The sequence below is a fragment of the Haliotis asinina genome, chromosome 4 (assembly GCF_037392515.1).
Source record: "Haliotis asinina isolate JCU_RB_2024 chromosome 4, JCU_Hal_asi_v2, whole genome shotgun sequence".
NCBI lineage: Eukaryota > Metazoa > Mollusca > Gastropoda > Lepetellida > Haliotidae > Haliotis > Haliotis asinina.
This window is the reverse complement of record NC_090283.1, coordinates 71,394,389-71,446,033: the sequence shown is the minus strand read 5'-3', so window position 1 is coordinate 71,446,033 and position 51,645 is coordinate 71,394,389. Positions and strand designations below refer to the sequence as shown.

Sequence of the window (51,645 nt, the reverse complement as noted above, 5' to 3'; positions counted from 1 at the left end):
CTACACTGCATTAGCTAGCCCTTGAAAATCGTCCTAGTATATTTCTTATTCCGCTTTAACTTTTCACGGGAAATGACGTCAAGCTCCAGTGGGTAAAACCCAAGAGAATACTTCACATCACTTGAGCTGCCAGCGTGAAAATGAGTCAGGTTTCTTATACACACTGTCACAGAGGCGACCTGACCAGAGAGATAGGTCGCTGCCATCAACACATTGAGCTGCGGAAAACTTCGTGCTGACCAGTGTTAGATTCGCTTGTACCTGAGTGGATCGCTAATATTCCATTGTGAGCTGGTACTACAGCTCGTGACTCTGATCAATCTGCAGTAAAATATCTTCCGGCCCCTTGGACGGGGTGAGTGAGCGAGTGAGGAGTTTAAATATAGACACATCGGCAGTATTTCATCCATATTGTGACATAAAATAGTTAGCACTTCTTGATAAATTCACAAGATTTAAAAACCTGTCGACAACGGACAGTTAAACAACTATTACATCACACACCAAGAAAAGAACTAGCACGTATCTCTAAAACAGGATTTCAAATTTAATACAATATATAAGGGTGCTGAGAATCGGGTATGTAGCTTTCTCGGCTTGTAACCGAGAAAACATGACAGGGTGGCATTATAACGATGTAACGACTGAAGCATTCAGTCAACAAGGTGATTCTGTAATTAATCTTGAATGACTGAATAATTCCTGCATCTTTCGGCCGCAGGTGACCTCTTGTTGTAGGTGGCAGGCAGTGTATTGTCACATGTGCTATCCCATCTGGGATTAGACTACTGACAGCATGAATGGGTTTGGTCACTTAATTTGAATCAATTGACCAAATAAGGTATGAATCCTACATGCAGCCAGTGAAACTGGCATTTTGACCCCGGCAAGCGTGACCCCTCCAAGCGTGGTGATTTTAGAAATCAAAGGCCTGCTTCTTTTACACTTAATTGACACAAACAGTTAATCTATTTTGTCCATGACAAATACAAGCATGATAAGTGGCTTCTAGTTCACTCCATGGCAGAACCATGGCAAATGCCCAAATACAAATAAAGTTCGTGGAGAGTGTTTTACAAATGAAGATTTATTATTATGTTTTATTGTTGTATGTATTATACCTATTAGTATATTATATTGTGCCAATTATAGAAACAAAACCTGTTGTAATCTCAATAACATTATGAGGAAACATGTCTTGTTTTGTTAAATACGGTAGCAAATACGGAGAGCCACATTCCATGTTCACGCAACCGTAACTATTGTCGGGAGAGACACATCAATTGAGGCTATCTCTTTCGGAAATGTGGCTTTCCCGGTCTTTAACCATTTTCTCAACAAACATTGGCATTATAGCCGGGGTATAGTGTGCGTATCCGTTGAGCTACACATGTAACTACTAATAATACCTTTACGATCTCTAAAGTGTAGAAATGCTAAAACGATTCCAGGCTGTAAAACACCCAAAGAATGCATGCATTAAAGTGTTTGCAGCTGCCAGTTCAGCCAAGGCAGCCGTGTGCCCGAGTCCTCAGCTGAACGTGTGAAGCTTGTCGTGTGCTCAGCTGAATGTGTGCAACGGGCCATGTGAAGATGTGCTCAGTTGAACATGTGTGAAACTATATGTATGAAGGCTTGCTCAGTCGAATGTGTAGTCAGCCGTCATACAGCGTCAGCAATCTAAACCACTTAGTCATCGCGGTACCTATACAAGGTGCCATGACAGACAGGACAGAAAAACACAGTGAGAGCCTTGCAGAATGCAGATGTGTGACATGTACCATGACATGTACATTTAGATAGATAGATAGATAGATAGATAGATAGATAGATAGATAGAGCACATATGCACGCATTAGTGCATGCTCAAGGCGCTGGTATTTTTCCCTCGATCACTGGATGTCAATCTCAACAGCACATCGTGTTTTACTCTCAACTCCCTGGGCAGTATACAACTCTTGCTGCCACTAGGCGCACCGAGTTTATTGTGGCTCTCTCATCCTAACGAGGTACCCAATTGACAGCTGGGTGGTCTTGGACTTATAGTCACAGCACTTTGTCCAAGTTGACTGCACGTTGCTGTACCTGCAACTAGGTGTATGCACGTGTTCATGTGGCCGCCATCTAGTCATATACCAACGGATTCGTGGGTTCTTTCAATTGCACAGGGTTGTGCACTGTACATTAGGGGTTGTGACACCACTGAAAGGGTCTGCACACAAAGTTGACTCCAAGGTTTTCACACCCTGTCACACCCTGTCGGGCTCGATCCCGAGCTCAACCTCGCTGGATCACTAGCCAGTTCGCCCACCATGTCCCATACATTTGATGTTTAATGCAACCATCAGTGGTGTACATACCAACAGTGGTGTTGAGATAAACCTTTCGACAAGTTTCGTCATTGATCGGAGTTTGTACCCTAAGGCATCCGTGAAGAGCCACCTCCTCGTGGTGGTTGCTGGGTAACTCTAAGCGCTCTTCTCCCGTGTGAACCCTGGACAGAATGTGTCCACAGCACCCCATTGCTGGTCTTAAGAGGCAACCACATTGGACAACCTCTTTGCGTGGGTGCGCCCGTGTCAGCGGACGACGAACGTTTGTGGTTGAAGTCACTGGTGCCAGGAACAGCGTTCCTTTGCCCAATACACCTAGACACACCTTGTTGAACGGGCCCTGTTTAATCAGTCGAGTAATCACGTCAAGCCCCGTGTAATTTGAAATCGTAATCAATACATCTTTCAGTACTATATTTAAGCTTCAAGGAAATGTCTCGGTATTAATTACTTTTCCAAAATGTTTTCGACCACAACCTCGCTTCAGAGGAAGAAATCGTTATGTTCATGCAAATCCTTTTGGTCAGCAAAGTGTAGTAAGTAGTCTTGTGATTTTATAACTCGATGAAAACAAATCTCAATTGCATTTTCTGTCCTGGAAGTGAGGTAGGGGGCGAACCATCCAATTTAGTATATACTACAGGCTTCCACAACGCTTGCTTCGCACACACAAACAACCCATTTAGAACAAACTACGGGGTCCGGTGGAAATCTGTGCATAGTGACACCATCACCCGACCCCAAGGAGCAATTGACGGCAACACAACAATTCGGCATGTCTTTGTTTACATCGAGAAATTAGCAAATTGGCGAGCTTCCTACACATTTTCTATACAACTAACTGAAAATCGTTCCTTCTATGACATCACTGCAGGGCTCTGTCGAAAGAATTACATAACCTGTCTGTGGTTTCGTTGGCGGACGAGATTGAAGCAGACAGATGTTTGGCCACTTTTCTGAAATAACCACAAGTTAAGAATGAGTGTGGTGTTCCGCTCAAGACTAACTACAAGTCTTTCATATGTAATGGGTAAAAGAGTACAAAAGATCTGAGTTTAGTCGTCCTTTAAAGGTAGATGCTTTCATCCCCAATCCCCTGAGATGCTACAGTTGTCAGAAGTTTGGCCACGGATCTACGTCATGTCGTAATACAGCCGCTTGTCATCGAGCTGGTGGAACATGCGAGGATGGCAAGTCCTTCTAGTGTCAACTACCCAGGTAGTCCTCGTCAAAGGAATGACCTACATGAAAAGTTCAATAGAAAATCTCTCGAATAGAGCATGATCGTAATGCAAGTTTCCTGGAAGCAAGGAGAGCTCAAGAAAAGCCAGGATCTACCTATCCACTACTGCGCCTTTCAGACCCGAAAACCGAAGAAAATTGATATGTTCAGACAATTGGTTGCCAAACTTATTACGCTTTGACAAAGGCCCCTCCGCCTACTTTGATATCTGCAGTAGTTTGGATGAGGCCTCCTCAACAGAGCTCTTGTTAACAAACCAGTCCTTCAAGTCAAATACTCATTCAGTCTCAGACGTCTTGTGATAAGGATTCTTCTTTACCTCATGTGCAATCGTTATCACAGTCAATCGAATTGCTCAAATCTAACACAAACAAAATCTAAACCTGGACCTGATAAAAAAACAAAACAAAAAGCGTTAGTGGCAGATCCCCCAAAGGGTTCAATAATCCGGCTCAGCTGTCCAATAAGTGGTGATCACTCGAGGATATGGATGTGTCTGAAAGTAGCCATTTTCGGACGCAAAGCTTATCACACCGGAGAAAAATGAGGGGTCGTTCTCGTGTTAATGCCCCGAACTTCTTCACCTCTAGTACAATGGAATTGCAGTGCACTCAGGACAATTTTGAATGATTTGCATCTTTTAGTCCAAGATTTTAAAACGTTAGCATTCTGCTTACAAGAGACATATCTAAAGCAAACAGATCATTTTCACGGGCGTTTGTATATTGCATACCACTACTTTTCCCTTCCAGGGGAATGGGCCACTGGAGGATCGTCGTTGTCGTACGACTCACTCTACCTGTTGCAGTTACTTTGTGCTCTTTGTACACTCCGCCTTCATCAACTGTCCAACTAGCGGAACTTCAAGCTCTGTACGATGACTTTCCTAAACCGTGTATAATGGGTGATTTAAACAATCACAATCCACTATGCGGTGGCGCAGCAACAAACGCTTAAAGCAAAATTCTGGAGATTGATGCACTTATAATAATGGTTAAAATACTTACTTACATCATGGCACAGGAACTTATTCAACTCTTGATTTATCACTTACTGACTTGTCACTATTGAGTGAGTTTCAATGGTCAGTCCACGACAACCTTCAACCATTTCCCTACAATACTAAAACCCGTGAATCTATCTGATGTTCCTTTGTCAACTGGCACTTGCATGATATTCTCTGTACTGACAAACCTGTAAATTTTATTAATGATATAAAATACTATTCTGATGAACTGCATATCCCCAAATCCTGTGTAATTCCTCATGTACGCAAAACATAGTTGACTGCAAACGTTTGAGAGGCAAGGATAAAGACTGAGCATTAGTTCCATCGCCATTCTCCTAGTCAGCCCTGCTCCCGTCCACATAAAACACAACACATACTTAACAATAGGAACCAACGTGCGTTCCGCGGCCGACCGAGATATTTATTTACATTGTTTCATCACAAAAACCCACGTGAAACCATATCATGTGTGAAAGACGTGATACCATATCATATGTGAAAGCAACATGCATGCTGAAGCAAGACACGTAAAACAGAGATAACAACTCCTGTAGAGAAAAACTCTGAAACCGTGTTCCCTCAACGAATGCAGCAGCAGCAGCACTAACAACTGGAGGGTTTACAGTATCGTTAACATTAAACATGGACATAGCTGCAATGCAGCGATACGTTTATATAGATAATTGTGAACATATGCACAAATGACAACAACAGCATAAATTACATAAATATAAATATTTCAACATTCAAACACATATATACATGAGATTTATAACATACAGTATGTTGACAATGTTTTGTCATCGAAACACAGCGGTCTACCAATTTATTATTCCCATATTTGCGTATTATAATGTATCGACAGCCAATATATGATATACATCACGCCATTACCGTATTATAACGGCTCGACAGCTGACATATGGCACACATTACCATATAACCGTATTATAACAGCTTGGCAGCCATAACCACCATGCTTAAAATCACTTATGCCCATCACACGAACAATGAACATCTGAAACATACAGAAATACAACATTAAAATACAAACATGTTAAATGTTGAAAGGCCGGGAGTGCACTAATCGAGAATGCCAAATTCAAATATCTACACCCTTATATATTCCCATAACACGCCACCTAACGGGTAGATAACCCATGTTAACGCCTCATACCGCTTGGAGAAAATAATTTCCCTCTAATTCATACTTCAAACGATAGAAATAATATCTCTCTGGTCCACAATTTGAACAAATTTAAATTTTAAATGCTAAAGCAATGCATAATTTTCAGCAATCTTGGAGAACATATGTATCTAAAATCAATGCACGATCTAGAACATTAAGTGTAAGGGTTCTAGATCTAGAATTCAACATCTGAAAGATGGGAATCAATTATTGACTAATAAATCAGATATTGGAAATAAACTCGGTGAAACACTGGCTAAACATTCTTTTCCTCTAATTATGTACCTTAAATTCAGAAATATCAAAAACAACAAGAAGGAAAATCATTAGATTTCAATTCAGATAATGGGGACGATTACAACAAAATATCTTCACGACGATGTCGCACTGACCACACGACAGACAGACAGACAGACAGATAGGATATTTATATAGCACACATATTCACGCACTAGTGCATACTCAAGGCGCTGGGATTTTTCCCTCGATCACTGGATGTCAATCTCAACAGCACATCGTGTACTCACGAATATTTATTGAAAGGCGAAGACCCACCGGTTTGTATCCCTTGTGATGAGGGGATCAAGCAATGCATTATTCCGATAATCAAGGAAAGGATAATTGTGTCTTATACATTGTGCCTTTGTCATAGAATCGGTCATGCTCAAAGTTAATAATGCCACATCGCTGATCTCCACCCATATTTGTGATAGATCAGATTGGTGTCAGTGATTTTGTCTCAACATCAAATAATCTTCAATTACATAAACGTGCAAAATAAATTTAACTTTCATATCTATATCTAATTGTTACTATAATTAGTAAACTATACATTTAGGGAACAAACATGCATAGACACTTGAATTTAATTTCAAATGTTCAGAGAGAGTTTTTTCATCAACGCAGTAGGGGTATATAAATAATTGATATACAGTGAACAAATATATATTTAAGTATATAACTATTAGTTTATATCAGCATTCCCTTTCATGCATTCTTCACAACACCTCCACACAATATCACATTTTCCTGTTGTAACACAAACAGTCCGTCTTGGATATATTCGGTATGTAGGGAAAAATATGCAAATAAAAAAATTTCCGAAACAGAAGCATATTAAACGATGTCTCACTGACAACCATTAGCAGATCATACTTTTAGATGCTATATAACAAAGGAATTGTTTCTATTTTTCTGTTTTTATAATTACCATATCACTAAATCTCGACTAAAATTTATGAATGTACTCACTCATATTTCAATATGTTCATACAATATTGCAATATTGGTTGCAATATCACACATTTTCAGTCTCTAAATCACAATAATTTTAAGTAGTAAAACATGTCATCTTCCACACACTCGTTTCCTTTAAATGTTTGTGAAAGTGACAGTGAAAGATGACGTTTGATCAGGAAAGGCGAAGTAAATGACTTCTCGTCGTGGGGGCGCTTAGGGGCGTGTCCAAGACAGAAATGAAATGCAAGCACAACTAGACGGAGTAACATTTTTAAGCAATGACAAAACTAACTTTCAGCTAAAGCTATTATTCTATTTGGTCATGAAATGTTATGTACCAGCTTGTATACATTTTATCAATATATATAAATAAACTGTCCATGCATTTTCGTTTTTTAACTGTCAGTATACAGTTACTTATATACACCTGGAAATTAATCAAGCAACACCCCAATTTTTTCTATTGGAGCAACTTTGAAGTGTTCTGACAATCAAAATATGCCGGGTTGATATAGTTTGACACTTTTTTATTCAACAGACGATCTCTGACAAACAACTTAAAGGGAAAAAGTATCAAGACTTTGCTTTATTGCAACGAAATCCAAATTCTTAAAACTGTCTTAAATTCATGAAAAAATGGACACAATTTACTATTCATCCACAGACGTTGTTGTCAGGTGTATTAACACAAATGTCACATGGAAAGAAAGAACAGTCATCTGAGAGTCTGCACACCGACTTTCATCAATATCTAGTGTGTCCTCCCTGCGCACGCACCACCGATTCCAGACGCCTCCTCATTCCTTGGATGAGTCTCCGGATCTGATTCTGGGGGATCCTGTTCCACTCCTCATGCAGGGCAGCCGTCAATTCGTTGAGATTATGGACTGGTGGGTCTCTCTGCCTCACACGACGGCCAATAAAGTCCCACAAATGTTCAATGGGGTTGAGGTCAGGGCTCATGGCAGGCCATGGAATTCTGTCAATTGCATTTTGCCGCAAAAAATCATTTACAGCATGCGCCCTGTGAGGTCTAGCATTGTCGTCCATAAATATGGGTCTCGTTGCCAGAGGATGGTTCTCAAAATGAGGTACCACAGCCCTGTCAAGAACCTCCTGTTGGTAACGAACACCGTTAAGGTTGCCACGGATGGTAATGATATCCAACTTGCAGTTCATGGAAATGCACCCCCATACCATAACGGAACCTCCCCCAAAGGCCACAGTCTCCTGGATGTTCCGTGGAGCCATTGCTGTGTTCCTCTGCCTCCAGACCCGAGTACGACCGTCCACCATGTGCAGCAAGAACCGGCTCTCATCTGAGAAATGGACCTTCCTCCAAGAGGCAATGTTCCAGTGCAAACGGTCATTACACCAGGCCAGTCGGGCTGCCTTATGGGCTGGAGACAGTCTGGGTCGCTTGATTGGCCTCCTTGCCCGGTATCCTGCAGCTTTCAGACGATTCCGAACAGTCCTGTTCGAGATGGGTCTCCCTGGAAGCCACTCCTGTCTCAACCGAGAGCTCGAGTCGAAGGACCTGCGCCGTACAAGTCTCAGTAAAGCTCTGTCCTCCCGGACTGTGGTCTTCCTGGGTCTTCCTGGTCTAGGCAGGTCTTTAACTTCATTAGTGGCCCGGTATTTTTTCAAAAGTTTTGAAATTATGGAATGATGTCGTCCGATTTGAGTCCCGATTTGTCTTAGAGACATACCAGCATTCCTCATGCCGATTATTTGCCAACGAGTGGCCTCTGATAATTTCCTACGTGCCATGACATTGAAATGAATGAAAAACCGAATGCAATCGACAACCTGCGCTTGTAAACACCCCAGGGAAAAAGTGCATTTTTCGAAAGTTGAGGTTAAAGCAATGCACGTGCGCTGTGCAAGCTTCACGCGCGTCATATCAACCCATGAAAAGCTCATGCTGTATGTCAATACATCAAAATTGAATAATCAATCATCAAAATTACTTCGTTAAACTTTGTTAAGTTTTTATGTGTCTTTGAATTTGGTGTTGCTTAATTAATTTCCATATGTATATATAAAAATCTGTAGACTAGCGCTAGTTGTTATATCAGCTGAGGCCAATAATCGTGAAATGTAGAGCTGGATGTAGTGATTAAACATTAAAATCTAGAATGGTTGCCTCTGATTACTTTGTATATAAGTATAATTTGAACACATGACAATAATGTGGACCCGTTCTGAGGAGTAAACTTGTGTTATGTCCAGTCTTAAATGAACTCTCTCGCCTCACGTCTCGTCTTCCGAACAGCAAAATGCTAAACGACACGTGTTTACTGGCATTTCTGTACGGACATTGACAAGTGAATACGTGACATATCCATCACCCATGGTGGACTGAAGATACGTCTTGATCCTCCTCATTCCACTGAAGGATATCTCGCTTGATGCTGATGTCACGCACAAAGTGGTGAATGATGAAAACTTAAGTGCAGGCACGTGCTTAAAATGCCTAACGGCAGGTAAGCTACAGGCGCTCATGAGTTCGCCAAGTGCACGAACAACATCAAGTGTGATTTGCGACGGAGGAAACATGGCCTCATCCAAATCCTGCCCATTAGCGAAAATTTAAGAAATCAAACAAGCAAATTATATTTCCCATGGTGGGCCGAAAAAACTTGTTCCTCTGTCAACTAATACAACTATATTATTTTCAGATGCAGTGTCCCTCGTACCAATGCCTTTATTCCTTTCCTTTGAAGAGCCTGTCAAACATTTTGGGTTCATGTAAAATTCCTTATAGATAAAATATGTCCTCGTCACTCAGTCCCTCACTTACTGTCGTTACAGGACATTAGAAGGAAGTTTGAAATCTGGGACAATGACTCGAGCTCGGCGGTACGGTTGGGACATTACAATTTTCAGAGAGGGGTTACCCGTGAAGGTCCCGGGGTAGAATAGGTCTTCAGCAACCCATGCTTGCCATAAAAGGCGGCTGTGCTTGTCGTAAGAGGCGACTAACGGGATCGGATGGTCAGGCTCGCTGACTTGGTTGACACATGTCATCGGTTCCCCATGATCGATGCTCATGTTGTTGATCACTGGATTGTCTGGTCCAGACTCGATTATTTACAGACCGCCGCCATATAGCTGGAGTATTGGTGAGTGCGGCGTAAACCTAAACTCACTCACTTCAGAGAGGGGAGATACTTTCGGAATTGAGTGACTGAGTGAGTTACAATTTAAAGTCACTTTGACAGTTTTTCATCCATATCGTGAGTAAAACAATATATAGACTGACACTAAGTAAATATTTAAAGGTTATGCAATCCCGTTAAGCCAGTAATGAAATTCAAAACATTTTAATTATAGGGGACAACACAACATAGAAACAGGCTATAGATCGCCAACAACTGAAGATAGATCACCATGCTAGGGACCTTGGGGACTTAGAGTACCTTTGCTACCTGCATGGACCCTAGTTGGACTTCATCCCTGATTATGATGGTTGAACAATTTTGCAGCAATATTACCGCAGGGCACCAGAAATGGGTTTCACACATTCACGGCGTGATATGCAAATGCTTACCCACCACCACCTTCTGGACAAGATAGATATAGACTAGAACCCGCATCATATCGCCAGCACACACAGACAGCGACCTTGCCTAGTCAGCCACCACAAATCTCACTTAAATGGAAATCAGACAACTGAGACTCATACATATGCATGTACATCTGCACCCGGGAAGATCCAGGGTAGGATAGGTCTTCAACAACCCATGCTTGCCGCAAAAGACGACTTTTCTTGTCGTAAGCTAAGAGGCGACTGACGGGATCTGGTGGTCAGGCTTGCTGACTTGGTTGACATATGTATATTATTGGTCCTTCTTCCAGTAAAGCATAAGTAAATTGTTGATCAAAGTGCATAATATTGTTTAGTGTTGATGAAGTTTGATTGGCTTGAGTAGTTTAAATGTTAGCTATCACAACCTACAACCACTGATAACCAGCGCACATCCAGCTTGGAAATCATGTATGAAGCCCAAGCACTGGAAGTTCCCTTGATTCCTCACAGGGTGGTCAAGCTTTGTTTCTTAGTGGTTTGTAACCTGCTATTTATTGGTAAGAATGAATCTATTAGATCCACTCTCTTCTTATTTTAATTATAGTCAGGTTGGGTTTATGTGCAACAATTGTGACATACCAACCAATTTTACTGTCCTTGTCGACAGATATGTTAAATGATTACCTTATTTTCATCGCTGTCAAATTGTAGGTCAAATTGTAGCTCAGTCACTCAATATATTATTGAAATAATCTGGTGGAACTGTGACATATGAACTTCAAATTCAAATCAAAGTACAAGTGCAAAATTAATCGTTTGGCAAAATAGACAGGTGAAAAAAAATTGCTAAAAATACAGTTTTTCTGTGAGGTAGAATCCCGAAAGTGTTGGTCATCTGAAGAAATAACGGTTCAATACTGGTTCAGTTTCTTGTACATACAGATTTCATTCCAGGTCAAAGGGATGTGACAAAGCCCAATGCATAACCATGAGAAATACTGGTACATTCTCATTCTCAGTCACAATCATCTGCAGGAACTATGACGATGAATAGCAGACTGGTATAATTCACATGGCGTCAGGTAAATTGAGGGTAACTATGAAATACCAAGAATTTACAATCATGGTATAAACACTTTTGTTTATCATTTGAAATTAATGTTTTCCCTGTTGGAACCGTCCCCCAATTGTCATTACAGACACCAATGGTTTTCATTAAAGCTTCTCTTTCTTCAGGCCTTGATCAGACACCACGTCCTCCAGTCCTTGATCGGAAACCAAGGCCTGGTTCTCACCAGTCCTGTCGTCTTTGCAGAACTTCCAGAAGAGTAAGGAGACAGCAGAAGCCACCAATATGGGAATGAGTGCGAACACGATCACGTACATCCACGCTCTTGCCTTACAACTGCTCCACATGTCAATGCTCTGGTGACGAGCTCTCCGACTGCTGTGAAACACCACACTCTGTTCAGGATTAAGGGAGACATCGAAGCGGCAAGATGGTTTACCTGGGACAAACGTACAGTTGGATGTCGCTTTGGTCACATCATACAAAGTCCGCCTGATGAAGAAGTTTGCCGTCGTTGATGCATCATATAGTCCGTCGTTGAAGAACACAAAGAAATAGTTGTCTGCTTCCGTGGAGTTCATTGCATAGGTGTCAAGAGACTGCAAGTCGTGTTTGTAGATGTAACACCCACTACAATCTCCTTCACCGTCCAGCCATGTTTGGAGGTTGCTTTCGCCTTGAATGACAAAAAGCATGGTGAATATTGGATATGAGTTGCTGCTACTGAGTCGTAGTGTTGACCCGGGGAGGAGATAGAATCCCCAGTATTCATAATTCTGGTTAAATATGGTCATCCTATAGCTTGTATTAAACTCCTCAGTCCTGTTTGTATCTACGACGGGTTCCTGCTCAAAGGTGTAGGCTTCAAAAGGATCTGTGGAGTTGAGTGTGAGGCTCTGACAGAAAGCGTTGTTCACGTGATCCTCTACTTTGCGCATGTCTGTTGGCGCAGCCTGGAACTTGTTGGTGCCGAGGACTGTGATGCTGATGAGAAGTCCGGCAGTGAGGACGGCAGTGGCAACATAGATCCAGAGGAGGGCGATGCGGAGGTAGCGGGACATCTTCCTGATGCAGAGGAGGATGCTGACGATGTTGATGCCAAAGATGAAGAAGAAGCAGCAGCATTTCCCACACTCTGCGTCTCCGCCTCCTCCGCCTTCTGAGCTGCTATGTGTAGAATGGTGGTAGTGGTGCATGTGGAATCCCCCACTGCTAAATCCACCGCCACTGAACCCGCCGCCACCGCCACTGGAGAAACCTCCTGCTCCGTGAGTCATCCTCTAAGAAGAGAAAAGGAAAACCATTGTCGTAACATACAGTGGAAATGTGACAGATAATGTGCAATTTCTAATTATGTACTTCTTGGGTTAAAATGGAGATAGACTATCAATCAATATTGTACACAATATATCGCAGACCCGAGACATGTTACAGCCATCCTTTATAAAATCTTATTCTTCTATATTGCTATTAGCTCCTCATTATGCAGCTGTTCTTTGTTTCAAATAAATATGTGTTCGTTACGTGGTGTCGTGATTATATTTAACATATATAACATAGATTCAACAGTATGTCGGTTAATGTTTGGAATATTGTTAATGCAACGACGAACTAAGAAAAGATATACACAAAAATGGAGAATTTATGGACATAATCAGGAAAACGCCGTGTATCCTTACTCATTCATCAGACGTTAAAATATGGTACTTGATGATCCCTGCCTGGCTCTCGGTATTGATGGGTACAACAAGGACTGGTCGGATCGGAGTCAGAACAATGTGTCGCCATGGGCTTTTCATGCTTAACTAGAGCTAGCACTATAAAACCAGCTGGGCAAGTACAAGCAGCCACGTATATACGCGCATGCACATTGTCATATGAGCGAAAAAGCGACATTGACCCCATTTCACCTCACCTCACCTTCACCAGATGAACACGGAGTATTCACTGTAAGACTGGGTATCAGTTACACTGTATCTACTGCAGATATACAACAGACACTGAATGCAGAACAGCTGATAACCTTTGAGATAGTTTTAATCTTGTCTCATCTGTTTGGTTTACATTATGACATTAGGTGGCTGAAGGGAAGGTGTACATTCATAGTGTAAAATACTGTAACTCCACATAGGCCTTAGCATGGTGATCTACCATTCGTTATAGCCTGTTTTGCATTATGTATTGCCCAAACAGTGCTAATAGTTTTAACTTTACATGCTTGTTTTAATTGGACACTCTAGTATCTTTTACTGTGATACTGTAGTTTATTTTCTGTCCTTTGACAATAGATTTAATGACATATACGTGTTCTTAAAAACGTCAATTTTGGTCTCATCATGACAGGGCTAAAACATTGCCGATGTGACGTTAGATATTAACTTACTCACTCACTCACTCACTCTGACATTAGATATCCGAGTAGGCGACTTCGTCAAGCCCAGTTAGCAGGCATCAGTGGATGGGGACATTTCAGTAAATAATACAATCATGTGTTATTAATACGCCATGTTATATTTGCAAACTGGCAGCGGTCTTCTAATAGTCATGTATCATCACAACCTGCATATCTTACCATAAACAGATTCATGTCTTACAGACTGATTCATGTCTTGCCACATGCAGATCCATATCCTACCACAAACAGGCCCATGTCTTACTACAGACAGGTCCATATCCTACCACAAACAGGCCCATGCGTTACTACAGACAGGTTCACGTCTTACTACAGACAGGTCCATGTCACTACAGACAGGTCCACGTCTTACTACAGACAGGTCCACGTCTTACTACAGACAGGTCCACGTCTTACTACAGACAGGTCCATGCCTTGCCACAAACCGATCCATGGTTTCAACAAAAAGCGACGTAAATAAACTCACTCACTCACTGATTCTCATTTGACCTGCACTGATCAATCTTCTCAAAATAAGGCAGCCGGATAGCGTTACCTTTCAACATTAAAGTTAAACTCACCCTTTTGTGTTTTCAGTGTTACTTGGGTATATCTGTTCAGACATTAAGCAATCTTAATGAAAAGAAGCATGTCTCTCACCTTAACTTTCAGAATATTCTCAGTACGATATCAGACAATGTTCACGAAAACCAGCGTGCACTCGCTTGTGTTGATCGGGTATGTAGAAAGTTCTTCCTTTACAGGTGCGATATAGAACTCGGTGATAAACGGTGTAGGGATGTAGAATGATACGACACTGCTGTCTCCCTCTATATATAGATGGTATAAAGCTGGCAGTGATAATCCTGCTTGTGATAATTAGTGGTGTACAGGTCACACTGGCCTGAGAGACATGTGATACATTTATATAGACTTACCGAGTCTCTTTTCATGTGTAAATGTATCCCGATCAGTTTCAAATTACTTATCAGTCGGGGATACATGTGGCGTTTGATACAACCACCCTATCAATATCCTTTCTGTCATCTTATATGAAATTATATGTGACGGGCATATTTAATGCGGACTTAAACATTCCTTTAGAGCCCTCTGTGCTGTGTTACGTGATTACATTGACACTTAACGCAGCTAGGCATGTGATAACGAGCTGGACGTTGCAACACATTGTGCGGGGAATTCGAAACAGGTATGATTCATAGGACAGTTGCCCAGTTCATAACAGCCCTTAGTGAGTTTAGTTTTATCAATATTCGGGCAATATTTCGGCGGGGGAGTGACTGAGTAAATGCTGCTTTAAGCCGCATCAGTAATTTTCGCGGGGGACATCAGAAATGAAGTTTGGGGGCTATCTTATGGATATACAACTTCTTTAGACTGTTCAGGCGACATTTCGACATAGATTGTAATACCGTTGTGAAGCAAGTGATGCATGAGAAGTAATTTGGTTTGAACAACAGATGAGGGATGAGGCGAAATATATTGTTTATACAATAGAAGAGGTTTAGGTAGGTAGATGGAAGTAGAAGATGTAGACGGTTGTATAAACAATGGATTAACGATGTTGATTGGCACCCAGTTGGGAGTAGTGAAATTGGCTTCACACTGTTACAGATTTTGTGCATGTTTTACTATCATATGTGTGGTTGCAAAAGACAGTGGTGACAGTGTTAGGTCGCCCTGCCTTTAACCAGGTTCAATTTCCAATTGGGCACAAGGTGTCAAAAATGTTGCATGAGTCATGGTGTTGGAAGAAATAGTACCAACCCATCCCCAAATGAAAAACACATAAACATCATCGTCACCATCATCATCACCATCATCATCACCATCATCATCACCATCATCGTCACCATCATCATCACCATCATCATCACCATCATCATCACCATCATCATCACCATCATCATCACCATCATCATCACCATCATCATCACCATCATCATCACCATCATCGTCACCATCATCGTCACAACAATAATCGTTGTAGCCATGACGGTGGATCTCGTCTAAAATTATTCTAACAGCTGCTCATGTAAGAGTCACTGCTGGCACGCGATGAAAGATTCCAGTTCAACATACACCTCGGTATTCACCAGCAATGACGTCATAGCTCAAGTGGGTAAAACCTAAGTGAATGTCTCAAATCACGTGACATGCAGGTGTCAGCTTGATAACAGGTCACGTGGCGATAGACATTTATAGTATCTCATATGTGTTATCACACCTTCAACAGTAACGACAGAAACGGAGAAGTAGCTAAATATACTGTACTGTCGAAAGCTATACTGCGTGTTGGAATACTGATTTTTAAGGTAAGTGTCAGATTGGATAGAGCCTGACGAAGTCTGGTTACAATTCGTTGTGTGCCGGTATTGCAACACTGCCTATCGCAGATTCAATTTCACCCACGAAGATCCGAGGTGTGTTCAAAGCTATATGCGTGTCCTTCAGTCGGATCGAGTGATGATCACCCAAAATAGAATGTAGAATTCATTAAGTCAGTGATCCGGCAAGGAAATTCTTCAACATTTGCCGGAGCAATAAACCATAGATTGAGTTTTAAGTTGACAGGTGGTTTAATTGTATAAGGTTTGTGTCAATTTTCCTTGCGAAGTGCGAAGCATCAGCTTGAGCCATGACATGAAGAGAAATCAACGTGACACTTCAGTATTAGCAACTTTTCCAAACGAATGCTAAATATGTATACAAATACATAATACACATACATGCACATACACAAAATATACAAATAGAAAGAATATCATGATAAATTGTACAGTGTCATAGGGCACCACTTTAGACTTATAGACTTCCAGTCACGTCACTCTGTTGTCTCGCTAGGTGTCTGAGTAATCACTTGGAGGCTGATTCACGTGTATTCTCCCAGAAATCCTGTGGACTTTCTACAGAATTGTCCGGGTTCTGAGGAATAGTCATTGACTTTGATTTAGTACTTTTTGACAACTGATATAGCTTTGTCTTGCTACCACTGGAAACGATCGTAATATATCACCTTTTTGTGAACTTCAAATATACAGTACCACATCTTTCGAACATGCAACCCTACGCTTTACAGCTTTGCGGTTTTATCCTCTAGGGTACACAGGATAGGTGTGAAGATTAAGACTGTTTGTCAGAATGAACCATGTGTTCCTCAGACGATGGGTATAGGGTATAGCGAGAAAAGCATGTGCCGGAAACCTGTCCGTGTAGAGGACATGTTTTGCAGAAAAATGGCGTCGGCTGCCAATGGCACCCCAGTTGATTTCATCAGTAAATGTCAAACATCAAAATTATATCTTAAGTTTAGCTTCGGCAAGTTAAGTTGTATCAAAACCTCCGTCGACGTACATGTCATCGTCCCAGGTAGGGATGAACCTCTAGAGAGGTCCTAGAATCAGTGCTTTACTGAGAAAGTGCAATAGTAAATACACCACGTGTTAGAACACAGAACCTTGTTTCATTACGAACATTTCAGTGAAGTTCAATAATATTTTGTCAGTGTTTCCACACAATATAAAATTTAGTTGATGCAAAGTGACATTGCCATATGTTTTGTTTTTCGGTATGTCTGATCTTTGGGAAAACTATATGTACTACATGCAGTACTTATTGTAATGTTTAATATGTTTATTATAGGATGACCCATGGTTCTGGCGGTTTCTCCAGTGGGGGAGGAGGAATCAGTGGAGGGGGAGGAGGAGGTTTAGGGGGTGTGCATCTTCATCACCACAGCTCAGAGGGAGGCGGTGACTGCCTGTGTGACAGCATCTGCTGCATCATCAACATCGCCAGCATCCTCCTCTGCATCAGGAAGATGTCCCGCTACCTCCGCATCGCCCTCCTCTGGATATATGTTGTCACTGCCGTCCTCACTGCCGGACTTCTCATCAGCATCACAGTCCTCGGCACCAACAAGTTCCAGGCTGCGCCAACAGACATGCGCAAAGTAGAGGCCCACATGAACAACGCCTTCTGTCAGAGCCTCACACTCAACTCCAGTGAACCTTTTGATGCCTACACGTTTGACGGAGAACCCGTGGTGGATCCCAGCAGGTTCCAGCAGTTCAATACATCATATGCAACTTCTTTGACAGGAAATTCATACGAATACTGGGGGTTCTATCTCCTGAAAGGTTCTAAAGCCATCGTGGTTTCATCCGGAGATAAACGTATATCACTATTCATCATAAAAGGAAACTCCAATCTTCAGGCGTGGATTGACAACAAAGGCAGCTGTGATGGATGTTATCTTGTCTCTCATGCCACCTCTCCAGACTTCACCTACACACTGAACGTGTCACAGAGTGACGATTACTATTTCATGTATTACTCCAAGTCAAACTACATCATTTTCGTGGACGTCTATGTGTACATAACCCGGACACTCTATGACGTCACTTCCGCCACATCCCACTGCTCCTACCGTCATAATAACAAGCCATGTTCATTTGACATTTCACTCAGCCCTCACATGAACGTGGTGTACCACAATGGAAATAAAAGCCTCCATGACAGCATCTACATGTGGTCTACGTGCAAAAGTAGAGTGTGGATGTACGTGATTGTGTTTGCCCTCATCCCCGCGCTGATGGCGGCCGGCGTCACCTTCCTGTTCTGGAAGTATTGCAAGGATGACAGATCCCAGGAGAACCAGGCTCTCATCTCCGAGGACAGTTTACCTCAAAACAAGTTATAGTTGATAGAAGGAATACACGGCAGTTTTGACTTGTCGACATGTTTGTTCACAAGCCTCTAAATGTCTGAGTTACTGACGCTTTGATTGATCTAATCACAAGGGAGCGTATCAACCGCCAACCAAATCGCAAATCCTTTGAAAGAGGTCGCAGGGAACACGTTCCCGCAAACAAACAATGTTGTCTGTCCATCATGTCCCTCCCACATCGTAGATGACTGTCATTATTTATTTCAATGTAATAAATTTACTGCCTCCAGAAATATGTATTTAAGACTCATTTTGTAGACAATCCCAACAAGAAAATGTCAGCCCTATTTCAAATTCATAATTCATAGCGAAGACGTATGTAACTTTCTTTCCATTATTATGTCTATCAGCATCATGATTAGTTTATCCAAACATACTAGCTGTGTCTGGTCCATGCCATAGTCTCAAATATGATGTATTTCTAAAAATTACCCCCATAATGTTTGCCATATGTCTGTAATTTGTTATGATAACAAAAGCTGATAGATCGGAGAAACAGCTTGTCAGGGCAATGCCGGTATGTATGGAAATATGTCAAAACACAAATGACATGTGGACGAACTTTGTCTTGTTGAAGCTTGAAGTGATGTTTCGGTCCTTACAAGAATCGCTGCTCAGGAAGAGTTTTGTCCGACCATTAGAAGTGATACACAGCATCTCATTTCATGCGCGGTGCTTTACTACATGTTTATTGAAAGGTTATGTTATGTAATTTTATGTTATGGACAGTTACTTTTATCTGTTGGTGTACTATAAGTTATCACATCGTGTAGAGGGAAATACGGGGTTTTATCAGTCCCGGATGTATTTCCAGTAGCCGTATCCCGGGGATGTGGGGGAAAAAACGGTACCAGGGACTGAAATGCGTTATCAAATCGTGCTTTGAAAATACGTGGTTATATCAGTCCCGAGTATGGTTGTATTCCCCGAGCCGGATGTCAGGGGCGAGGGCAATACAGCCTTACGAGGGACTGATAAAACCACGTATTTCCGAGGCACGATGTGATAAGGCATATATCTAGCCGAATGTGTTTACTTGGCGATGCACGCTTTTCTCACTTGGCGTGGTCACCGAGGCGTGGTGGGATGGATTCCCTGCTCGCGGAGCGTGACGGGTGTACATGGTATTTTGTCAGTCACGTGAATCAATCAAAACTCGACATTATTTTATGAGGGTGGATAAAATGAATTTGAACGGTCCATGGCGATCTATTTGGGAGTGACCGCTTCCTTTTCATTCTCAAAACTGTCAGCAATGGTGATGATCCATCTTTATCAATAGAGCGCAGCACCACTCGCTGGCTCGTTTGATACATGTTGTATCCCAATTGCATATATCGACACGCGTGATGTTGGTAACGGGATTGTCCGGTCCAGACTGTATTATTTACAAACCACAAAGTTGGAATATTGCAGTGGCTGGCGTTAAACATCAACCAACCTTCATCGCATATGTAGCAACAGCACTTAATGATTTACGTATTTTGTCTTCAGTTTCAGTTTCAATACTTCAATACTTCAGTTTTAATCCGCCCTTTTGGTGGATAGCCTTATCGCCACTGGTTGTGATCCCGGTTGTCCTGGCAAGGACGTACTCCCGGCACACTCTGGTATGACTTCAGATGGCAGATGTTCTGCCAGCTGTACCAACTTCAACGTTTAACAAAACGACTGTGAAGATCTAGTCCTTACCCTATATTATTTCTAGAGTTTTGTCCGCTTTTGTAGCAAATCTGCTAGGATCATCTCCTGCTGTCGAAACCCTGAACACAATACCATCCCTCCCAGAGCTGCATCCACGATCACCGGGATGCAGTCTGTTGGTGTCTGAGTAAAGGACATCAATGGTCAAACTCTCTTCACGCAACCTAGCCCAAACGTGCACTGACACTAGCAGCAACCGCCTTACGACACCACAACTATACCATTAAAAAGTAGGGGATATTCCATTTTGTGAGCATACCACTAGCCAGCGCCAATGCATGTGAGAAAACGTAATAGAGTGGGGTATTCTCGATGTTCAGTGTTTGAAAAAATCTTCCATATGGTTTTGAAGGAATCTTTAGCAAAGTCATATTCACCATTTCACACACGCGCGTGATGTAGTCAACGAGATATTAGTCATCACAACACCTTGGGCTATAATATGCCTAACAAAACTGCAGAAAATGAAAAAAAAAACATCTGTCCTTTGGCACCTCTTCTATAACGGTAATCCTTCAGAGTATATCAGATGATATATGTTCAGTCATAATTAACACAGATTTGGATTGCTTAATTTATGTTTAGTCGAGGGCTGGTTTTATATTTCCTAAAAGACCGTGTCGAGGTATTCAAGCTGATGGCCCCGTGAAGGTCCCGGAGTAGAATATTCCTTCAGCAGCCCATGCTTGCCATAAAAGGCAACTATGCTTGTCGTAAGGGGCGACTAACGGGATCGGGTGGTCAGGCTCGCTGACTTGGTTGACACATGTCATCGGTTCCCAATTGCGAAGATCGATGTTCATGTTGTTGATCACTGGATTGTCTGGTCCAGACTCGATTATTTACAGACTGCCGCCATATAGGTGGAATAATGCTGCGTGCGGCGTAAAACTAAACTCACTCACTCACTCACTTCAAGCTGATGTTGTTTCCATCTGACACTTCTGTGATTAGTGTTTAACTGTATGAATCATGTATGAATAAGTCTAAACCACTGACTATGTCATGTCCATATGTGCAAACAATAGAAGATGTTATTTTCTATTGTGCAAACATAAGAATATGTTATGTTCTTATGTGCAAACATTAGAATATCTTATGTTCTTATGTGCAAACATTATGATTCGTCATCTGAAAGGGGGTGGGTAATGTTTCCGCAACATGGCACGCGAAGTCACTTTTACAAGCGATTGTAATTTAAAATTGCATTTTATGGATTTTAGTATCTCAGTGTGATTCTATAGATGACTTCAATCAACCTCAAACACAAAGTGTTTCTTCCATATTTTGTTTCCCGAAGTTTGTGATGCATTTGTTGTAGATTTTACGGTTTTTATGGTACCAAGGTAAAACGTCAAACAAAATGGGGATCGTGAGACTTGAGCACAGCAAAACCAAACTGCTTGAGTTGGACAGATAATATGTAGAAATATAACCATGAAAATAGCTGATTCGACATCACCCCTCGTATGTCTATACAGATGAAACATTTACAAGGGAATGGAAGAAATTGTCACACTTCACCCTTTACTTCATGTTCAGTATCCTCCTTGGCTTCGACATTTCCATGTTATTAATGATGTAATTATAACACCCCTTCTTGTTTTGAATGGTATTTAAGTCGAGCTTGCTCTGGTCAATGGAACGATTGCCCAGTGGGTATAAGAAGTTCAGAGGTTGTCAAAAACTTACATTCTAATCCTGAGAGCATCGTATTCAAACATCCACGAACCTAATACTACTTATATTGATCTGCAATGTATTTTATGTATACATACTTGCGATAGTCAGTTGTTCCAAGGTACAAAAATAAACGACCAACAATTTAGGTCCATTCGAACACGTCATACATGTTTAAGAGGTAAACAGTATAAAGTGAGCTTGTTTCACGGAAACACATGCTTTCTACTTACCCTCATTTACTGTTGTATGACATCTGTTTTATCGTATTGCATGTTGGAAAATTCAGCTTCTAGTTTCTGCTGTAACGTGAATATTTCTAATCACTTTATCTCACTTTGAAGAAAACAGAAAAATATCGTCGACAGAACTACCTACTGAAAGGAAACAGACCTTGGTCACATACACTAATTTGTGCATCTCTTGTATGAGTCAATTTCCGTTTTGAAAAAGAATTATTAAAATTGTTTTAGCCTATGGGATAAATGACGTTTATCGCACTTTTCTTTGAGTCATCTGTTACTGTAATGCAGATCTAAAACTACTCATGTGTTATGAAACTCCTGATAAGTTATTGGGATCCCTTTGGGAAGCATATAAAATGATACTGACGCTTATAGCGTCTGCAGCATCGCAGAGTCTCTAGAAACGACCAGGATGTTTCACCCTGGCCTTTGGCTGTCTCTTCTAGCTTTCCCCGTTGTTGGGGCAGTTGTTACAACGGGCCAGCTTCGAATTGATATTCTGAATAACTGCGATACTATTTTCCAAAATACAGCATCTCTGCTCTGCCGAGACCCCAGGTTCATTCCGATATGTACCAACTTTTTCGTCATGGCCGAAATCTGCCGGTGGACTCGATGTGGTTTCATTCCCCAATACCCTGACGCTGCTCTGGAGGAGGTGGTTGAGTTAAGGGACATAGCAGGCTATCAAACTCTGGTAAACTCGTGTGGTACAAGTGTAACTCCACTCTGTCGCTTCGCTAGAACCATCCTTACTCTGGCTCAGCAGTGTAATTCAGGTAAACTGGCATTGCTTGCAGTCATGTTCGTGGCTATGTCGCAGTAAGTCTGGCAGAGTTCGGCCGGCGTTGCTTGAGACAATAGGAAAATGAAGGAAATACTGTTTTTGCTCATACGCTATTATCAAATGTTAATAAACCCCAATCTACTTGTAACATATGTCATACAGAATTTTAAATTTGCACATCATGGTTGGCAAATATTTGAAAGAATGGACCTGTTTGCATCCTATTCAGGTAGTGGTACCGAAAATATTTAAACTTGTGTTCTTTTTCCGTTTGTCCGCCTGAGAATGTGTGAAAGTCTCCGGCCTTTCAAAGTAAAGTTTTAGACGTAGTATTTTTGTAATTTTACATTTTGGCTAAATAATCCTACAGTGGCTGAAGGGATGGTGTAAATCCAACCAGGCTCCATGCAGGTATCAAGGGTAACGTACGTCCCCATGACTTCTAGAATGGTGTCCTACCTTCAGTTGTTGGCTATCTGTAGCCCTGTTGTATTGTTTTCTTTAATTGCACTGTTTTAATTTTGAATGCCAGTTTCAAGTCCATATCTGATGATACTCTAGTATGTTCTTGTCCATCGTCGGCAGTTTTAACTGTTCACGATGTTGTCACGGTTGTATGATATCAATTGCTTTCGTCACGATATGGCTGAGATATTGCCGATGTGACTTTAAATATTAACTCACTCATTCGTTTTGAAATGACGTCATACTGATGTTGTTCTTTTTATTATTATTATTATTATTGCTTGCACGATGTTTCATTCTCTCTAACCTTTCAGTTCCACCATGCCAATGTGTTCCGTCGGTCTTGTGCAACCCTGGTCAACAGGTACCTAGCATTCCTTGCCCAGTACCCGGAACTCTGTGTTGCGTAGTGAGTATTTTTTATCCGTGAAGGTCCCGGGGTAGAATAGACCTTCAGCAACCCATACTTGCCATAAAAGGCAACTATGCTTGTCGTAAGACGCGACTAACGGGATCGGGTGGTCAGGCTCGCTGACTTGGTTGACGCAAGTCATCGGTTCCCAAATGCGCATATCGATGCACATGTTGTTGATCACTGGATTGTCTGGTCCAGACTCGATTATTTACAGACCACCGCCATATAGGTGGAATAATGCTGAGTGCGGCGTAAAACTAAACTCGCTCACTCACTTGTGAGTATATTTACAACCTAATACACAAATGTAACGATCCATGCACGTAGCGAAGGCACTGCTCATCTACCTTCAGTTGTTGGCGCTCTATAGCTCCTGTCTATATTGTATAACCTTTCATAGGTAAGATATTATAGATTTTCATACTAGTTTTACAATTATGTCTGTGATAGTCTTACTATATTTTTACTGACGTTTTATTTTATAATTTAAATTTCCTGTTGTGAATTTAAAACTGGTCTTAGTCAGTCTAAGTAAACTTAGTCTCAGTGTTATTCGTTAAACTCAACCATTTAGTCTAACAAGCTCCAGTTGAAGGTCGCGTCAGGTAACCTTTGAGCGACCAATCAATAGCGACACGGTTAAATAGACCTAACCAATCAGAGAACGGCGACCACTTAGGGACTTAGGGACACAGATCTCTCCACACAAAAAATCCGCATATAACACAGTTACTTGAGCTGCAGTATATACGCTTGGGGTTTCAGTTAACATGGTTACCATTAGTTAATATTTCCGCAAGATGACACCCTTGAATATTGCCAAAAACACTAGCGACTGTTTACTCACCGTTGACATGGCTGTAACGTGCGTTGTGTGCATCACCCGGAAGCGAGCGTACGCTAAATAGCATTGGGAATCGTTCGGGTTCGAACCTTTTCGAGATAAAAGGTTCAAACGGTATGCGCAAATGTCCACTTTCGCGATTTGGTAAGCTATGTTCTAACTGGTCAATCTCAGAAGTTAACTGGCACGACCTCCCATGAGGTTTTGTTAGACTCAGTAGTTAAGTGTAACGGAAAGTACTGATGCTAAGTTTACATAGACTGTGTTTTTTTTATGATATTGCTGAAATACTGTCGATTTGACTTTTCACTCACTCACTCACTCACTCTCTCAAAAAAGCGTTAGAGTAGAGTGGCGCGGAAGTACCCTTCCATGGAAGAGCTGGCTGTTAGCTGGTTACCACCTCGCCGTAAACAGGTCGATGTTCGGAGTCCAGAAAGAGATATAAGAATACCTTTTTTGTAAATGTTTGCATGAGTATGCAGCTACATGTATTTACCACTATGCTTCATCTTTCAGACTACAACGTCAACTTCAATGACAACATCTACTACTTCAATGACAACTACTTCAATGACAACAACATCTACTACTTCAATGACAACTAGTACTTCAATGACAACAACATCTACTACTCCTCCTGTTGCATGTACGTTAGCATAATGTTATCCCATAGAACAAAACTGATACTTAACTCCACATACTTAATCATACTCAGTACACGTAGGTGACTTTGTCCGAAATGTGTCTCGGCAGAGAATGGGTACCCGGTAGTATGAAATGGTAGTGGAGCTGATAGGTTTAGACTTTTGAGTTTTAATCTAAGGGTTCGTAAGAAAACTTCGATGCACCCTTGACCCTTTGCGTACACACGAGAGAGAGAGGGAGAGAGAGAGAGACAGAGCGAGAGAGAGAGAGAGAGGGGAGGTTGTTATTCTTGTTAACCGTCTGATGACGTTCCTCAAACTCTCAATAATAAGTAGAGGAGAACCCACATCTTATCAAAAATGAAATCAGTCGATTTTTCACGTTATCAATGAGTTAGTGAGTGAGTGTAGTTTTACGCCGCACTCAGCATTATCCCAGCTACATGGCGCCGGTCTGTAGATAATCGAGTCTGGACCAGACGATCCAGTGATCAACAGCATGTGCATCGATCTCCGCAATTGGGAACCGATGACGTGCGTCAGCCAAGTCAGCGAGCCTGACCACCCGATCCCGTTAGTCGCCTCTTACGACAAGCAGTCGCCTTTTATGGCAAGCATGGGTTGCTGAAGGCCTATTCTACCCCGGGACCTTGGCGAAAGAACTTGCCACTCACGTACGTGTCCCCAAAGGAAGCCCTGAATATGCCATTACGGGTTCGAATACCAGTTCGCCCTAAACCTATTTGGTCATATACACGTCCCTAACATGAGCACATGTACTAACACTTGCTTGTCTTCAGATAAACGCCTGATTTCACTGTTATTTCGCCTTTTGTTGTATCTTGCCGATTCTGTAGTTTGCTTGGATTGGTAATTTTTTGGAGTTGGTGGTTTGAATGCAGTCGTTTCATATCTATTTTTCAGTTACTTGTGTCGTACCAGGAGTCATCGCCTGTGTTCTACCTGGTAGCTGTTTGGTGATTAACCAGGTTTCTGGATCGACCTGCCCTGGTACTCTAACATGCTGTGTAAGTATGTTGTAGATATACAAGAACATCGACACAATCAAGTTACTGACAGCAGGAGCATCGATCATAGGAGTTGAAACCTGTACGTTTGTAGTGGATGCATGTAAACGTTTGACCCTGGCGCTACCAAACCACACTCTGACAAACATAGACGTGCACATTGACAAACATAGACATACACTCTGACAAACATAGACATGCACACTGACAAACATAGACATACACTCTGACACACATAGACGTGCACACTGACACACATAGACACAGACATTCACACTGACAAACATAGACATAGACGTGCACACCGACAAACATAGACATAGACGTGCACACCGACAAACATAGACATAGACGTGCACACCGACAAACATAGACATAGACGTGCACACCGACAAACATAGACATAGACGTGCACACTGACAAACATAGACATACACTCTGACAAACATAGACATGCACACTGACAAACATAGACATACACTCTGACACACATAGACGTGCACACTGACACACATAGACACAGACATTCACACTGACAAACATAGACATAGACGTGCACACCGACAAACATAGACATAGACGTGCACACCGACAAACATAGACATAGACGTGCACACTGACAAACATAGACATACACACTGACAAACATAGACATACACACTGACAAACATAGACATAGACGTGGACACCGACAAACATAGACATAGACGTGCACACCGACAAACAGACATAGACGTGGACACCGACAAACATAGACATAGACGTGGACACCGACAAACATAGACATAGACGTGCACACCGACAAACATAGACATAGACATGCACAACGACAAACATAGACATACACACTGACAAACATAGACATACACACTGACAAACATAGACATAGATGTGCACACCGACAAACATAGACATAGACGTGGACACCGACAAACATAGACATAGACGTGCACACCGACAAACATAGACATAGACGTGGACACCGACAAACATAGACATAGACGTGCACACTGACAAACATAGACATACACACTGACAAACATAGACATACACACTGACAAACATAGACATACACACCGACAAACATAGACATAGACGTGGACACCGACAAACATAGACATAGACGTGCACACCGACAAACATAGACATAGACGTGCACACCGACAAACATAGACATAGACGTGGACACCGACAAACATAGACATAGACGTGCACACCGACAAACATAGACGTGGACACCGACAAACATAGACATAGACGTGCACACCGACAAACATAGACATAGACGTGCACACCGACAAACATAGACATAGACGTGCACACCGACCAACATTGCTCTTAAGGTTATGTTTTCTGCAATGTTTGGTGCTATTTGGTATTTACTGTTCCTAGTCGCCTATCCAATAGCATTATCCAAAAGTACAATGAAACATGCTTTACAAATACTCTGTACGAAAACATTTGTGTATATATGCAATAACAGATGTCCTTCTTTTTGCAGTTCATTGCCGTCACAGGATAGATGTTATCAACATAGGTTCCTGCTTCTGTCAGTATAACTGTACATATATGTTGTTGGTGAAATAAAAATATCATAACTGCCTGATGTTGATTTTATAATATATTTTTGCAACTTCCAGTGATGTTAAAGGCTTAAATTCCATAATCTTTACTGAATAGGCCTGATGGAGCCAATAGTAAGAACTGATATCAACAATTCAATCGAATTTACAAATGGAAAGGTTGTTTGGTTGGTTTGTTTAACACCGCAATCAGCAATATTCCACCTATTTGGTGGTCATTTGTAAACAATCATCCAGACAATTCGTGATCAACAGCATGAACATCGGACCATATTGGTGGGATACGATGCCATGTGTCACCCAAGTGGACGAAATAGACCACCCAATCCCTTTAGTCGCCTCTAACGACAAGATGGGTTCCTGAAGATCAATTCCATCGCGCATCTTCACGGATCACGAACTGAAAGGAGACGTCCATAGAATAAAAAAGTGGAAAGAGATATATTAATGGACTATTACATTAGTTGTCCCGCGTTAGTTGCAACTGTATGTCAAAAAGCTTTTGACTGTTTTGTGTTTTATGAGTTCATCCGAAATGTCTTCAAGCTTGAACCTTATTTCAAAATTGATGCGATGGCCTCTATCTTATGTAAAGATCGCCCAGATGGCACGTAATGAAGACAACGATAGAAAGGATAGTAAATACATTGTATGATCATATTCCAATGCGAATATACTTTACGTTAAGTATATTCCACCACGAATATACTGTACGTTAAGTATATTCCACCACCACCAGTACTGTACGTTAAAGATATTCCACCACGAATATACTGTACGTTAAAGGTATTCCACCACGAATATACTGTACGTTAAAGGTATTCCACCACGAATATACTGTACGTTAAAGGTATTCCACCACGAATATACTGTACGTTAAAGGTATTCCACCACGAATATACTGTACGTTAAAGGTATTCCACCACGAATATTCTGTACGTTAAGTATATTCCACCACGAATATACTGTACGTTAAAGGTATTCCACCACGAATATACTGTACGTTAAAGGTATTCCACCACGAATATTCTGTACGTTAAAGGTATTCCACCACGAATATACTGTACGTTAAGTATATTCCACCACGAATACACTGTACGTTAAGTATATTCCACCACGAATATACTGTACGTTAAGTATATTCCACCACGAGTATATTGTACGTTAAAGGTATTCCACCACGAATATACTGTACGTTAAAGGTATTCCACCACGAATATTCTGTACGTTAAAGGTATTCCACCAAGAATATACTGTACGTTAAGTATATTCCACCACGAATATACTGTACGTTAAGTATATTCCACCACGAGTATATTGTACGTTAAAGGTATTCCACCACGAATATTCTGTACGTTAAAGGTATTCCACCACGAATATACTGTACGTTAAAGGTATTCCACCACGAATATTTTGTACGTTAAAGGTATTCCACCACGAATATTCTGTACGTTAAAGGTATTCCACCACGAATATACTGTACGTTAAAGGTATTCCACCACGAATATTCTGTACGTTAAAGGTATTCCACCACGAATATACTGTACGTTAAGTATATTCCACCACGAATATTCTGTACGTTAAAGGTATTCCACCAAGAATATACTGTACGTTAAGTATATTCCACCACGAATATACTGTACGTTAAAGGTATTCCACCACGAATATTTTGTACGTTAAAGGTATTCCACCACGAATATTCTGTACGTTAAAGGTATTCCACCACGAATATACTGTACGTTAAAGGTATTCCACCACGAATATTCTGTACGTTAAAGGTATTCCACCACGAATATACTGTACGTTAAGTATATTCCACCACGAATATTCTGTACGTTAAAGGTATTCCACCAAGAATATACTGTACGTTAAGTATATTCCACCACGAATATACTGTACGTTAAGTATATTCCACCACGAATATACTGTACGTTAAGTATATTCCACCACGAATATACTGTACGTTAAAGGTATTCCACCACGAATATACTGTACGTTAAGTATATTCCACCACGAATATTCTGTACGTTAAGTATATTCCACCACGAATATACTGTACGTTAAGTATCAGTATTCCCATGATCCTCACACTCAGGTATTGTGTACACAAGGTATCGGGTACACAAGTTCTTTACAAGCCGCTGGTCAGTAATATTTAGGAAAAACAAAAATAATTTTTTATACAATTACACACTGGTGATGAGGTCAATATCTGTTTTTATTATCCTCAAGGGCGAAGATATCGGGGTTCATATTTTTCATACGATGCCCTAGGGTAACATACCACTTTGGCATGGTGTCGTGACGTCTTGGACAATGCTATGACGTCACGTTTCTTCTGTGAGGTTGCGTTCTACATGCTGCGACGGCTGGTAGCCAGCCCGTGTTTGAAAATACCGACATTTAAGCACTCGTGTCGTAAACATATAATATCTTGCGCTCATATATAATATCTTGCCCTCCCCCGACCCTCCCCGCTTTCGCTCGTTTGATACCAGATCAATTAAACTCGTGTAATAAAAATGGTATTAAACGGAAGGTCGTTTAGTATCCTCTATATATGACAGAATGACGTCATGAATGACGTCATGAATGACGTCATAATAACTCAGGTCAATATGACTTTGGGTTTGACCGCCTCTAGACTATTCAGGTAACTGGAAAAATATACCTATACAAATTGTAGCATAGTTGCTGGCATGTGGCTGGAATATTTTCATGTGCGGCGTTAAATAACAAGGTAAGATTTAGAATCAAAATTAAGGCATGTTCAACTTTTACTTACTCACGCCTCACGCCTGGTTTCCTTTATCCAATTTATCTTTGAATAAGTCTATTCTCCTCACTTACTGCTTTGCTCATAAAATGAGCTATACTGACACAATCAGAGAGACCAGTATTGATTGTGATAAGAATCGGAGAGTCATGGAAGCATCTAGTAAAACGGTGTCGGACTATTTCATGTACTGTAGGAAGGTATGCTCTTCTGTCATAGAGACAGTTCGAACATGATAGGGGGCTCTGCAATTGACGAAGGTAAGTTTTGCAAACGTAAGTATCACCGGGGCAGAGAAATCGAAGACCAGTGGGTTTTGGGTGGGATTTGCAGAGAGCGTTGGGGTGGGGAGTGGGGTGGTTGTTTGCCAGTGGACAAACGTCACCGATAGACGTTTGAGAGGATAATTGCGGACAATGTTGCTCCGGGGTGTCATGTGATAACGGACTGTTGGAAGGGTTACAACGGATTTGTTGGCCTGGGGTACATACATACTAACGTCAGTCACTCTGAAAATTTCAAAAGTCTTTCATGCTATTGATGATATTTATCATCTTGACGTTTTGGTAGTGTACTTTGTACCTCGCCGAGTGCATGTACAGAAGCCGTATTAACGGCGACATCTTCACTAATCTCCTTAAGGCCCGTTAAGAGTAGGTATGTGAAGAATATTGATGTTACTTCATGAGATGGTCGTTGAAGTATACGAATAAGTTGTATGGAATAGAAGTAAGAGTTTCCTCCTCCCAATGGCAGGCAATGGCAGTTATAAAATTATGGAAATATACAATAAATATTTCATAGGGCAATGAAAAAGCCCTAAACAACACGGTTATTTACCACAACCGAAACACACTCCCGGAATAGAACACTGAACTGTACACACGAAAGACGCCATGACACCTGCCAGTGAGGAACCGAAGTATGACCTATTACGGTAAGAGTTCCTCCCGTTCCTCCATCCCAAATAATACTTATAAACTGATATATACTACTAACAACACCTAACACAACAATTGGTAGATTACAGTACAGTAGCAGCGCCTGAATGCTTCACCTGTGTCAAAACGTCTACGACATTTGGAATTGCTTCCCGCCATATGTTACTTTAATATACCTGAAACAGTGATTAACGCAGATCAAACATGGGCCTATTCGTTAAAGCGTTCGCTCGTCACACCGAAGGCTGGCTTTGATTCCCGACAAGAGTACACTGTGTGAAAGTGTCTGCCGCCGTGATATTGCTGGATATTGCTAAAAGTGGCGTAAAACGCACTCAATTACACGTCCGCTCACAATTTAATGTAAACTGTGAACGTGACAATTGTTGCTGTTAATGGCATAAAACGCAGACCGGTTCATAGCGAGTGACAGCGCGCAGACAGTAACTTCTAGACTTTTCACTCATGAAAACCTGTGTAACGTGACTGACTTCAATGTTCGTATGACTTCACACTTCGTATGTCATCTCTAATTGATGGGAATAATGTTCCGGAACATATTCCAGATCACTCCATCCTCTCCTGGGATATACAGGTCGGTAATGTTGCACCTAATGTAACAGATTCAAGGTTCCATAACGACCTGGAATCTAACCTTGTAATTAAAACGTTTAATAATAACATTATTGTCAACAACTTTCTTAAAGACGATGACTCTGTGGCTAAAATGAACAACCTCATTCAAAAGATTGAGATTGACACTCAACTCCAAACTGATGTGAATCAAATGTATGATGAATTTTTAACTGTAATGCATCAAGAGCTTGAAACCGTTGCTCCAGTGAAACATGCCATAAATATCAAGAAATCTAAATCATCTTACAAACCATATTTGTGTCACAATCTGCAAAACCTGTGGATTAAGGTTTGTGAATCTGAAAAGTGTTGGCTCCCTGCAAATCGGGTCGCAGAATAATATTAAAACAACGGTTCTGTTCCTTGAGAAAAGACTTCGATGAGCTACTGCGTAAAACGCCAGCATCAGCGTAAGGAACAACAGCGCTTGCTCATGATCAGTGACCACGACACAAACTCTAGAAACTTTTGGAAAAAAATTGGAAAAATTGGAATTGCCAACAATCGCCAATACAACATTCCATGGGAAATTGTGCGGGATGGCGTTGTATATAATGATAAAGTTAGTGTACTCAAAGGTTGGGAAGAAGCATATACAGTTATTTGGTGAAGCAGAATCTCCCGAATACAACGAACCGCACTACAATGAACTCCGTGCTGATCAAGATACTGTCAACACAAACTGTGACCCGGATGTGGACACTAATGACCTACATTCCCCTATCACACGTGCTGAGATCGGAAGAGCTGTCGCACGTGCTAAGTGCGGCAAGGCGACGGGCCCCGACTTTATACCTGCTGAATCTCTGAAGCATAGAAAATCTATAGACATTTTGTATAAACTGTTTGCCTATTGTTTTGAAAACGGCACATGCCCTGATGTTTGGTGTTCTAGTTTTATTTCTCCCATAAGAAAAGCAGATGGTGACGCTTGTGACCCGTTGGGGTATAGAGGTATAAGTCTGCTCTCTGTACCTTGCAAGATATATGCAAATATTTTAAATGTAAAGTTAAGTGAGTGAGTGAGTTAATACTTAACGTCACATTGGCAATATTTCAGCCATATCGTGACGAGAACATTTTGATACTGAAATGAAATATGTTTACATTATAAAATCCTGTCGTCAAAGGACAGTACAACTACTAGAGTATCACATTTACAATTAAAACTAGTGTGGAGAGTTAAAACAATTACCACTATTCGGACAATACAACATAAAATACGGGCTGCAGATCGCCAACAACTGAAGGTAGATCACCATACTAGGGGCCATGGGGACTTACAGTACCTTTGCTACCTGCGTGGACCCCAGATGGATTTACACCATCCCCTCAGCCGTTGGCGATTATACTGAAAGTTAGCCATTATTAAAAACAACAAATATACTACGATTAAAAGTTTGGTCGTACTAAATTTACATAGAATGTTTTGGACTTACGTACCCTCTCAGGAGGACAATAATTTTACAATACTTCAACCCCCCTCGAGGGCACAGCCACTAACAATCTCAGTTATTAATCTAGATTACCAATAATAAAATATTTATCTATTTACAATTCTGATAACAAATCTAATTCTTTTAAGAAGGCAATAATTAAATGAGAGCTGGTATGAGTAAAAAGATCCTGCATAGTTCGTGAGTTAAAATACTGATCCCTTGTGATGGAATACTCTACACAGTCAGGCAGGATATGCTTGACTGTGATTCTTTCATCACAAGGGATGCAGAACGGAGGATCCTCACCTTTCAAAAGGTATTCATGAGTATATCGTGTATGGCCAATACGACATCGCCTCATAATGACCTCCTCAAATCTGGACTGACAACCCAAGTGGGTATAACCAATATAAGGTTTTATTGCATGTAATTTATTCATACCCACTTGGGTGTCCCACCTCTTTTGCATCAGGTCTCGGATGTACGATCTGATTGTAGCTTTATAATCAGAGTATGGGATAAGAAGTGGAGTCACGGGTTTCTTGAGTGCTGCCTTGGCAGCAAGATCAGCCATTGTATTGCCAGAAATGCCTACATGACTTGGTAACCAACAAAAGACGATGTCGTATTGGCCAGTAGCAAGATTATTAATTAATTCAATTATTTCTATTAAAAGTGGATGTTTACAAGAAATATTTTTGATGGCCTGAAGGCAAGAAAGAGAGTCGGAAAAGATAATATATTGGTTATGTTTAGGGTGTCTTTGAATATATTTGAGAGCTGTTAATATGGCGTTCGCTTCTGCAGTAAAAATAGAACTGTTATTTGGAATTCGAGAAGATATTGTTCTCGATCCAATGACAGTGGCACAAGCTACTGCACCACCGTCTTTGGAACCATCTGTAAATAGGGGTTTGTAATTGCTATATTTAATTTTTAATTGATTATATTCTTGTTTATATTGTAATTCATTAGTTTCTGATTTTTTAAATGAAGTTAATGTTAGGTCGACTTGAGGTCTAACCAACTGCCAAGGAGGAGAAGAAAGAAGACGGGATGGAGCTATGTTTTCCAGCTCAATGCCGGCCGAAGAAAGAAATGGTTTAATTCTATGTCCTAGGGGCGGGACAAGAGAAGACTTTTTGTTGTATAAATCCTCATAAAGGGGATTGAAAACACAGTTATATGCAGGGTTAGATTCATTAGAGTATAATTGAGTAATGTACTGTAAAGCTAACTTTATACGGCGCTGCTCAAGAGATGGTTCATCAGCCTCAACGTAGAGACTGTCAACGGGAGAAGTTCTAAAGGACCCAAGACAAAGTCTTAGACCTTGGTGGTGGATAGAGTCTAGAAGTGTTAAGTTGCTTTCACAAGCTCCACCATATATGATGGATCCGTAATCTAGTTTCGAACGGATAAGTGATCTATATAAGTTAAGCAGGGTAGTTTGATCTCCTCCCCATTTACAACTTTTTTGAAACAACTTTTAACAAATCTAGTGCCTTCAGACAGTTGGCCTTAAGTGATTTAATATGCGGCAAAAACGTCAAGTGGGAGTCGAAAATAAGACCCAAAAACTTGACCTCCTTTACAACTTTGATAAGTGTATTGTTTAAATACAGTTCAGGGTCCTTATGCGGTTTGTATTTATATGTATGCAGTTAGTTTTGGACTTTGAAAATTTAAAGCCATTTTCTAAACACCATTTATTTATTTTGTTTAAACATAACTGCAGTTGCCGTTCAATGGTATGCATATTTTTCCCACGACAAGAAATATTAAAATCATCCACAAAAAGTGATCCATCAACTGAATCGTTTAAAACCTTGGATAAACTATTGATCTTGATACTAAACAATGTGACAGACAATATACTACCCTGCGGAACACCCTGATCCTGACTATAATGGTCAGACAGGGTAGAACCCACTCGAACTTGAAACTGTCTGTCATTTAAAAAGTTCGATATAAACTGAGGCAAACGGCCTCGTAATCCAAAATCATGTAAATCTTTTAAAATCCCATGTTTCCATGTTGTGTCATATGCTTTTTCTAAATCGAAAAAGATTGACACTGCGTGTTGTTTATTAATTATGACATTCTTAACAAAAGACTCCAAACGCACCAAATGAACGATAGTACTTCTGTTTTTACGGAAACCACACTGTATATCTGTTATTAGGTTATTGGTTTCCAAGTACCAAACAAGTCGATTATTTATCATGCGCTCCATGGTCTTGCAAACGCTGCTAGTTAGTGAAATTGGCCTATAATTGGAAGGATCAGTATGATCACGTCCAGGTTTGGGAATGGGAACAATTATAGCATCTCGCCAAGACGAGGGAAAGTTTCCAGACGTCCAAATATCATCAAAAATGTTTAAGAGCGTTTCTAAACATGATTCTGGTAAGTGCTTCAGGAGTTGATAATGCACGTTATCAGCTCCTGTAGCAGTATCATGAGCCTGGTCAAGAACAGTACGAAGCTCATGGATCGAAAATACTTCATTGTAATCTTCCCCATTATCTGAAGTGAAATTGATAGGTGTCCTTTCTTGTTGGTTTTTATACTTTTGAAACCGGGGTACATAATTCGACGAGGAAGAGTGTCTGGCCAAAGTTTCTCCAAGTTTATTTGCAATGTCAGATTTACTAGTTAATATTTGGTCTCCGTCTTTAAGATGTTTAATGCTAGATTGTGAGCCCTTGCCCTTGATTCTCTGGATCATGTTCCATACTTTTGATATCGGCGTACGCGAATTGATTTTCGACACATAGTTTCGCCAAGATTGACGTTTATTTTGTTTGAAGATACGTCGTGCTTTTGCATTTAATATTTTGAATTTGTTCAAATTATGGACCATAGGGTGGCGACGGAAATAATGCTCAGCCTTTTTCCGTGCCTTCCTAGCCTGTTTGCAGTCGTTGTTGAACCATGGTTTTCGTATGTGTGGAATCGTAGAGGACTTTGGAATGCAGTCATCGGCTATTTTGTTCAGTTCATCAGAAAAGAGTTGGACGGGGTCAGGAACTCCCATAAACAGTTCAGGCTTCAATCTGTTGGATGAAAGTGATTCAAACAGAAGCCAGTCAGCTTTGGTAAAGTTCCTTCGTGACAAAGGAGGGACGTCAGATGGACATATAGCTTTAAGAATAGTTGGAAAATGGTCACTTCCACACAAGTCGTCATGGACTGACCATTCAAACTCACCCAGCAGAGTAGAGTCAGTAATTGATAAGTCAAGGGAAGAATATGTTCCTGTACCAGGATGTAAATAAGTGTTGGAATCATCATTAAAGAGACAGATATTGTTGGCAGAAATAAAATCTTCTAGTATGTTACCTTTGCTGTTTGTATGTGTACCTCCCCACAAGGGATTGTGTCCATTCATATCGCCCATGATGATACAGGGCTTAGGAAGTTGGTCATAAAGTGCCTGCAGATCGCCAGGCTGCACAGAAAAGGAAGGAGGAAGATAGAGAGAGCACAATGTAAAAACAATGTGCATCGTTACACGGACAGCAACGGCTTGAAGATGGGTATTTAGAGGAACAGGACTGTGAATGGTGCCCTGTCTCACCAATATTGAAGAACCTCCAGTTGCTTTCGGCCCAGGAGGAAAAAGCAGTGATATGGAGTATACTGTCGTATATCGATGTGATCGTTTTCTTTAAAATATGTTTCTTGTAAACAAAATGCTGATGGCTTAAAATCTTGTATAAGTAAATGTATATCATTAAAATTGTTCTTCAGTCCCCTACAATTCCATTGAATAATAGTATTGGAAGTGTTCATGGAGGCTTAACTGGAGATCGTGATTGGGAGGAGTGTTCACTCCTATGAATTGGTTGTGAAGGAGGAACGTCTATCTCCAGAGGTTCATACGAGTTATGAACCTCAACAGATGCAAGAACTTGAGTGGGCGTCTCCACGTTAGTGAGCGCCTTTCGTCTTTTCTGTACTTTCTTTTTCTCTTTTCTAGTTAGAGTTGCATCATCGGTATGTGTACTTTCCATGGAGTGAGATGGTACATCACGAGTAGGATTGTCTGTTTGTGAAGTGGTTGATTTCATATTACTTTTCTGAGATATGTCAGAGGGTTGGTGCAGTACAGTCTGGTCATCCTTGACCCAGGAGATGTCGGTCTGACATGACACGGAGACTGTCTTACAAACTCGAGTGGAGGATGCAATTGCTGCGGAATATGTTTTTACATATGTTTGAGCAGGAGATGGTACTAGTTTTTTTGCTTCTTGGTAGGTTATGTTGTTTGTGTGCTTAATTCTTAAGATTTGGGCTTCAAATTCAAACGATGGACAGGATTTAGGAGACGCCATGTGATCACCATTGCAGTTAGCACATTTGAGGTCATTTGTGCACTCAGAGCTATCATGGGCTCCAGTGCAACGGCAGCATACTACCATCTTGCTACGGCAGAACTTAGCACCATGACCAAACTTTTGACACTTAAAACATCGGAGTGGATTTGGTACATAAACCTCCACCCCGATGTTGAAATAGCCAGCCTTTAGTGATTTAGGTATTACAGGTTGAGAAAAGTGAAAAGATAGGTGTTGATTTTAACAAAGACACCATCTTGCGCTTTTCTGGAAAAACGTTTTACATGTGTGACTCCTTGAGCTTTTAATTCAACAGCAATTTCCTCCTCGCTCATATCAGAAAGACAGCGAGCAACATCTCTCACAATGCCTCTGCTCGTGTTCAGTGTCTTGTGCACTGAAACAACAACGGGAGTATTAACAAATTGTTGTAAACCCAACAGATTGACTGATTGCTGTTTCCTCAAACACTCCACTAGTAAGGCACCAGTCCGTAGTCGTGTGACATTCTTAACATCTCCACAGACACCTCTAATGCCCAGTGAGATAGCAAACGGGTTCAGTTTTAAAGGACTTCCGTCAACTGATGCAATTGTGATAAACCGTGGCCAAGAATCAGAAATATCTGGAGCTACCTCCTCATCAGACGAGAGCACATCTACATGTCTGCGTTTAGTTGCTTTGTAGGAACCAGGTGAATTGCATTGAGACATGGTATAACATACGAATTCAGCACTCCTGCTCCCCACCCACCATGGAGTGTCAACAAGGACGGTGTCAATTTGCACCGGATCTCCAGGATGCTAACACCGGGGATACAGGGGTGGTATACTCCAGTAAATATGACATGAATAGCTATATTTGTCCAAAAGATTAGTTGTCAGGCTGGTTCGGCCCATAACAATAATCCAAAGACATATAGAATTCAGCGGTCAACATCACCAGATTGGCCCATGAGCCACCGCCTTCTGGCATAGGACTCCAGGCAATTTCCTCGATGCAGAGAAATAAAATCTGACTTTGAACAAGACCCAAGACCCAACAGTACAACGAAAATGTGCAAAAATAATCCCCATGCACAGGGCCTGGCGTGACCAGCCGATTGATAGAACCGGGCCCATTCTACCACCCGTCTAGGTGAAGTCAGGGCCAAAGTGGTGTGTTGAGCAATAGGAACACTGGTCCTGCTCCTATGCCCTCAACCACCAGGATCCCCTTCTCCACCGACACAGGGCGGCAACCCACGGCAAACGGGTTGGTGGACCAAATATGCCCCCGGGTCCACAACGGGGGGTTGGCGAGCACTTAGCTTTACCCAGCACCCACCACGAGGAGGTGGCTCGCCACGGGTGCCTGTAAAGTTAAGTACTTGGCTTGAAACAAACAATATTTTGGCCGATGAGCAGAACGGCTTTCGTTCAAAACGTAGTACCAGTGAACATATCTATAGCCTTTATTCGGTTATAGAAAACAGGAAAAATACCAGACAATCTACCTTTGTTTGTTATATTGATATTTTGAAGGCTTTTGATAAAATTAATCGCGACTGTCTTTGGTATAAACTTCACGCCTTAGGTATACATGGAACGTTTACGAAGGCTGTCCGGTCTATGTACAGTAAAACATCTTCCAGAGTCCGCGTCAATAATTGTTATACTGACGAGTTCGACGTCCAGTCCGGAGTACGACAGGGATGCGTTTTATCCCCAACGTTGTTTTCTATATACATAAATGATCTCGTGGATGAAATTAATGCTCTGAGACTCGGTGTCGAGATCGACGGCTCCATGTTGAGTTGTTTATTATAGGCAGACGACATCGCTCTGATATCCCCGAATCAGGAGAGTTTACAGCGCCTGCTAAATTGTATATCAAGTTGGTGTTTGCGCTGGCGTCTTTCCGTTAACATTCAGAAAACCAAGGTAGTTCATTTTAGACCTAAAAGTTTTCCTAGATCTGATTATCACTTCAACTTCCACGGCAATACGGTTGAATATAGCCCCGCGTATAAATATCTTGGCCTGTGGTTTCAGGAACATTTAGATCTAAATTATACTGCATCGGAACTCACGAAATCGGCCAGTCGTGCACTCGGTATCATCATTTGTAAGTTCAAGGCTGTTGGTGGACTAGCATATGATGTCTATAACACCCTATATGAAAACCTCGTTCAGCCGATTTTATCATACGGCGCCGCCATATGGGGCACTCGTGAGTTTTCCTGCATTAACGCTGTTCAAAACCGGGCCTGTCGTTTTTATCTCTCGGTTGGTAACAAAACCCCAAACCTAGCGGTAAGAGGCGAAATAGGCTGGTCATCGACGTTGACCAAACAACGAATGGAAATCCTAAGATTCTGGCGTAAAGTCCAACTTGTTAACCAAGGTAGAATCAGTAATACTATCAATATTTGGTCGCAGCGCTTTAATAAATCGTGGTTCACTAAAATTACACGTTGTATTCAAGCTTGGCAGTTGCCTATATCGGACATATTTTATATCTCGGATACAGATTTTCGGCTATCGATTGACCATTTATTATTATTAGACCACCGGGACTGGTGTTAACCCAACTTTGGGACGATAAAAGACAGCAAAACGACAATAAACTCCGCACGTACCGTCTGATCAAACGTACTCTTGAGGCTGAGCCATATGTAAACAAAATTATAGACCGATATAACCATATAGCCATTTAAGTAAACTAAGATGTGGTACTCTTCCCTTGCAAGTTGAACTTGGTAGATTCGCCCGCCCCAAAGTTCCCCTCGAAGATAGAATCTGTCAATTTTGTAATTTAAACGTAGTTGTATTCTAATTTGAGATATGAACTCTGGGTTACTATGATCTCCAAACACAATCGTTTCATCCAATCAACCCCAGCAGACCAGTTCATCACACTTATGACAGATAAGGATGTTTATAATCCGCTAAGTTCCCGAATCACAAAATGTTCAGACGTAGACACCAGCACTGCCCTTTGCGATAATCGTCCTTTAATATTGATCATTTTAACTTTACGTATTTTAATGTCATGTTAGTGTCTCAAAGGCCTACAAGGCCGGATGTTCTATTTTAATGTCCTATTTTATATGTTATACCCGTATTTTATGAGCATGTGACACTTAAATAAAATATTTCTTCTCTCTTCTTCTCAATAAAGTTATCGCAAATCTCACTTTACGCTTGGGTCTGATTGGTTATGTACAAGCAAGGCTGCAGGCCAACAGTTGTGCTTGTTTTTTTTTTGTTTAATTCACCGTAAATGATAATTTTTTGTTAATGGTAGAGCTTTTACAGTCGGTTTTTAATTACTTTAACAGTTAGATCATATCTGAAGCCTTCTAGTGGATTCAGGTATCTGATTGCACTGATCGACAGGATTTATGTTAAGATTATTTGAAGTGATGTTTGCGGCGTGGGTCCGTGAAGCTGCGATGCAGACTGCTTACTGGTCGTCAGAAACCAATGCTTGTAAGAGGCAAGACGACAAACAGGGTCGGCTAGGCAAGTGTCATTCTTTCTCAATTGCTTCGATCGGTGTTCATGACGTCAAATACTAGATTGTCGTCATGGAACGGGTAAGCGTTGAGTGAGACTTTTAGGGTTTTAGTCTCATCAACGACCCGTGGTTTCAGGAGAACACTGTAGGCTGAATGCTTCTCTCGAGGGTAACACGGTCTGATTTATGCCTCTTTGAAGTGTGTTACTAGAGCAGTTACAGAGGCGGACATCAGACCGAATTACCCGATACGGTAAAGTGTATAAAATAATTCCAACCAGGCAGCGAAAATCGGTAAACTATATGTAACAGTTAACTCGAAAACACCTATTGGAACGGTTTTCGAACATGCGCACTGCATGTGTCATATCATGACGTCATACGATTGTTAGCGACACATCTTCTTGGCGGAGTGTTTGGCAGTTACCGTGGCAGCAGGTGATATTTTCTTGTAGTCGTCACCCTCCTGGAAGGAGTGACGCAGAAACTTGTTTAAACGTAATTGGCCAATGAAATTAAAGTAATTTACATATACGTAAGAAAAGTGGTATATGCCATGCCGTAGACATCTCTTGGAGACATCACTTGTAGACAGCTGTTTTATACAACTCTTACAGACATCTCTTGTAGACAACCCTTGTAGACAGCTCTTTTATACATCTCTTACAGACAACTCTTGCAGACAACTCTTACAGACAACTCTTGTAAACATCTCCTGTAACCTGTATATGTTTGTGGCACCAAAGCCCTCGATACTCTCAACAACTGTCTAGGTTATCATCTATACTTAGTATTTGATTTACACACCTCTTTACTCATTTGTTTCCAATCGTGGTTTCATAATGACACCCATCACCATTATATTGCAAAGAAACAAACGCCACATCTGTGAATAAAACATTTATTACCACATTCTCTCCATCGGAATAGCAACAAAACATACATCGGAATAGCAACAAAACATACATCGGAATAGCAACAAAACATACATCGGAATAGCAACAAAACATACATCAATTCAGTCTAGTACTTGACTGTCATCCTGATTGCACACCAAAGCAATAGTCTTATTGAAGGTTCATCCAGAGAAAGTTAAAACATGATTCTTTCAAACAAACAGTCAAATGTTTAGATTACCTAGATGAAGCATTCTCTTGTATTTTCAATCCAGCTCCACCGCGGTCACTTTCTAGGTTTAGATAATGTATCCACTACATTTTCGAACGAACTGCCCTTACATTATCCTAATCCTACAACTACCGCCACGGTTTGCAACAGTTTCTCCTGGGATAATGGTACAAAATGTATTATAATGTCAATATAGCGCGCGTTTGTTATGGATACCGCTACAACCGCTGGCGTAACGAAGAGTTAGTAGTAGACGTAGATGTGTAAATATTCAAGACCGTGCTGTGGTTGCAACAAAAGAGTTGCAATAGTTATTTCAAGTTCCAGAGAAAGAAATGCAATGAATTCTTTCACCTGAGACTAAGGTTCATCATATTTCGACTGTATAATTTAAATGCGTTCATAACTTCGACCACCAGAAAGTGACGGATAAACAAAAGGATCCCTTACATGACCATCAACCACTACACCCTCAGAACTAACTGTTCATGCCCCGGCACACACATGGATTGCAGCTAATATTGTTTGAAATAATTATATGTTGAGCCCAACTTGAGCTTCCTTTCGTTAATACGGTGCCAACTGCGTGTAGGGAGGTGGCATAACGCTGTCGGCGTAAATTGGCACCCCTGGCCTAGAGCCTTGTGTCATGTAGACTGGATGTGCGCGTATCTGATTCTGGATGTAGGAACTTTTGGCGATGTAGACATCTTGGGCGTTCATGATTTGTTTCAGTTCATTTTGTTTTTTCTCTTTGGATATTTTTGGCGCGGACTTTGTCCCGAACGTGTATCTGTAGTAACTGAATTTCCAGAAACAGACAAGGCTGGTTACCACGACAAAGCACTCAATGACCACGTCCACAACAGCTAGTGCCAGGTTAGCACGCATTCTTGGCATGCAGAGGTCGTTGGAGGGGTTCCCGTCCGTGCACATGTAAGCCACATATCCAGCAAACGTGAGACTCCCGACACTCAGACACAAACACGTAATGGTCAGACATCCGTAGGCCAGTAACTGCAAACAGAGTAATACTATGCATACATGTGTCTGTAAACTTAGCCTTGTGCAAATACAAAATTAATCCGATTATAAGTCTCCTTTCTTCTTTCTGTTCCATAATCGTTCGATCTCTACTGGTATGGTGATCTACGTTCACGTTGTATTGTCCCAACCAAGTTTTGTACTTATAAAAATATTGATAGCTAGTTTTCATTTTGTGACTATCTAGTAATTTTACTGTCGTTGACAGGGTGTTATATATCATATGTATGTATTAGAATTTAGAACTTGTTTTAGTCACGATATGGCTGAAATAGTGCTGTGACTTCAGTTCTTAACTCACTCACCCACTCATAATCGTTCGTAGCGCAAATGAGACTGTATCGGGATGTTTTCATGGGAAAAGGGCCTGTGTGCTATAGTTGTAACCAGGATGTTTTCGTGCACGAAGGGCCCATGTGTTATAATTGTGATCGGGATGTTTTCGTGCACAAAGGGCCTGTTGGCTTGCCATTAGATCGGAATCCTTACGTCAAGTTTTATGCGAAAATGATGAAATAATTCTGTTAAATGTGATCTAATCACAGAGTCCTTGTACACCAAACCGGCCGTAAGATGATCTTAGATAAAGCAATGTCAGTGATGAATGATGACACGATCGTTTCTACCAGTGGACCCTGAGTTATTTGATGTTTGGATTCAGTTTGATCGTCATTGTCGACTTCCGGGATTAGTGAATGAATTCGAAAGTCTGACAGTCTGATCCGAGTGAGCGAGTGAATTAATATCTAATTATTATTAATATTATTACATCGGCATTATTTCAGCCATATCGTGATGAAAATCACAATTACAATTAAATCGTGTGGAAAGCTAAAACTAATAGCACTGTTTGGACAACACAAGATAAAACAGGCCATAGATGGCAAAACGTAAAATTGAGGCGCACAATAAGGTTGGGGGACATACATTATGCACATAGACAAGGAGATTTACCCCATCATCAGCCTGAGTGAGTGACTGACTGAGTGAGTTTTTATGCCGCTCTTAGAAATGTTGCAGGAATATCAAGGCGAGGGACACCAGAAATGGACTTCAAACACTGTACCCATGTGATAAATGGAACCAGGATATTCACGGTACCATCTGTGAGATTCCACACCCTGCTGCAAATGTATTTCAATAATGGGTAAATTGTGCTTCACTAACTCACCAAACGTTGCGTGTTCCTGGATACCTTCCCGCCGCCAGTGTTGGAGTAGATGCGGTGAGCCACACCGCCAGCCGTTATACACTGTTAAGATTAACCAGAAACAAGAGGATTACAGTAGGCATATCAGTATCATCAGATAATCCAGGTATTTTAGGCTCCTGAAAGTTGGCACGATTGGTTCTCGTGGACATCTTGCCCAAAGAGCCGTTAAACAAAGTCGGTAGTTGATTTGTGTCACACAAACTGAAGTCAAAAATCGGGCTGAATCAAATCGTTAACACAATGGAAATGTTTTGATTGCCCAGCTTTCTTTCTTCCTTAAAGAATTCGCCGAAATTGTGTATGTAACATGCACACGATCGGAGTGGTAATACTCACTGTCACTCCCGTCCATATGTCTGCGCCAATGTAAAACGGAAACTGCAGCTTGACTGATGCTATGAAGACAGTCACTATCCCCGCCAAAGTGGCCAGGACGCCTAGCACTATTTGTGGGATAGCAAGGTGACTAAGGCAACGGCTAGCGTTGTTGCGTTGATACAGCACAGTATCTGTAATATTAAGTGAGCATGTGGTGACAGTAGATAAACTAACATCCAGATGTCTTGAAACTGCATGAACCACTGCTAACTTTTGCATGTTACACTTTATTCCTTCTGGGGACGCTGACTGTGAAGTCTTAATTTTTTCGATCTCTCTTATTTTGATTAAGTATGATGACGTAATGCGCAAGAAATTCGGGTACGAAATAAACTTTTTGCTTTTTGTTGTTGATCGACATATGTCGTAGGTTAGTGTAAGTAATTGGATCTGGATCAGAGAATCACATTATGAACATCGATCTAAACAAGTGGGAAACGATAACATACAGCAAACAAGTATGTCAAGAACAGATTCACAAAAGCTTCAGAACAATGTGAATCTAGATTTTTGCGGGTAATAGCATGCTGAAATAATCTTGTGATTAATGGGACATGCCGGCTGATGTTCACTGTACCCAAGTGTTAAGAATGAAAAAATACATACGGTTCTTTAAAACACTGAATACAAGCTTTTAAAACGTAGTCTTTTTGTTCCTTTAAATTTCGGTTAAATGTGTCATATTATCGCCAGTGGCTGAAGTGATGACGTAAGTCTTAACTAGGGCTCATGCAGGTACCAAAGTCCCTATGGTCCCTGGTATGGTGATCAGCGCTGAGTTGTTGGCGATCTACAGCCTGGATTATATTGTGTTGTCTTCTATGGTTACAATATTTCATATGTATTACGGGTTGTACCTGTGATAGTCTAGATATAGGCATTTTACTTTCCTTTACTGTAAGTCCCCATGTTCCCTGGTATGGTGATTTGCATTCAGTTGTTGGCGACCTATAACCCGTCTTCTTTTTATTGTATCGTCCTCTATAGTTCCCTGATATAGATTTAATTACTAGTTTCAAATATCTGTCTGTGATAATCTAGTTGTTTGGCCGTCCTTCGTTGACAGTTGTTTATAATTTGATTTTTAATCATTATAAATCTGTAACTGCTTTAGTCACGATGTGGCTGAAATATTGCCGATGTAAATCTTAACTCAGTCACTCCAAATACTTAAAACAGCAAACCAAAGTTTACCTATTAAACACAACCCTCGGCATGATTAATTCCTTAATACAGAATTATGGGACATGAGCGAGTACCGATTGTGTAGGATCTAAATCTTCAGTGGAGTTACTTCCTTGTGTTACACGCGGGAAGTTTCGTAAGGTCACTTCAGTCAGGGTAAGTCACATGGGAGCTGTAGACACGTGCCTGTCCAAGACCATGGAACAGCTTACAAGACAAAATATTTCATTTGATACCTGGTCTTGATCCATAGAAAAACCTTATGTGAAGCATCGTACAAGAAACAACAATCATAGTTTCGAATTCATACATGGGTTTCACCTATGGAACATCATACGATAACAGAAACCTCATTAAAACAAACCTGACCTAGCCTTGCAATCCGTTTCGTTTCTCAGAATGAAAAGAGAGTGTTTAACGTCACAGTGAAATACAGGTGGTGTAAAGTCACGGTGAAATGCAGAGGGTTTAAAGTCACGGTAACATGCAGATGGTTTAAGTCATGGTGAAATACAGATGGTTTAAAGTCATTGTGAAATGCAGATGGTTTAAAGTCACGGTGAAATACAGATGGTTTAAAGTCATGGTGCAATACAGAGAGTTTAAAGTCACGGTATCAATTCCAGTCCGGATCAAACAATCCAGTGATCAACACCAGCAACATCGATCTGCGCAACTGGGAACCGATGACATGCGTCAACCAAGTCAACGAGTCTGACCACCGATCCTGTTAGTGGCCTCTTACGACAAGCATAGTCACCCTTTATGTCAAGCATGGGTTGCTGAAGACCTATTCTACCTCGTGACCTTTAAGGGTCACTTGTGATTTGAGTCAAGACTTGACGAGGCTCTATGACAGCACATAGTTTCAGCTGATTCCCACGTGGTGCAACTATGGCGCAACAATTTAAGTTTTAAGTACGGAGGAAGGGTGTATTTCCGACGCAGTGACATTTCATTTTACTGGAATAAGTACTTCCTCATAATCTGGCAGGCGGTATGTATCGAAACATTGAGTAATTTGCAAAAAGTCTCATCTGCTTCAAACATGCAGAAATGCTCATCTGAAACCATAATGAGGCCCCACTCCTTTGAGATGGTATCTCCCTGATGTCGTACTATACAGGCCTTCACGTCTCTGTAACTGTCACATCCTGTCCGGACTCATTTGCAGGCAAAGTTTTTACGTTATCATCATACTATTCGTGTCCATAGGCAAGACAGTCATTAAAAATACAAATTAGTAATCTTCACGAGACATTTAATTTCTGAGGTTCTTATGAGGCATTTAGAAGTCGATATTATAGTATACGACAAAATGTTATGGATGTCAACTTCTTTTTTGTTTTCACGACATTTCTGGGCTATTCCTTACCCCTTTGTCATCCACCCTTCGTCATCCACCTGACGAATGGGCAAGGAATAACCCAGACACGTCGTGAAAACAATAACGAAGAAGTTGACATCCATAACATTTGTCGTATATTTAATTTCCGGTTTTAATCCTCATAAGTCGGCCATATTTTCAGTAATTATCTTTAGCCTTTATTTTTCTCACGTGAAACATTAATCGGTCAAGTTGTGAAAGCCATGCAACATAGTCTCAACGGTGTGCTTCTCGTCTCGACAAATTAACATCATGGCCACTTAAAATATTTCTGCGGACTCTCATCTTTGTTTAATTCACACAACTAGCAACATAACGATGCATATAGGATAACCGGCAGTCTCATGGTCATGGAAGCACAGTCTGATACTGGTTTTGGACCCGGGTTAATGCGATGTCAGCGATGGTACTGGTGGCCATGGAAAGTAACTGTACAAAGCATACAACAATGGGAACACACAATTTGGTCCTGTTGATTCCAGTTCAGTTCCAGTCAAGGAAACCATTCTCCGGGGACTGCCTTGTTACTACTGATGATGATGATCATAACCCAAAGGCTCGTTAAAAATAGTCATTGATTTCCCTGCTATGTGTTTGGTCCCTGTGTGCAATAATTAACCCGCTTTCTGTTGTTTACAGCTTGGGGAAACCTTTTTAATAATACAATGCGTTTTTTAGCATTTCCACATTGCCCATGGTCATTTCAGTTCGTTACACAAATGCGCGTCATAGTTGATGAATCACAGGCATCGTATGCTGCTATTTGTGTTGGTGAAAGGAGGATTTGAATCCACAGCGACATTTTAGATGATTCCGTTTAGGTTATATTACATGACTTTCACAACTTGAAACATTAACGTTTCATTGCGTGAATAATAAATGGATAAAAGTAAATGTATCCGTCCTATGAGGATTACAGTCTGAAAATAAATGTCTCGTGAAGATCGCCATTTTGTATCTTTAGTGCCTGTCTTGCGTCCTCATTTGGACGACAAAGTTGACACAATGTCATATGACGCTATGTCAGTTTTTTTACATTAAAGACTGATTCATTATCTGTCGCTTTAATGTCTATGTTCGTCTATCTAAAACGTACGTCTAGTATCTTGAACATGCACATCTATTTAATGTGCTTTCTGAAACATGCACGTCTACTTGCGTCTACCGTCTAAATAAGTACGTCTATTTACATCTACCATCTGAAATAAGTACGTCTATTTACTTCTCCCATCTGAAACATGTACGTCTATCAAAGGCTACCATCTGACACGTGTAGGTCTTATTACGTGTACTGACACGTGTACGTCTGTTTACATCTCCGACCTGAAGCATTTACGTCTGTACCATCTCACTAGCGTACGTCTATTTAGTCTACCCTCTGAGACATGTACGTCTATTTACGTCTACCATCTCAGACGTGTACGTCTAATTACATCTACCATCTGAGACGTACGTCTATTTACGTCTACCATCTGAGACATGTATGTCTATTTACGTCTACCATCTGAGACATGTACGTCTGTTTACGTCTACCATCTGAGACATGTACGTCTACTTACGTCTACCATCTGAGACATGTACGTCTATTTACGTCTACCATCTGAGACATGTACGTCTGTTTACGTCTACCATCTGAGACAAGTACGTCTGTTTACGTCTGCCATCTGAGACATGTACGTCTATTTACGTCTACCATCTGAGACATGTACGTCTGTTTACGTCTACCATCTGAGACATGTACGTCTATTTACGTCTACCATCTGAGACATGTACGTCTATTTACGTCTACCACCTGAGACATGTACGTATGAAACATCTCCGTTCAACCACCTCAACTTTCAACCTTTGTACTCGTTTACTGCCTGAAATGTGTAGTCTACTGTCGTTCACCATCTGGAACGTTTGCGTCTAATGACATTTACCACATGAACCTGCAATGTCTACTGACGTTTACCACCTTAAACTATAACGCCTAATGACGCCTGAAACGTTACAAACGTCTAATGATGTCTACAACATGGGACCAGGTTTTGAGTGGCGTTTACCTCCTATCATAGGTGTGCACGTACAGTGACCAATCGTTACAACTAGCATGAAGAAAAAGGTATATCTCTAGCAGTATCAACAGCTATCTTACTTTTGAAGGAATGCTGCCCTCCCCGTGGTGTCTTCATGGCGGTGTGTTCAGCAGTCGGGCTGGTGCTCGCATAGTTCACATAATGTCTCCTAATGTCCCACGTCTCTGTCATGCCCGCTCCTCTTCAGCTGTCACAGACCAGGCATCACAGCTCGTGGTGGACATTTATATACACACATTAGCATTTCTGTCTGGGCGTGGCGAGTTGGGAAATTGGACAATGTCAAGGAATCTCACGAATGTTGATGCATATATTAAACCTTTGGGGCTTTACCCTTCAGAAACTTTATGGTAATGAATTAATAATCACGTAATTATTAAAATATGTTTAATGGAAAGATACGGTGTCATGCGCAAAAGAGCATATACATGCCATAACATTTACACAACATACAGCGATAGTGAGATGTGTTTGACAGTGCCGGGATTTACTCAGATCTTAGGATCTGGGACGCTGCACATTTATTATCAAGGTTAAGAAGATTAACCCAAAGTTACCCTGATTCTAATAATTATTTCATCAGGGTTACAGCTCACGCTTTTCACGCTAGGAATTATAAGGTCGTCATTTGCAAATACGATTTATTTATGCAAATACGGAATAGAATCTAACTACATTCACTCGTGCCAAATGTTTCTGAATGATGAAACAGTTGCCTTTGCATGTGATTGTGAGTGGTGGCATCGGTACGTCGGTAGGTCGCTCACTTTTTAACGAAATTTCTGCTCTTGGAAGTGGATTCGTCGGGTTAAACTCAGAGCAAAATCGGAATATTACGATGAAATCTGTTTTAAACAGAGATTTCTTTGATAATGGATATAGTCTGAAGCCGCAAGCGCTAGTCAAGACTAATGTAAGTTTTATAGTGCCTGCATCATTTAGATAGAGGTAATGTGCTTACAGGTCTAGCGTAATGCACACAGTGACATGCGAAATATGAAATTGCACTCGTGTGTGTAATTAACCAGTCCCACTGGATTGATTGTTCCTTGGTGATAACCTTTTCTGTCCGAATTAAGTTATGAATTCACATATGACTGTTTATTAAATCAAGAGCAAATACGGCTCGTATTGGCCCATGTCGCCTTAAAATTATGAAACCAACCAACCAATCGAATTTATTTACATATCTATAATTTGAAAGATGTCCTTCCGACAGTCATATAGTATTGTAATGAATAAAAACGTTTTAAGAAACGTTTCTACACTTTGGTTAGAAAACTTTATGCATGCAGACCCGGTCTCGTCGCTGTATGACTACAATAATGCCGATGCGATGTAATACACAACTCAACTTTCGACACTGGAGGATTCTCTCTAAGAGAAAGTACTGTCGTATTTATATCTACAATTTAAGTAGTTAATATCTGCAAGTATGAAGTATC

At 41.0% G+C, this 51,645-nt stretch overlaps 4 protein-coding genes across 6 annotated transcripts; 2 read left to right on the top strand and 2 right to left on the bottom strand.

The window, feature by feature from the left end:
• Positions 1 to 9,895: 9,895 nt before the first annotated feature.
• LOC137282702 (uncharacterized) lies at positions 9,896 to 14,907 on the bottom strand. Its single transcript, XM_067814489.1, has 2 exons — positions 14,667 to 14,907; positions 9,896 to 12,894 (listed from the first exon to the last, which is right to left on the bottom strand). The coding sequence occupies exon 2, from the start codon at positions 12,889 to 12,891 to the stop codon at positions 11,761 to 11,763; it is 1,131 nt and encodes a 376-aa protein (XP_067670590.1). The 5' UTR covers positions 12,892 to 12,894; positions 14,667 to 14,907; the 3' UTR covers positions 9,896 to 11,760.
• Positions 14,908 to 16,225: 1,318 nt separating this feature from the next.
• Positions 16,226 to 18,986, top strand: LOC137282701 (uncharacterized). The gene is made up of 2 exons (XM_067814488.1): positions 16,226 to 16,339; positions 17,667 to 18,986. Exon 2 carries the CDS (start codon positions 17,668 to 17,670, stop codon positions 18,724 to 18,726), a length of 1,059 nt encoding a protein of 352 aa, XP_067670589.1. The 5' UTR covers positions 16,226 to 16,339; position 17,667; the 3' UTR covers positions 18,727 to 18,986.
• A 3,772-nt stretch (positions 18,987 to 22,758) lies between these two features.
• LOC137282699 (uncharacterized) lies at positions 22,759 to 28,171 on the top strand. Of its 2 annotated transcripts, none has more exons than XM_067814487.1 (5): positions 22,759 to 23,161; positions 23,949 to 23,998; positions 25,413 to 25,542; positions 26,465 to 26,568; positions 28,070 to 28,171. In XM_067814487.1, exons 1-5 carry the CDS (start codon positions 22,795 to 22,797, stop codon positions 28,088 to 28,090), a joined length of 672 nt encoding a protein of 223 aa, XP_067670588.1. In that variant the 5' UTR covers positions 22,759 to 22,794; the 3' UTR covers positions 28,091 to 28,171. The 2 variants fall into 2 exon arrangements, with proteins under 2 accessions (XP_067670588.1, XP_067670587.1); XM_067814486.1 differs by having other exon boundaries at positions 22,760 to 23,161; positions 23,949 to 24,043.
• Positions 28,172 to 42,674: 14,503 nt separating this feature from the next.
• On the bottom strand, positions 42,675 to 50,446 carry LOC137282698 (uncharacterized). Of its 2 annotated transcripts, XR_010956834.1 has the most exons (5): positions 50,260 to 50,399; positions 45,509 to 45,681; positions 45,131 to 45,211; positions 42,773 to 43,932; positions 42,675 to 42,703 (listed from the first exon to the last, which is right to left on the bottom strand). XR_010956834.1 is itself a non-coding variant. In XM_067814485.1 (4 exons), the coding sequence occupies exons 1-4, from the start codon at positions 50,369 to 50,371 to the stop codon at positions 43,483 to 43,485; spliced, it is 816 nt and encodes a 271-aa protein (XP_067670586.1). In that variant the 5' UTR covers positions 50,372 to 50,446; the 3' UTR covers positions 42,675 to 43,482. The 2 variants fall into 2 exon arrangements, 1 of the variants encoding a protein (XP_067670586.1); XM_067814485.1 differs by having other exon boundaries at positions 42,675 to 43,932; positions 50,260 to 50,446.
• Positions 50,447 to 51,645: the final 1,199 nt, after the last annotated feature.

Coding starts and splice junctions, on each gene's coding strand:
- LOC137282702 (XM_067814489.1), bottom strand. CDS start 12,891: ATGACTCACGGAGCAGGAGGTTTCTCCAGTGGCGGTGGCGGCGGGTTC.
- LOC137282698 (XM_067814485.1), bottom strand. CDS start 50,371: ATGACAGAGACGTGGGACATTAGGAGACATTATGTGAACTATGCGAGC. Junction 45,682..50,259: donor AGGGCAGCATTCCTTCAAAA/GTAAGATAGCTG, acceptor TTAATATTACAG/ATACTGTGCTGTATCAACGC. Junction 45,212..45,508: donor ACATATGGACGGGAGTGACA/GTGAGTATTACC, acceptor TAATCTTAACAG/TGTATAACGGCTGGCGGTGT.
- LOC137282699 (XM_067814486.1), top strand. CDS start 22,795: ATGTTTCACCCTGGCCTTTGGCTGTCTCTTCTAGCTTTCCCCGTTGTT. Junction 24,044..25,412: donor CCGGAACTCTGTGTTGCGTA/GTGAGTATTTTT, acceptor TTCATCTTTCAG/ACTACAACGTCAACTTCAAT. Junction 26,569..28,069: donor CTGGTACTCTAACATGCTGT/GTAAGTATGTTG, acceptor TTCTTTTTGCAG/TTCATTGCCGTCACAGGATA.
- LOC137282701 (XM_067814488.1), top strand. CDS start 17,668: ATGACCCATGGTTCTGGCGGTTTCTCCAGTGGGGGAGGAGGAATCAGT.